A 52,530-nucleotide genomic window follows, 5' to 3' on the forward strand; every position below is an offset into this window, starting at 1 on the left:
TAGAGGGAAAAAATGATGAGGCCAGTATGGAATCCAAACTTAGTGGCTTATGTATTTAGATTGGTTGCAACAGAGAGGAAAAGAAAAATTGAGAAGGAAATATGGGAGTCTATGCATTTACAGGGCTTATGACCTGTCATTGGCTGGTTTAGGTGGCCACTTTATACACTGTGTAACATTCACCATTCTGCCTATGTTTAAACATCCACATTTCCTCAACTCTTCCATCTGTTGACTTTTGTGAAGTAAATGAGCTGAAACCTTTATCATGTGAGTGAGATTCATCCGGCTGAACCAATTCAATACTTCGATACTGATGTGGGAAGTGAACAGTGATTGTGGGTAAAAAGATGTAGAAGTTGTGACAATACTTGACCAATGCATACCCACATATTTCTGTAAAATAAATCAAATAAAATAAGATAACGCCAATAGCGCCATCTGTAGGAAAAAGTAACGGGGGTCCGAACCAAAACTTGGTAGTTGCCGCGGATAGATGGCGCCAGTCGAGGGAGAAATACAAGCTGGAGACTCACTTCTCCACCGCGGCCATGTCCAGTTGGTGAAAGTGCCGGCAGACGCAGAGGCCCTTGTCCATAGTCAGGACGTCCGTCAGGAGCGCCACGTACTCCGCGGGGCCGGCCAGCACGCGCTCCTGGGGAGGGAAGGCGTCCTGCAGCGCGGGGCTGTGGAAGGGCGAGTCGGTCCTGGAGACAAAACGCTCGAGTCAGTATATTTTAATTTTTTTTTTTATTGAAATAAAGGGCACGTTGTACCTTTTGCGTATTAGTTACAAATACAATTAAATATACATACACGTAAGCATAAGTAATACAGAACATTTAAAACAATATTATTAATTAACAAATTAAGAAAATCTAAAAAAGATAAACTATATAAAAGAATAAAATATTACCAGTTATAGAATTATCGATAAAAAAAAGATTAAAAATACTGTGAACCATTTTAAAAAAACTAAGAAAACAATTTTGAATAACATTAAAAAAAAATATATAGTATAGTATATATTTATGTATAAAAATATATAACGATGTAAAAAAAAAAATATTATGAAGAGAAATATTTTGTACTTATAAATTAATTCAAGAAAGAAACGAAAAAAGAAAAAAAAATAAAAAAATAAAGAAGTTGAAAGAATTTATTTCAACAGAGAGGGAAAATTTTTTTGAGAAGGGAATATGGAAGTCTAGGCATTTACAGGGCTTATGACCTGTCATTGGCTGGTTTTCAACAGATGGAAGAGTTGAGGAAATGTGGATGTTCAAACATGGGCAGAATGGTGAATGTTTATTTCAACGGAGAGGGAAAAAATTTTTGAGAAGGGAATATGGAATGGTGAATATTTATTTCAACAGAGAGGGAAATATTTTTTGAGATGGGAATATGGAAGTCTAGGCATTTACAGGGCTTATGACCTGTCATTGGCTGGTCATCAACAGATGGAAGAGTTGAGGAAATGCGGATGTTCAAACATGGGCAGAATGGTGAATGTTACACAGTGTGTAAAGTGGCCACTTAAACCAGCCAATGACAGGTCATAAGCCCTGTAAATGCCTAGACTTTCATATTCCCTTCTCAAAAAAAAATTTTTCCCTCTCTCTTGAAATAAATTTAAATATGAACAACTCCCTGGGGAGGAAATCCAGCCAGTCTGCAAGCATTTGGACATAATCAAACATTGTTGAAGTTGAAAGATGTTTAAAAATGTTCGCAAGATAGAAAAGAATAATCATCACAATGAGGAAGTTAATTGTTTTTTATTAGTTAATAGACTATTAAACTAAGCAAAAAAAATTAAAATATATTGTTTTATATATTATTTTTTTTGCACCACAACAGGCCAGGAGGCCTAATTACAGTAGTGGATTACAATGAAGAACATCCAGACTTGAGAAGAATCACATGAAATTTTTGTGTTCTCACCGGGAATCGAACCCGGGACCTTTCCGTACTTGAGTTAAGCATCTTGACCACTACACCACGGAGGCCGCCGATACAGAAAACGAGGAAGACCGAGAAGAAAACGGCACGAACAAATCATCCGACAAATGCTCGAAGAATCAGTAACAAACCTGGAGAAGAAATCCACCGGAGGAGAATCGTCGTGAAAGCCCAGCATCACAGTGTTGGGCTTCATGGCTCCGAGTCCGCTGAGGTGGGCCAGCTGTCGAGCACCTTCGCGGAAGGACCCAGCCTGACACAGCTCCACAAACGCTTTGATCTGCGGAAGAAGAACACAATTTATTTATACATTTTTAAGGACATATTTATGCATGGAAAATTATTATTAAAAAAAAGTAGAAAGACTCAATGGTATATAGTAGACTCGGTGGAAGTGGAAGCGGGAGAGAGGTGTTTATAATTGAATTTGATTCAGTGATCGTTTTAAAAAAGACAACTTGTTATCAAAGAAATCAAGACTGGTATGTTTGTTGGCAGACCTCAGAATTCTGGGCATAGGGGAATGAAAACCATAGTTAGTTCTATGGATATCGGTATGAAAGAGTAAGTTTTGTCCGAGGTTTCTAGTTGGGATATTTAATTTTATCGAGCTGAGTAGTTCAGGCGCGTCAAAGAGTGGGATTTATTTCGACGGTCTTGAAGAGAAGATATATTTAGGGTAGTTTTTAACTCATTATGCAATAAGAAGTAAAGTTCAGAGTTACAGGAAATCGGAAATAAAAAACGTTTTCTCGTGCGTGGTAAAGATTAGAGCTACACTCAAGAAGACAGCCCCCGATTTGGCCAATTCCCGCTCAGCTTTGCCAAAAGGAAAACTAGAAGCTGAACCCTTCAACTCCGGAACGATCATTATTTTAGCAAAACTATTGGAAGTGTCACAAAAATGTTTTTCCCTACACGGTGGGTTCATGAGCTACCTGCATCGCTTCAAGCTCTCCGAGATCGACAGCTGCCTTTGCGACGATGAAACTCCTCAAGATGTCCCTCACCGGTTGATGCATTGCCCCCTTTTCAGCTTTCAGAGACAACAGCCGGAGGCGCGATGCAGAAGCTTGGGTGAAGATCTATGCGACACCCCATCGGTGATGGGTAATAAAGAACTCACACGAGAGGTAGTATCATGCATGGTCAATACAGTGCAGGCAATTGGTAAAATAAACCAAAGTAGGGCGCAAAATTCCAAACACTCTTCTAGAGGAACGGCAGGCCCGTTGACTGCTGTCAGCAGGCCGGCTCCTCCTTAAGAGTTTTAAGTGTTTTCCTCTCCACATGAGCGAATGCTGAGAAATTCCTGATGGCCCACATTAGAATATCCTTCCTGTTCCCAACATTTTTTGTTAAATTTGAAGTAATATAATTGCAGAAAGATCAGATTTATGTTATGGTCAGCGCGTTTGCCTACCATGCAAGAGGTTTCGGGTTCGATTCCCGACATGGTTGACATGAAATTTATTTACAAAGGTGTTTTTACACTGGAATATTTCACGGTCCCAGAACTGGTACCTGAAGCGTAAGACTGATTACCTTACCTTCATGTAACAAACATGATCAAGATACACTGCGATTGGTGTACCAAAGCAGTGCCCTACGCACCATTAGGTGCGGAAAGGGAATTATGATGATGATGATGTTACCATGTGTCATGTTTATTTATTTATTTATTTTTGCACCACAACAGGCCAGGCGGCACAATTACAGTGGTGAATTACATCACAGAACACCCAGGCTTGAGAAAAATCACATTTTTATTTTTTGTGTTCTCACCGGGAATCGAACCCGGAACCTTTCGTGTGTGAGTCAAGCGTCTTGACCACTACACCACGGAGGCCACCAAGGTACAATTTCATGTTATTGTGGCAACCGTAGATGATCATAATTGCCACTTGCATCAGATTTTCAGTTTCCAGAGGGTAACAATGTTTTCAAAAATTTAATTTTGAATTGTACGGGGTTGTACGAATGCAGTGACCTATGCACCACTGGGTGCGGAAAGAGAAACGATTTAAAACATTCGTTTTTTTTTCTATGACTGTAGAACTGTTGTTTTTGTGTCTTTCTGTGAACTGTCCACAGAACTAACCTTGAGGTGGTCCACCAGTTGCAGCCAGGCGCGCAGGGGAGGAGGGGGTCGCGCCCGCTGCACGTGCCCCAGAACCAGCAGCCCGCCCTTCTTCAGCTGGTTACAGAACCTGGCCAGGGCCGGCGCGGAGCGCACGCTGCCCACAAGCAGCAGGACCTGCGGCCGCCAGTACTTGACGTGCTCCTTGCGGGCGTCCAGCAACAGCAGGTACTTGCGCACCTAGAAAGAAAAACACGCAAGGTAGGATAGGATGGGTGAATATGGCTCGCGTTGGACCACTTAATTCCAAAGCTTGTTCACACATGGCGATAATATAGGAAAATGATGGTGGATGAGGCAGCTTCCTACAACGAGCGTCTTGAGGATGCGGCGGTGGACCTAGCTCGGACACGCGTTGCACATGGCTCATGAGGACCTAAATCGAAATTGTATCTTCTTTAAAACTACAGGCTCCTGCCGTCCTAAAAGGCCGCCGGTGAAGATCTTTTGGCTTTATTTGGCGGAGCTAAGGGATGCGGGATTGACGTGGGAGACGGCGAGAGTGCTGGCTGGCGATAGGGTCTCCTGGAGGCATCTGATGGAACAGATGTGGAAAAGAATACTTCTGGTTACACCACATTTGCTTTGTTGGATTTATTTACTGCATGCTGGGCCCTGGTTGAAATGTTGCGTTTCTTACTGTGGGTAGGTACCACATTTTTGTCTCCGGCCCAACATATTCCATATTCAAATGACTGTCAGTATTCATGTGCTTAGATAATTTTCTCTTCTCACCGCGATCACGAACCAGTTACTTTATCCACTGTGTCGTGAAATAATTATAATCAAGAAACCATCTCAAGTGCCCCTCCTTCATGACCCCATGATCTGATCTGATGCTGACTGCCCCGAACCCCAGTGCAAGGTAGGAATTGCATTCATTAAATAAGGGTTCAGTAGCAAAGCATAAAGATACACATCCCGCGAACCAGACAATTACGAGCGTTCATCTGCCAACGTGCAAGTGGCGCGATCAACATCTTTGATAAGTGTTTTTAGATTAAATAACAGTTTGGCTGATAAGTTCCTAGGCTAACATAGTAAAACATATTTTTTTGGTAAGATTCAATTTTATTATTCAATATAGTTGCCTTCGAGGGCGATACAACGATTATGGTGGTAATACAATTTTTCGATACCATTTTTCTTTAGCCTTAAAATCAGCCTCACTTTCTTTCTTTTTTTCTTTCTTATCAACTGCTGGAGGCGCGATGCAGACGCTTGGGTGAAGATCTATGCGACATCCCATCGGTGATAGGTAATAAAGAACTCACACGAGAGGTAGTATCATACATGGTCAATATAGTGCAGGCAATTGGTAAAACTGCTGACTGCATTCTTCTTCAATCAGACATTAACTCTTTTAACCGATGGTGTAAAGTCAAAAAATTAGAACTAAATATTAAAAAATGCAAAATAATGTCATTTCATAGAACAAACCAACCAATTTCCTTCGAGTATCTATTAGAAATCTCCAAAATTGATGTAGTCAAGTCCATCAGAGATTTAGGAGTTGTTTTGGACTATAAACTGACATACAACGAGCATATAGATAATACAGTAAATAAATCACTGAAATTACTTGGCTTTATTAACAGAATATCCTCTGATTTTACTCATGTCCGTACAATCGAAACTCTTTATTGCTCAACTGTTCGCCCTCTTCTTGAATATGCCTCAGTGGTCTGGTCTCCATTCTATGTCAATCGCATAAATCACATTGAATCAGTCCAACATCGCTTGCTTCGAAAAATAGCGTGGATGCTCGGACTAGAGAGAGATAATTATTCTTATGCTGAAATAGAGTCAATGTTAAATATTTCTAGTCTACAAAAACGTAGAACTAATATTGACTCCATATATATGTTCGGCATACTAAATAGTATAATCGATGTTCCATCATTACTGGGACAAGTAAAATTCAATATTCCGACTCGTAGATTGAGAAACAATGAAGTACTGTTCATCGATCAGCATAGAACAAACTATTGCCTAAATTCTCCAATGACTTGCCTTTGTCGTATTGTTAACTCAAGACAAGATCTGGACTTTTTTGGTTTAAGTTTACAAGGATTTAACCGAGGACTAAATAAATAGTCCAGATCTTGTCTCGATGTCCCTTATGTTTGTCAATGCTTCTTTCTTTTTTTAAAAATGTTTTAAACTATTCTTTTATTGTAATATTTAAACCTTATAAATTGTATACATGGACAATGTCCGTTAATAAATAAATAAAATAAACCAAAGTAGGGAACAAAATGCCCAACACTCCTCTAGTGGAACGGCAGGCCTGTTGACTGCTGTCAACAGGCCGGCTTCTCCTGAAGAGTTTTAAGTGGTTTCCTCTCCACGTGAGCAAATGATGAAAAGTTCCTGATTGACCCACTCTAGAATATCCTTCCTGATCCCAAAACTCAGCTAAAATTGAAAGTAATTTAACTGCAGAAAAATCCTTTTTTAAAATATAAACCTTTTTATTATAAGCAAGGTAAAAAAAATAATGCAACTCCCATTTAAAAAAGAAACTACTACACCATAAAGCAGGCAAAGTGTACAGATTAATCGAGTATGACCGCAAATCCCCTCACCTGATGGAAGATGAGCGCCTGGGAGATGGATCCCCAGGGGGCCGCGGCGGCGGCGGGAGACGCGAGGTGCAGGGCGATGACCAGACACAGGCAGAGGATGAGGGCCAGGGCGGCGAGGGCGGAGGCGGCGATGAACATCATGGCAAGCGCGCCCAGCAGCCCACACAGAGCCGAGTGCCAAGAGAACCAGATGAAGGTCGGCCTAAGCAATCCATAAAAGGGATCATGAATATTCAATTTTGCATGCATTTAAAATTGAATCGATACACCCCGGACGCGGTCCCGTGGCTAGTGTCAAGGGCTCATGGACCAGAGATCCGGGGTTTGAACCACACTCTACCGTAACATGATTCCCATTTTCTAATAGTGATTTAACATATTACAACAGAGATGAAGAACATTTTAGAGAAGGTAATTTGAAAGTTTAGGCACCGACAGGGCTTATGACCTATCTGAATGAATTAGATGAATCTCACCCGCATAAATAAAGGTTTCAGCGTTTTAACTTCGCAAGCATCAACAGATAAAAGAATTGAAGGAATATGATGTTCAAATATGGGCAGAATGGTGAATGTTACACAGGGTGTAAAGCGGACACTTGAATCAGCCAATGACAGGTCATAAGCCCTGTAAATAACTAGACTTACACATTTCCTTCTCTAAAATGTTCTCCATCTTTGTTGTGGTTTGTTAAATGAATATTTATCTAAATTTGTTACAACAGACAGGGAAAACATTTTTGAGAAGGGTTTATGGAAGTCGAGGCATTTACAGGGCCTATGACCTGTCATTGGCTGGTTTGAGTGGCCACTTTACACACTGTGTAACGTTTGAACATCCATGTTTCCTCAACTCTTTCATCTGTTGACATTTGTAAAGTCGTTAACTCAAAACATTGTTAAATATTTATCTTTCGTAAAATACATATTTAACAAATTACAACAGGGATGGAGAATACCTTAAATAAGGGAATATGGAAGTCTAGGCATTTACAGGGCTTATGACCTGTCATTGGCTGGTTTAAGTGGCCACTTTACACACTGTGTAACATTCACCATTCTGCCTATGTTTGAACATCCATATTTCTTCAATTCTTTCATCTGTTGATTTTAGTGAAGTTAAAGAGCTGAAACCTTTATTGTTGTGAAGAGATTCACTTGACTGAATTATTTCACATACTAGGCAACGCCTAATGACTCCCGAGGGGGTGAAATCCAGTCTTTTGTCTACAAACATTTGGACAAACTCAAATATTGTAAATATATATTTGTTTCAATTTTATTGTTTGTTGGGAGAAATTGCCATTTGGCAACTTTTTTTGCATATTTATTTAACTTTTTGTACATAATGTTATTTGTACATTGGCGGGCGGGCTTATTGCCAAATGGCAATAAGCCCTCCCAATGTACAAAAAGTTCAATAAATAAATTATAGACAAAGTAGTCCACATTCATTCTACGCAAAGACGCCAAGGCCAGATTACGAGAGCTCCGGGCAGCTCTCGTTCGACAGAGCGACTTCAGTAAAGACACCGGTCTCCGAGTCCTGACCTGAAGTTGGGCGCGCCGGCCAACTCGAGGGCCAGACAGGCCAGGTTGACGGCGAGGTAGGACAGCAGGAAGAGGGCGCAGTTGGCCCGCGCGATGGCCGTCAGGGAGCCCCCGAGCAGGGCGGCCTGGGCGCCCGCCCAGGACACCAGGACGCACACGGCCGCAGTGCTGCACCAGCGGAGCACGCCGCCTGGAATCGAGTGTTGATGTTAATTTCAGGGAACATCAGATTTGGAAGTAGGGTCGTATCATCTGTATGATTCGCCTACGATACTAGCAAATAGAATAATGTGTTAAAATTAACAACAGCACAGCACTATCTAAGTTAATTATTAATGCAATTTATTTGTAGCTGCTCGTCAAACTTGACAATTCAATTCCATAAATTAAAAAAATACTTACTTGCTTATTTTTATTACCTTATACTTGTTTTTTATTTTTTACTATTATACCTATGTTTTTACAGTTATTTACTAGGAAAAAGACAATAGATCCTGTTTACTGCACACCAAAATAAAACAGGGACGAGTTTGAGTTTGAGTATCGTCTATTGTCTTGTTAACCTTAATAATACGAGTAAGTTAAGGAATGCTATCTTTGTTTAGTTTTTTATATTTTACTTTTTGTGCTGTTACATGTTCACTTAATTGCCATGCTTACTACTTCTTTGCTCAATGTATTATTATTGCGTTTTTTAAAATTATTTTTTATTATTAATGAAATTCCATTTGTCGATGCGTTTTGAAGCTGCAAGACTTTTTGTGATGATAGCTATCATATTATATATACTGTTTTTAATTTTCATAAATGACATTGTTTCCATTTTTGAGGATGTAGAAGTTGTCTTGTTTGCAGACGACATAAAAATATATGAGGAAATATCAAACGTTAATGATTGTAAAACACTTCAGTTAAACTTAAATAAACTAAATAGTTGGTGCATAAAAAATAATTTGTTTTTGAATGTAAGTAAGTGCAAATCAATTACTTTCTGTCGCAAAAAAAACCCTATTGTGTATGAATACACTATAAATGATATATTGCTCGAAAGAGTGAGCGAAATAAGAGACCTGGGTATAGTGTTTGATGTAAAATTAGATTTCGTTAATCATATTAACAACATAACGAACAAAAGCATGAAAACATTAGGTTTCCTGCTTCGCACTGTCAAAGATTTTAATTCACTTAAAGTAATAAATATTTTGTATGTAGCACTAGTTCGCAGTCAGTTAGAATATAATTCCATTGTGTGGTCTCCTCTGTATAAATTACACATTAAGAACATAGAGAGAATTCAAAAAAAGTATTTGAGATTTGTAAATTTTAAATTAAATATTCCCTTAGATAACATAAATTACACGTATTTATTAGACACTTTAAATTTAATTTTATTAGAAGATCGTAGAAAAATAAATGACCTCCTTTTTTTATTTTAAATTTTAAATTCGGAGCTCGATTGTTGTGAACTCCTGAATCTCATTAACTTCAAAATACCTAATCGAGTCACTAGAAGTACGGAGTTGTTTGCAACTACGAGTACATACGTGGGTACTAACTATGCACGACACTCTCCGATTCCGCGTTTACATTCCTTAGCCAACAAATTTACTTGTGAAATAGACATTTTTAATACGACAATTATTAATTTTAAAACGTTCTTAAATGCACTGTTTGAAGCAAATTATTAATGTCGTAATGGAACTTTCTTTTTCATACAATTCTTTCTCTGTTTTTGATGTGTATTATTATTATCTTATCTCTTTCTGATATTAATTTATCAAATATTTTTGTGTACCGTATATTATATTATTTTCACATATATACTTACTGTTAACTAATTTTCATTATTTGTTTTTAAGATTAATTTGTTAATAACATTTTTTTATACGTATATATGTGTATATATGTGTGTATATATATATTTAGAATTCTTAACAAGTTATTTACAATTTGTTTTTTTTTATGCAAAGTTTCGCTTTTTATTTTGCATTGCAGTTTGCTTTTTATTGTTTCTACATGTATATAATTTATTTTTTTTATTTCTTTAAATGTGTTGTGTATTTATAAAATTATTACTTTCTTTGTTTGTAGTTACCTGTATATTTATTTTTATACTTATAAGTATATGAAAATGTATTTATTTTTTTTGTTTGAATTCTTTACAAGTTACTTATAATTTGCTTTTTAATTCAATTACTTTTATTATATCCATATAAAATTATTTTTTTCTTTTTACTATGTAAAGTTTCACTTCTTATTTTGCATGGCAGTATGCTTCTTATTGTTTCTAAATGTATTGTTTATCTTTTAAATTTTTACGCACTATGTTTGTACTTAACTGTATATTTTTTTTTGTAAATGCCCCTTGGGCGTATTGTAAAATTAAATAAATAAAATAAATATTATTTTTATCATATTATGTAAATGTTATCAACTATCAAATATCTAAATTTAGTAAATGGGGTCTAGAATTTCGACCGTCCATGCGCTCAGTAGCTGCGAGACTTGTTGTTATCTAACTTCTAATTTTATAAATTTGCTTTTGATTTCGTTTTTAAAATATCACATAAACTCTTAACTTCATTGTCAAATAAAAAAATAAAAAAATAAATAGGGGCTAGATTTCTTATTGTCCATGCGCTCTGTAGCTGCAAGACGTTCTGTTATCTAGCTCATATATATCATAATTGTGATATATCATAATTGGAGACGAGGAACTAGAATCCCAACCGTCCATGCGCTCTGTAGCTGCAAGACGTGTTGGGATATTTATTTATCGTACAGCGCCCTTGAGGTGATTTTCACAAAAATGGCGCTATATAAATTATCCAAACATTATTATTATTATTTATTATATCAAATTGCATCGTAGTATTGGCAAATGCGCATTTCATATATACATATTTTTATTTCATATTTTTTCGTGATAATATATGCTTGCTTATTTATTAATTTAACTATAATTTGTCTTTCTTGCTTACCGGAACACTTTATTTATTGTTTGCTTTACAGAATTTATTTCATAAGCTTATATCTTTGCATTTTTTGTTTATATGCTTACTGTTTTTTCTTGCATACTTTTGTTATTATTGTTTTTTTTTTACTTTGTAAAACTTTTTATTATATATACTTTTTATATTCTGTGTTTATTATTTAGAATGTTAGCATGTATATCATTTTTATTTTTTGTAAATGCCTTTTGGGCATTAATGAACAAAATAAATAAATAAGTGTTGTTATTAAAAAAAAAAAAAATACAGTAAAACCTCGTTTTTACGTTCTTAGATTTTACGTTTTCCCGCTTTTTACACCAAAATATTTAGGCCCCATTTTTTTCCACACATTCTCATTCAATTTTCCCCCCAATTAACGTTTTTTACATTTTTCATAACCCCGGTTTTACGTCGAATTTTTTCATAACTCATTCGATCTGTCAAACGACGAGCCGCGCGCCGCCGCGTGAATGGAGAATAAAATCGAGGTAAATAAAAAAGTGTGTAAATTATTGTCTCAAACTAAATTCAAAATAGCTGCAGTGTAATTGACCATTTTGTTTAAGTGTCTAATTTTGACGTTTTACTAAATAGTGACATGCGGTTGACGCATGTTTAGGAAGAATAAAGTCTTTACATCAATGAATTACGATGCAGAAAGTTAAAAAAAATGGCAATATAAATATTATTTGATGTTATACACACATAGTGTGAAAAGGAGATAGTTTAAACAGTTTTCATAAAAGTGTGAAACAGTCCGCGATGTAAATGACAGTTGAAATTTTGTGGTGCCATACTAAAAAAGTGATACCATATAAATAAAATTTCCCAATATTTAGGGAAAAGGTCGTTATATGCATTTTATGCAAATTGAAATTTTTATTTTCGAGTTTTTAAGGTTAAGTACCTAGATAAAATTATTTATACATGTATTTTTTTACTTCAACAAAAAATAACACATTGCAGTTTTGTTTGAAAAAATACAAAATATATTTAATTATATCATTGGTTAATATTATATATTCCGATTCTATTTAATTACATGTTTAATCAAATTAAAATTACTGATGTTTCTACCGTGAGCGATCTGGGTGTTTTGTTCGATTCAAAATTATTATTTAAAGAGCACATTATTAAAATATCTAAAAAAGCTGTAAAATTATTAGGATTTGTACTTAGAACCGGAAAAGATTTTAATAATATAAACACATTAAAATATCTTTACACATCTCTTGTTAGAAGCCAACTAGATTATAATTCTCCAATATGGTCACCTTATCAAATCACTTTCTCAGATTCTATTGAGAGAATTCAGAATAAATTTCTTAGATATATTAATTTTAAGATGGGTTTTTCTACTAATCAATTAAATTATAACAAAATTTTAGACTCTCTTAAATTAACTAAATTGCAAGAACGAAGAACATCGACCGATCTTATGACTTTATATAAAATAATAAAACCAATGTTTGATACCCCTGATCTACTGAAATTGATTTCATTCTATGTACCACCTAGATTAAGCAGAACATCTACAATATTTTATTGTCGAAATTCTCGAACGGTAGCTCAATATAACTCACCTATTGTTAGATTACAGAATACCGGGAATGAATATGCATCACATTTTGATATATTTAGTTTATCTCTGCCTAACTTAAAAAATAAAGTGACCAACATATTTTTATCAAAAAGAGCAAATCATCTTCAGAAGATTGGGTTGGAATAGTTATAATTTGATTGATTAATGTATTTTGTTATTGTATAATTTCTTTAAAATATGTATATATTTCAAGTAATTAATAATGTGTATAGTACGAGTATATTAATATTTCATACTCGATTTTTTTTTTTTTAAATATTTTTATTTCTAAGCACTCTTTATACCACATGTAAATGGCAGAAATGCCGTATATAAATAAATAAATAAATATGAATAATCCCCAATCATGACAGTTCTTACAATTTTTCTGCAGTTAATTAGTCTTGTACAATAATTACATTTTTATGACATTAAATTTTTTCCATACATTTTTCATTTCCTCACTTTAAAGTTTTTCCTCAGTTTTACACTTTTTTTGTTGCTCCCTTGAAAAACATAAAACAGTAATATATATTTTTTTAAAAACTTAAATTTCCTTATACCCAAGATTTATAAAAAAAAATTAAACCTAAAAATTATAGAAGATTTATATTTAAAAAAATTAACCTAAAAATTATACAGCATATTCAGTAGAAAGTTTAAATAATAAAAGATTCTACAGTAATACAACAAGAAAATCATAAGTACTGTTTCATACAGCTGGGCAAAGTGAACAAAAAACTGTATATATTATGAAATGAATGAATAAATAAATATATTTACCATTCACCATCTTTGATAAAGTTCAAAAGGTTTGTTCTATGGGAACAATACCCTACACTAAATATATCCGATACGTGGGAATAACTATTGCCGAGTTCATGAAGTCTGTTTAATACGGCATTACAAGTATACACTGTCCGTGAATTGTTGCTACAAAACGGTGGCACCTGTCTAGTCATTCTTCCAGGCACCCTGAAGTTGATGAGAGATAATAGTTCGGGGCAATCCCATATTGAATTTACAAAAATTGTATTACCGAAAATGTTGTCTTTGACAAGTGCCTCGAGGACGCGAGAGGCGCCGATCATGTTGGAAAGGCCAGCTGAGAATGTGGCCGTCAGCACCCCTGAAAAGATAATATTTTACAATATTTTGAGTTTGTCCAAATTTTTGTACAAAAGGAGAAGGGAATACCGAGGTCTAGGCATCCACCGGGCTTATGACCTGTAATTGGTTTGTAATCGTCAAATACAGGCAGAATAGTGAATGATACGCAGTGTGTAAAGTGGCCACTTGAAAGGGCCAATGACGAGTCATAAGGCCCTGTGGATACCTAGACTTCCATATTTCCTTCTCTAAAATGTTCTCCATCTCTGTTGCGATTTGTGAATACTAATAACAAAATTTAATTTTCTTAATAATTACAATATTTGAGTTAAGAAGAAAAGATCTTTATTTTAGTCTTACTCATGCATCAATATTCCTTCAGGTACCATGAAATCCAGAAAGCAAACTGCAGTAGCTTGGTTTTCAGTTTACAATTATCTTCAATTTACAATATTTGAGTTTGTCCAAATGTTCGTAGACAACAGACTGGATTTCACCCCTTCGGGAGTCATTAAGATTAAGGTATTCTCCATCCCTGTTGTAATTTGTTAATCTTAATGACTCCCGAGGGGGTGAAATTCAGTCTTTTGTCTACGAGTATTTGGACAAACTCAAATATTGTAATGAAACCAACTGGTCCAAGAAGAAGTTTAAAAATTGAAAAATTGTTTTCAGGCGTTGCCTAGTATGGGAAATAATTCAGTCAGATGAATCTCTTCACAACGATAAAGGTTTCAGCTCTTTAACTTCACTAAAATCAACAAATGGAAGAATTGAAGAAATATGGATGTTCAAACATAGGCAAAATGGTGAATGCTACACAGTGTTTAAAGTGGCCACTTAAACCAGCCAATGACAGGTCATAAGCCCTGTAAATACCTTGACTTCCATATTCCCTTATTTAAGGTATTCTCCATCCCTGTTGTAATTTATTATTCTTAATAATTTATTATTTTTTGGCGTAGTTTGATAGTCCATTATTAAATTTTAAAAATCATCAAACTTCTTCGTCGGATACTTGCCTACGGCGACGAAGGGCGGCCAGACGTTGATGGGCAGCATGTAGATGTAATTATTCTGAAGCAGGTCGCGCGAGCAAGACGCGGCCGTAAACAGCGACAGGCCAAGGTACGTGAGTCCGGTGAACACTAGCGCGGCCAGCGTGCCGCGCGGGATACTGCGCCCTGGATTCTTCAGCTCACCTGAAATATTTACTTATTTATTTTTGCAACGCAACAGGCCAAGAGGCCCAGCAGGGAAACATCGTGTTTTTAAATGTTTTAATATCATCATCATCATTCCCCTTTCGCATCTAATGGTGCATAAGGCACTGAATTGGTACACCAATCGCAGCGTATCTTGATCATTTTTGTTACATGGAGGTAAGGTGATCAGTCTTACGTTTCAGGTACCAGTTCAGGGACTATGAAATATTCTAGTGTGAAAACACCTTTTAAATAAATATTTCATGTTAACAATGTCGGGAATTGAACCCGAGACCTCTGCATGGTAGGCGAACGCGCTGACCACTACACCACGAGGCCGACATTAATAAAGGTCTATGAAATGCTGTCAAATAAAAAAAATAAAAATTACCATTTACCGTCCGCCATGCCCCCTAATACGTCACGATTAGGGTAAATTTTGAGCTTTGTTTGTGACTGTCAAAAATTAAATAGAACATTATTACGAAACTTGATGTCACAATTACCAAGGCCGAACATGTCACGTTTTTGTAGGGACATATTTTTTTATAATTTATTTTTTGAAGTTACATATGTATGAAAAAATTTCTCTACAATATCCATATTGATTTTAAAAATATAATGAATTTTGCTAAATCCATTTCATATATTTATATCGGTATTTGTAGTATGTAATATTTCCCTATTATAGTGGCAAATTACAGCACAGAACACCTAGGTTTGATGAAAATCTCATTTAATTTTTGTGTCAGAACCATCTATGCTGAGTCTAATGTCTTAACCATTACACCATGGATGCTGTCAATGTAAAGATTATGAATGATTTACATGAGGCCCGGAAGGCCGATTGTATGAGGCCCAGAGGGCCAAAATTTCTACTGTTAATTATATCGCATTTAATTTTTGTGTCCTCACGGGGAATCAAACCCCAGAACAACCCGTGCATGAGTGTAGCGTCTTAAGCACTACACCATGGAAGCTGTCAATGTAAACATTATGAATAATTAACATGAGGCCCGGAGGGCCAATTATATGACACCAAGAGGGCCAAATTTTCTACTGTTAATTATATCGCATTAAAATATTGTGCCCTCACTGAGAATCAAACCCCAGAACCACCTGTGTGTGAGTCTAGCATCTTAACCACTACACCATGGAAGCTGTCAATATAAACATTATTTATTTATAACATGATTAAACCTTATGAATTAAGTACTTGAGGCCCGGAGGACTGATTATAAGAGGCCCAGAGGGCTAAATTTTCTACTGCTAGTTCAATAATAATATATCGAGTGTCTGACCGCTCATGTTTGCGCCGGCCATGACGCCCGTGACCCCCGAGAACAGGACGCCAAACACAGTGGCGAAGTCCACGGTCGCGCCATCGCTGCTGTAGTCACGGCCGTAGGACGGCCACAGGTTGGCGGACAGGGTCCCGGCCGCCAGTCCCGTGTAGTTGGCCAGTACGGGACCCAGGGTACGGTTCACCAGGGTGTTTGACTCTGGGATCAGCACCTGGAATACAATAAATTAAATTTTACAAAATTTTTGATATTAATTTATTGCAACTGAAAGCATTTTCAAAAATATTTTTGAGAAGGGAATGTGGAAGTTGACTGAACAGTTATTGGATGGTTTGAACATAGGCCGAATGGTGGTCACTGGACAAAAAGTGAGGAAAACTTCCGTGTAAAATTTAAAAACATCTTATTTTGGTAATTTTTAACATATTACAACAGAGATGAAGAACATTTTAGAGAAGGTAATATAGAAGTCTGGGCATCTACAGCGACCTTATGACCTGTCATTGGCTGATTAAAGTGGCCACTTTACACACTGTGTAACATTCACCATTCTGCCGTCTCGATAAGTACTCTCAGAAAGATTTAAAAAAAAAAAAAAATTTGGACATAATCAAACATTGTTAAAAAAAAAATTCTTAATAAATTTCATAAAAAGTACATGTTTTTGTAACATTCTAAACATATCTACTTTTATACATCTAGTAAATGTTATCACTGTAACTCTCCAAAACAAGAGACTAACTCTTGTGCTCGGAGAGTGACTTACACTGTTTTAGTTGTTTATTGTTTATTATAAGAGTTTATATAATTTTGAATACATGAGAAAGAAAAATAAAAACATAGGATAGTAAAACAGATGGAAAAATATAATAACTAAATTATTTTTTTACAGTGGCAACATTTTACGGGTCTTGTATGTTAATACGGCAGCATCTAGCCAGCCTAGCCACTGCATCTAGCCGCTTGTTTTCAAAACTGACAGTTATTTTAGAATTTAATTAGACTTCAAAATTTACGATTTAGATGTTAGACTTGACACAGTGCGATGTATGCAAACATGATTCTTTGCACATTCTGGTATATTATAAATCCATACGTTAAACCATAGAATTAAGAATAGTCCAGAACCGCATACGCGCATTAAACAGAAGGCGACTCAACTACTCATAAATGAGTAGGATTATGTTTTGACCCATTAGTTTCTTTGTAGACGTCGCTCAGTACGCAACACCTGATTTGAATTCAATTATGCCGTGTTGTGTCCTTTTGAAGTGAAGAAATACTGCCAGGATCTTAAAGAAACAGGATGCAATCACATTTCATGTGTAATTAGCTCATGAATGTGTATATAACAAATGCATTACTTAAAAATTGAATTATTTTTTCCGATTGTCGAAAAAATAAAATGGAAATTTCGTTAGTGTTGCCGGGGTAGTAATTTTTTTTACCCTACTTTGCTCATCTAATGAGAGAATTAATGAAAATTGAATCTCGAATTAAACAACTCTTTGGTGGACGTTTGACCGACATTATCTTCAAAACATCAAATATTATTTGACATGATATAAAAATATCCATTTCATGTCAAATAAAATATGTTTTATATTTTAAGTTCAAAGTTCATTAATTCAATTACTCTTATTAAATGACCCTTTACATATCTACTATGTTGTGTCAATCAATGTTTCCGCGTGCACAATAAAATTTTAGAGAAATTAACAGATTGCTTTTTTTTTACCTTACATTTGTGTTATTTATTTATTTATTTATTAACGGACATTGGAGAATTTAGGCCATAGTTTGTTCTATGCTGATCGATGAACAGTACTTCATTGTTTCTCAATCTACGAGTCGCAATATTGAATTTTACTTGTCCCAGTAATGATGGAACATCGATTATACCATTTAGTACGCCGAACATATATATGGAGTCAATATTAGTTCTACGTTTTTGTAGACTAGAAATATTTAACATCGACTCTATTTCAGCATAAGAATAATTATCTCTCTCTAGTCCGAGCATCCACACTATTTTTCGAAGCAAGCGATGTTGGACTGATTCAATGTGATTTATGCGATTGACATAGAATGGAGACCAGACCACTGAGGCATATTCTAGAAGAGGGCGAACAGTTGAGCAATAAAGAGTTTTGATTGTACGGACATTAGTAAAATCAGAGGATATTCTGTTAATGAAGCCAAGTAATTTCAGTGATTTATTTACTGTATTATCTATATGCTCGTTGTGTGTCAGTTATGGTTATATTCTTCGCGATCTGGCAATATTACCCGGTGACTTCTAGTATGCACGCGGCAAAAGAGTGTCAAAGTGGGGGAATTATTGGACACAGTCCGATGTATTCAAATATCATTCTACGCTCCTTCTGGACTATTCTTAATTCTATGCGTTAAATCTTACAATTTATAGCTTTAAAAAGGTTAAATAAATGTCTATTTGTATCTACGCTTCTCATTATTAATATATTCAATTTTTTACTGACAAAAACAATATTAAATATGACATTTTTTATCATAATATTATAATTAAATAGCACAGTAGGACCTTGAAGCTTTTGCATGCATATTTATTGTATTTAGCTTAAGAAAAAAGGAAAAAAAAAAACGTTAGTTCTTGATGGGCAGATAAATATATTTTTATATGATAATTCTCAATGCAGTGTATATAGACAATATACAAGGTTTAATAAAAAATAAAAAAAATAATTTATTTACTAACAAGTTACAACAGAGATGGAAAACATTATGGAGAAGGAAATATGCAAGTCCAGGCATATACAGGGCGTATGGCCTATCAATATTACCTATAGAAAAATTATAGACCTTTTAAATTTATTCAAAATTGTAAATTCAATATGGGATTGCCCTGAACTATTATCTCTCATCAACTTCGGGGTGCCTGGAAGAACGACTAGACAGGTGCCACCGTTTTGTAGCAACAATTCACGGACAGTGTATACTTGTAATGCCGTATTAAATAGACTTTATGAACTCGGCAATAGTTATTCCCACGTATCGGATATGTTTAGTGTAGGGTATTGTTCCTATAGAACAAACCTTTTGAACTTTTTTAAAGATGGTGAATGGTAATTATATTTATTTATTCATGCATTTCATAATATTCACAGTTTTTTGTTCACTTTGCCCAGCTGTATGAAACAGTACTTATGATTTTCTTGTTGTATTACTGTAGAATGTTTTATTATTTAAACATTCTACTGAATATGCTGTATAATTTTTGGGTTAATTTTTTTAATACTAATCTTGCATAATTTTTGGGTACTTTTTTTTTATAAATCGAGTGTAAGGAAATTTATGTTTTTTAAAAAAATATTTTTTTTAAATTAAGCCAAATATGTAGCATTATAAATGTTTGTAAAAGGCAGATTTGCCGTTTATGTTAATAAAATAAAATAAAGGACTTTCATCTTTGACGTTCTGAGCAGTTATTTGGTTTATCTATTTAGTTTTTCTACTTGGTTTTTTGTATTTTTTATTTTCTCTCTATCTATCCTCGCCTCTGTTGTATACACCATGATTTGGTCTGACACACGTTTTGTATATCCGAATTATGTTTCCAATAATCGTGTGTTCATTGTACTATACGACATTTCTTAGGCATCCAGATGTTTACTAACTGAGATGGATATGTTCTCATCATCACTATGGCAGCATCATCTGCATGGCATGTGATGTTAATGACCTTATCTCCCTTAGTAGATTCACTACTTTTTTTATTCTTTAAAGCGTTGTTTTACTATATTTATTCTGCTTGCGTAAGAAAAGGTTTTTGGTGTATATATTGTTGTGCTATATTTAGTTATAAAGGTGCTAAACTTGCTTTGTTTCTTTGTTGTTCTCAATATGTGTTATTTTCTAAATGTTAATATTATTTATGTCCCGAATTGAGTTGTTGTAACTCCTGGGAATGTAATTCAACGTATTATACTTGTAAAATACTTTGTGTTATATGATTTATAAATAAAAAATATATAACGTACTTCCGCTATCTATTAAAACAATTAGTAAAAAGAAAATTTTCAAAAAGGCTATAAAAAAATGGATAGTGGATCTAGGTAGAAGTAAAATGGATTGTCTCATTCGTCCAAACCAATATTGAATCAACTGCCCCACAAGTGTATAGCTTATGTTAGGTTTTGTTCTTTCATTGTGCGTTTTGTAATATAAATAATATGGATTACAATATTTGGGTTTGTCCAAATGTTTGTAGACAAAGACTGGATTTCACCCCCTCGGGAGTCGTTAAGATTAACAAATTACAACAGGGATGGGAAAACCTTAAATAAGGGAATATGGAAGTCTAGGAATTTACAGGGCTTATGACCTGTCAATGGCTGGTTTAAGTGGCTACTTTACACACTGTGTAACATTCACTATTCTGCCCATGTTTGAACATCCACATTTCCTCAACTCTTCCATCTGTTGACTCTTGAGAAGTAAAAGAGCTGAAACCTTTATCACGTGGGTGAGATTCATCCGGCTGAACCAATTCACCTACTAGGCAATGCCTGAAAACCAATTTTTATACTTCTTCTTTTACCAGGTAGTTAATTCAACAATGTTTTGAGTATGTCCAAATGCTTGCAGACTGGCTGGATTTTCTCCCTAGGGAGTTGCTCATATTTGAATTTGTTGCAACAGAGAGGGAAAACACTTTTGAGAAGGGAATATGGGAGTCTAGGCATTTACAAGACTTATGACCTGTCATGGGCTGGTTGAAGTGGCCACTTTACACACTGTGTAACATTCACCATTTTGCCTATGTTTGAACATCCATATTTCTTAAATTCTTAAATTTGTTGATTTTAAACCTTAAACTTATTTTTAACACTTAAACCAGCCATTGACAGGTCATAAGCCCTGTAAATGTCTAGACTTCCATATTTCCTTCTTTAAGGGATTCTCAATCTCTGTTGTAATTTGTTAATAATATAGATGTACATAAATAAATTATAAACATATATACGTAGTGTTTAAAACTGTCTGAACATTTTGTTAATTATCTGTTTATTAAGTTAGTATTCTTTGTTTACTCGCAAATGTAAAAATATTCAAAAAAATATATATTGTTAAGTGTCCTCGGCATGGGTCACCCCAGTGAGGTCACATTATTTTTATTATTAATTATAGTTTGTAAGAGAAAAAATATGAATAAATAAATAAATAAAAAATAGCTGGTTTAAGTGGCCACTTTAAACATTGTGTAACATTCTTCTTCTTATTTTTAGAGGTTGGGGTCAGTGCTATGATCTAAGCTCCTGATGTCACTGCTACCTGTGAAGATCTATTGTGACGGGTCCCCGTGAATAGTTCTCGCCCTCCTAGCCCAGGTCTATAAAGAGCCTGGCTACTGTGTGGAAGGCGAGAGTTCACATTTTGCTAAATCTCCCCCTCCAAGCCCAAATCTGTAAAGTATCAGGCTATTAGGTAGGGGGCGAGCTCTTTACCATCCTCAGGTTTAACCAGCGGTCCCCCGAGGATGCGGCTCCTTTTATGATGTAAAACATCACACTCACATAGAATGTGTATGCGCAGCCTTCGCCAGGCACTCTAGCCCACCTGTTTCTCTCCCGGCACGAGGAAGGACACCAGAACGCTGGCCAGGGCCAGGGTGACTGCGCCCCAGATGGCCAGGCTGGCCCTCGCGAAGTGCCGGGCCCCCAGCAGGTTGATGCACAGGGCCACCAGCGCCAGGCCCGAGCCGTACAGGGCGCGCCACCACTGCCCGTCGGGAAGGCCGTCCACCAGGTACCCTGGAAACAGAAATTAGACGTTCAGGCTTCAGATTCTTACCATTACAGAGTACTTAAAATATTGCAAGTAAAAAAGCGTATATTGAAAAATTAAATTTACTGGGATTTTTTATTTATTTACAATTTTAAAAAACCCGTTAGGGTTACATTAGAAATTTAATATTGTCTAGTCATTTTATGTCTCGTCTAGTCTAGTTAGTTCAGTCATCATGTGCTTTTTCAGATTGATTTTAAATTTGTCTCCAGTAAATAGAAGTATAGATAAATTAGAAGGCTACGTCAGAATCAGGGCTTTACACAGAAAACCATAGAATTAATTAGGACTTTTAGTCTTTTTGCTTAAGAGACAATTTTTTTTTAAAACATTAAAATTTATTGCAACAGAGAGGGAAAACATTTTTGAGAAGGTAACATGGAAATCTAGGCATTTACAGGGCTTACGACCTGTCGTTGGCTAGTTTAAGTGGCCACTTTACACACTGTGTAACATTCACCATTCTGCCTATGTTTTTTTTATTTTTTAAAATTTAAATCTTAAAGTAGGGCACACATATCATACATATTGTTATGTGTGTTCTAATAATAAAATTGCAAATATATTTAATTTATAATATGTTTATCACATATGTCTTGACCATTATTTTAAATTTTGATATGTTTTTTTCTTCATAAATATTTTTTTCCATTTCGTAATACTTTTTAATTGCTTTAAATAAAATTAAATTTTGTGACTTTGCCTTTTTCCTAAATGGAAGTCTAATTTTGTTCTTTTCTCTAGTATTGTGATCGTGTTCATGCTGGTTCCGATCAATTTTTTTCAAAATTCTGTTTTTTTATTAGAGTTTATAATTTTATGAACAAATATCATTGTATTGTAAAATATTCTTTGTTTATATGTTAATAATTTCATTTCATTTACCATCGACTTTACCCTCGTGTATCTGTTTTTTTTCAAAATGATTCTAAAGGCTTTATTTTGTAATACAGTTAGTTTATCTATGTTTTCTTTGTTTGATAAAAATAAAATGCTACTACAGTAGTTAACGTGTGGTTCAATAATTGCTTTGTAAATAGTTTTGCAAGAGTCCTTTTCAATAAATCTTCTGATCCTTCCCAAAATTTATATTTTTTTGCAATCTTATTTATTACCATCTTAGCGTTTTGGTGAAATGTAAGTTTTGAATCCAACATTACACCTAAATATTTAATTTCAGTGACTTCATTAAGTTTTTCATTTTCTATTACAATTGATGGTGTAATTTCTATTCTTTTGTTTCCTATATTCATATATTTAGTTTTGTTAACATTTAATTTTAATTTATTAATTTTTAGCCACATTGATTAAACATCGAAAGAACGAGCTGAAACCTTTATCATGTGGGTTTATCCTGAAAACAATTTTCAAATTTTCATACTTCTTCTTTTACCGGGTAGTTAATTCAACAATGTTTTGAGTATGTCCGGACACTTGCAGACTGGCTGGATTTCCTCCCCAGGGAGTTATTCATATCTAAATTTGTTGCAACAGAGAGGGAAATAATTTTTGATAAGGGAATATGGTAGTCTAGGCATGTACAGGGCTTATGACCTGATATTAATAACTCCCTAGGGAGGAAATCCAGGCAGTCTGCAAGCATTTGGACATACTCAAAACATTGTTTAACCTTAATAGATGCATACTAGAATACTTTTGTTGCTGACAGTTTTTCATAGGGACATAAAAATCTCCATCTCATTTTGTAGACTTGCGATTTTCAACATCGACTCCATATCTTCGTAAGTGTAGTCTGCCCTCTCGAGGCTTATCTGGATTATAAAATGAAAACACGTCGGCATTACCTGATGGCCCGAAGTTCTCTATGATGCCCTCAGTACAGGCGGAGAAGCAGAGAGCCGAAGACACTATGTTGGCGAAGAAGAATAGTGTGCCGATGGCTCCGCCGAATTCAGGACCCAAAGACCTGCTTATCATGACTGGGAAAAATGCATTAAGAAAAATTATCATTCATTTGGAATAAAAAACCACGCTTAACATACCGAATACGAATATTCGGCGCATCTCTACTGAGGACCAAGGGTGTGGAATTCTGTATAAGAATGGGTCTAATGCAATTTCGTTTTTTGTTGAATTGCTCAGCAAAAGGATACAGTATACTCCGCCACCTTCGATAGCGCCATTGGTCGAAATGGCACACACAGAACAGACTGTGAATATGAGTATAAGATAGGAGATTCCAAACTGCATCAGGGTCACGAGTAGTCCGGCGTTTCCGATAATAAATCCTGGAAATAAATGGATTTATTTGGCATATAATACTAAAACCAATACACCTATCACCATGGGTCCTCAGTTTGGTCTCCTCATTATTTATTTATTTATTTATATACGGCATTTCTGCCATTTACATATATGTGGTATAAAGAGTGCTTAGAAATAAAAATATTAAAAAAAAAAAAAATCGAGTGTGAAATATTAATATACTCGCACTGTACACATTATTAATTACTTGAAATACATACATATTTTAAAGAAATTATACAATAACAAAAAACATTAATCAATCAAATTATAACTATTCCAACCCAATCTTCTGAAGATGATTTGCTCTTTTTGATAAAAATATGTTGGTCACTTTATTTTTTAAGTTAGGCAGAGATAAACTAAATATATCAAAATGTGATGCATATTCATTCCCGGTATTCTGTAATCTAACAATAGGTGAGTTATATTGAGCTACCGTTCGACAATTTTGATTGTAGATGTCCTGCTTAATCTAGGTGGTACATAGAATGAAATCAATTTCAGTAGATCAGGGGTCTCAAACATTGGTTTTATTATTTTATATAAAGTCATAAGATCGGTCGATGTTCTTCGTTCTTGCAATTTAGTTAATTTAAGAGAGTCTAAAATTTTGTTATAATTGAATTGATTAGTAAAAAAAACCCATCTTCAAATTAATATATCTAAGAAATTTATTATGTTACCCATATAAACAGTGTGGAGAAGGTCCAACTCATTTATTAATTGAATTTAAATTAAAACTACCCAAAATAAAATTTTGTATCTGTTATATAAAATAAACGTAACATAAAGTAAACTACGCAATAAGTAAATGTTTTTAGTGGGAAGTATGAACCTGATGCTTTAATAATAAATTATCAACATTTGGCGTCAATTTTGTCAGGTTTAATCTTAAATCTCCTCGGCCAATGATGTCCAGTCTGTTCCTTTTTTTCGTTAGGAGATTGGTAACAGCGCTGAACCCCCTTTCCACTAGGTATGACGATGGAAAGGAAATTAAAAATTTGCTCGCTATATTCCATAATACAGGATAAGTAACGGGTATGTTCTTTTGCAGCCAGAAGTACAGAAGCGCTATCAGTGTATGTTGAGATCCACTATCGTGGACCCCCATTTTCATTTCATGGACCCCCAATTTTTTTTTCGTTGACGTAGACCCCTTGCAGGTTGTTATAGACCCCTGGGGGTCGATATAGACCACTTAGGGAATCACCGGTTTAAATATAAAAAAGTATTGAAGTAACAGAGGCGATGTATCATAGCATAAACAGTAAAACAAGTATAACACTTAGTATTTTTTATAATTTAGAAAAGAAATGATTAAAAAGTAACGATTTTAATTGGTATAAAGATAAATGAAATAAATCTAAGTTTCCATGTTTGTTTGCTAACATGTGGAGCCGTGGAATAGGCGAGTATTTAGCATAGTTTGAACTATGCAATTCAACAACAAAAGAAGTATTTTTTTTCGTCCCATGCTGTCTCACATAAAAATTCACACAATTTAAAAGTTCGGGACTGTCAAGAACATTATTTAATAGCTAGAAAAGCAGCACTAAATCTGAAATTTCTCTTCGATCACTAATACATATTAATTTTAACTGCTTCTTTCTAGAGCATATAGGACATGCTCAACGGATGCGCTCCCGGTTCTAACGGGCTTGTTTCCTTTAGATCTGGAGGTTCAGCGACGATCTGCAAATTTCCACCTAAAAAGAAGGCGTCCCTCTGTTATTGGTGGCATCCGTCTACTCCCAACTGAACGAATGTCTCAATCAAATATTAGAAAAATGACTTTAAATGCTCTTCTTAATGCTTAGCAATCGCGATGGGAATCTTCCTCTTCAGGGAGGGTTACCTTTCTTTTTTTTCCTTCAATCCGTCAGCGCTTAGAATCTTCTTGGGTTATCCCCGATCACTGGACTACGCAGTTTTTATCAGGTCATGGTAAATTTAATAAAAAAATATTTGTTTTTAATATTGTTGACTCCCCTTCGTGCTGCTGCGGATATCCTAACCAATCTTCTGAACACATCCTGTGGTCTTGTCCCTTTCCCCTTCTCTATGATTACCGAATGGAGCTTCTCGCTACTATCCGTGGCCCTGTTATAGGTCCTGTCGGATATACAGATCTGGTGGCTTCTAAAAAGAATTTCAAGGCTTTTAAAAAGTTTTGTAATCATTTCGGCGAATTGATCATGTCCAATCAATTTAATCCCAGTCAGTGAAGAATTCACTTCCCTCTCTTCTCAATCCAATGAAGTACATATTATGTACTTCTGGATTACTTTCTTTCAGCACAAAGATGCTAAGGCTACCAGATTTCAGAGAGCTCCTTCGGGCAGCTTTTCTCGTTTGACAATTAGCAAATTTTCCGTGTATGTGGGCACCGCCAAGGAGACTTATGTCCTCAGATGCGGTGTGCGGTATGTGGTGGGTAAGCTGCTTCTTTAAACATTTATAGGTAAGCTCTTCAATTGCAATGTTTAATTTGAAATTCATAAATCTTAAAAACTTGTGTTGGACCTTCTCCACACTGTTTATATGGGTAACATAATGAGGAGACCAAACTGAGGACCCGTATTCTAACTGGCTTCTTACTAGGGCCATGTATAATATTTTGAATGCATCAACAGACTAAAACTCTCTTGTTGTTCTGATAACAAAGCCTAAGGTTTTTTTTGGCTCTATTTACCATCTCATTTAGATAGTGTTATTCATTATAGATCAAAAGTGTAGCTAAAACAAACAAAATATCACACTGGAGCAACGATAAATTGGGAAGCCTTACCCATCCTGATGAAGACCAGGGCACTGAACATAGACAGGACCACTGGGCAGAACACCCCTGCGAAGGTTCCCACCTTTTGGGCATGGCTCTCCGCCTCGCAGCGCAAATCTCCGAACTCCACATAACCTAAAAACGGATAAAAACAACAGTCTTAATTGAGTACATTATTAATTTCTCATTATTAGAAAATTTTATTTACTAACATTGACATTGGGGGGATCCAAAAGTCCACCATCCACATGCAGATGCTAGAGACCTAAAGATCTCTCTGTCATCATTCATTTTATTTTCTCTCTATATTAATGATAATTTCATTTATTCCAAACATTCAAAATTTTCCTTCTTAAAAAACACGCACTATCCTGGATTCAAACTAAAGATATGAACTCTTTTTTTCTATGATATATTTTGTTGCCCTTTAATAATAAGGAATATTTTTATGTTTTTTTATATTTTTTATTTCCTTTTTTAATTAATATTTTTTTTAAATACCGTATAATCTTTTACAGAATATTTTATTTTCTTTTTCTTATGTTACACAAAAATATTATAACTGTCTATTTATTATAGGAGCAAAAATTAATTAACATTTTCTTGTATACCCACGAACAGGCCATGCCTTTGTGGGATTTTTTTGTCTATTTTTACTTTAGTATGTGTTTCATTGCTATGTAATTATCCTTTATTTTTTTAATACTCTATTTTACCTCTTATGTATATTGTAAAAAAATATATATATATATACAGGTGTTCTTTAAACCCTGTCACATCCGAAACCACGATGATCAGTATGGGCAAGAAGACATATTGGCATATTAAAAAAAATTATTTAGAATGAAGAAAATTAAAAAAATTAAATATTCAAAAAAACAAAATGGTTGCTTACTTCTGCAGGGGAGAAGCGAGGGGGGCGTGGCCATGTGGTTGACGGTGTGTCAGACTCCCCCCTCGCCTCTCCTCGCTTCTCCCTTGCAGAAGTAAAAATTCTAATGTTCATTCTAAAAATTTATTTTAATGTGCCAATATGTCTTCTTGCTCATACTGATCATCGTGGTTTCGGATGTGACGGGGTTTAAAGAACACCCTGCATAAATATAAATTTAAGGTGCTTGAAAATTTCTGAATTTCTACCTTTTGCTGATGATGCAAAGATCTTTGCCAATGTCAAAGATATATCGCACTGTGTAAATATCCAAGAAGATCTTGATCGTCTAATTGATTTTCGTAATAAAAATCAATTGTACATTTATACCTCAAAATATTATTCAATGACATTTAGTAAAAGGAAAAATTTCATCACGCACAAATATACAATCAATGATAATTCCATATCACAATGCAGCGAGATTAGAGACTTAGGAGTAATTCTTGATAGTAGATTGCTGTCTGGGTCTCACATAAATTCTATGGTTAAAAAGGTTACCAAATTCTGGGATTCATTTTAAGAATTTCACAACCCTTTAAAAAAAGAAGACTCTATACAACACTTTTGTATGCAGTAACTTGGAGTTTGCATCCGTTGTGTGGAGCCCACAATACATAACATACATTGAAAGGATTGAAAATATTCAACGGAATTTTTTTAAATACCTAGATTATGAAAATAATAAAACGCTTTGCACCTACAGCCAATCTACTAAACAAAATGGATTTTTTAAATAAAGTAGACTCTTTTAACCGACTCTCCAAAATTAATCTTAATGTCCCCTTTTACATGACAAGAAATAAGTATTCGTTCCATCTGCCAGTCTGTAGCACTAATTATGCACAACACTCTTTCTTCTATCGTTCATTTGATATATTTAACTTGTACGAGGTGTGTTCAGAAAATGATAATTAATTATTTATTTGTCTACGTTAATGTTGTCGCCTTCAAAATAGTCCCCATTAGATATTATGCACTTGTGCCAGCGCTTCATCCAATCCTTGAAACACTTCTTTAACTCAATCTTTGGGATAGCCTGTAGCTCTTTCAGCGATGCGTTTTTAATGTCATCTATGCTTGTAAAACAACGGCTCTTTGAGGTTCTCTTTATTTTTGGGAATAGGGAAAAGTCACGCGGAGCCATGTCTGACGAATATGGAGGCTGGGGCATCGTTACAGGATTGTTTTTGGCCAAAAATTCACGAACCAGCAATGAAGTATGAGCAGATGCATTATCGTGGTGCAAAAGCCATGAATTGTTTTGTTGAAAGAAGAGCCTTAATTTATTTTAAATAAATAAAGGGACATGTGAAACATATCAAATAAAAGCATTATAATTTGAGCAAGAACAATAGAGGAAAGATTGTTGAACATAGTTAGTGCTACAGACTGGCAGATGGAATAAATACTTATTTCTTGTCACGCGAAAGGGGACAGTAAGATTAATTGAACGTAATTATGCAGAAAGCAGCCAGCCATAAAAAAGTGAAACTGAGATAATAGCACTTTTGTGAAAAGAGTGAACAATCAAGTCTACACAACAGTTGGAATGTTTTCGACTCTAACAAATGAAAAATAATGAGAACATGACTTTTTTAAATATTACAAACAAGAATCTAATTATGTATTTGACGAGTTTCAATAATTTTTAATGTACCATATTTTTTCTAGTGCTGTAGTTGTTTTCTTCAAATTGAAAAAAGCAGTTTTTGTGATCGACACCATTTTCAGAAGGTGATTAATACAGTTTTTAGAATGAAAGCGGTCTGATTGTTTTTAGCAGAACATAGGATTTTCCTTACTGTTTCAAAATTGTGGACTGGCTGCTTTCTGCATAACTACATTCAATTTTGGAGAGTAGGTTAAAAGAGTCTACTTTATAATTTAATAATTTATGTAAATAGCATAATTCAGATATAGTGCGTCTATTTTCAAGGATAAAAAAATAATTTTGTTTAGCAGATCGGCTGTAAGTGTAAAGCGTTTTATTGTTTTTATAATCTGGGTATTTCAAAAAAATTTGCTGAACATTTTCAATCCTTTCAATGTTTGTTATATATTGTGGGCTCCACACAACGGATGCAACCTCCGAGTAAATAAAAATTATCGTTATTATTAACTTGTTTTAATAAAAGTCATACAGAAGACAGTAGTTTACGTTTTCATTCTCTACGCCAGAAAAAAATTACAAAATAGTTCATTTACAATGTAAATAGTCACAAGTTATACACTTAACTAAAAGCTGTCCAAGTGGAAAATTAGCCTTGTCTGTTAACGCCATCCCGAGTAAGTACCACAGAAATTATTATACTATTTATTTATCAAACACACGACTAACTTCGTCTCAGTAAATGAGTTTAAAATGTGGCCAAGCAGGTCATAAGATAAATACATTTCTATGACCTCAAATATTAATCTGGAGTTTAAATGAGCCATTTTAAATTGCATGATAGATAGAGCATAAAAAAATATAAATATACGAGTGCGGTGAGTGCCGGGAGTGCCGAGTGGACATCACCAAACCCTTATCTGCATCTGATAGTGCATAAGGCACTGCATTTTTAAACCAAATGCAGTGTATCTCGATCATCTGCTCCAGGAAGGTAAGGTAGTCTGTCTTACGCTTCTCACACTTACGTAAGCAAAAAATTATGGTGGTAAAGGCATTACAATTTTTACCTTGCGACATTAGATAAATTTTCTATAATTGTTTTTAATACGCGTATTTAGAATAACATGAAAAAAAATATGTTTTGCGCTTATGCGACAAACGGCACGTATTACATTACCGCGCCATACTTGTGCGAAATGTTTGTTAGAAGCGCACTTAGTGGGCACGATGTATAAGTAAATTTTAATATACCTGTTGTCGGGAACTAGCTCACGCTTCGCCAGACATATTTATATTAATAACTCCTGTAGTAAATAAATAAATAATTTATATTATAAATATTGAATCAGTTCAACATCGATTTTTAAGAAAGATAGGCTGGAGGTTGGGCTTATCCAGAGACCAATATACGTATAATGAGTTAGAAACTACCTTCAATATATCTTCTCTTCAAGACCGTTTAAATAAATCCGTCCTTCTAGTCTTATTTAAAATTCTCAACTCACTCTTTGATGCTCCTGAACTACTGAGCTCAATAAAATTAAATATCCCAACTAGAAACCCCAGACAAAACTTACTTTTCCAAACCGGTAACCATAGAACTAACTATGGTTTTCATTTCCCTATGCCCAGAATTCTTAGGTCTGCCAACAAACATACCAGTCTTGATTTCTTTGATAACAAATGGTCTTCTTTCAAACCATCACTGAATCAAATTCAATTATAAACACTTCTCTCTCGCTTCCACTCCCACCAAGTCTACTATATACCAATGTTTCTTTCTACTTTTATAATAATTTTCTATGTATAAATATATCTTTAAAAATGCCTAGTAGGCGTATATATAAATAAATAAATACATAAATATAACTTGACAATTACAGACGAGCGTTATTTAATGCTTTTTCAGCTTAAAAACAGCTGCTCAGCAGATAAAAATGACGAATAAAAATAATACACAGTAAACCGATTAAAAAGACCGCCCCTTTTTAGGTTATCTCTCAAACACAAATGTCAAACATGACAGTAAGTTGTTAGTGTTTTGTTTTACAGACGAAACAATTTTTCGCTCCAGATTTAAAATTGAAACACTTTTATAATTGAGCCAATAATTTGAATACGATATATAATTATTTAGGTACTTGCCTCCATCGGTCGCCCTATTATTGGATGTTGACCCTTTTCTGCATTTAAAAAACGTCACAAAATTTGTACAGCATCCTTCTTGCCTCGTCCCTTCATCGTTATTAATACTAGGCGAAGTTAAAGGGTCTAAACCGGACATTTTTAATTAAATTAAAACCAAACAAAAAGATTTTTACGTACACCGGACACCTCATCACTTCCTGGGATTACTCATTTCAAACAATTACTAAATATCTATTACGACTTATTCGATACGATTAGCGTCCTAATTTAATCAAGGAACTTTTTAATTTATGATTCTTCAGTTCGAAACGATCAAAAGGAAACGAATTCACTCATACACTAATAAATTTAATATTTAATGTCAATTATTATTAACACACACAAATAAAACGATGCTAATATTATAAACTTTAATAATGTGTAAGGTCAAAAGCCACCGGAAGAAAAGTTTATAATACTGATTGTCGATAGCGAGATATTTTATGAACAATGGATTTGTTTGTTTTTACTTTTTTTATCTTCTTGACAAACGATAACTTTATCACAACTGTCAAACGAGACTAAATCTAAACTCTATTTCTAATTCCAAATAGCAAACTATGCACAGATTTTCTTGATAACTTAGATGTCAGATGATTGTATAAATCAGTGGTCCTCAAATTGTTTATTGAAAGAAAATATATTTCAGGTGCGGCGAAACATTGATTTAGGACAAAATATTTATATTTTTTTTGACAAAGTAAGTATAAACTTTAAATGTTTTGTACATACATTGTTCATTATGACGTTTTTATCTCTCTAATAAAGGGAAAACTCGTGTATATTCGATAAAGTTTTATAATTGCTTATGTTTCCTTTAGGAAAAGTAAAAGAAGCATTAATTTTAATAATATTTTTATTGTACTTATGCAAAATGTGTTAATAACGTATTATAATCGAATGTAAACATACGTTTAAGCAATGAAATTTTATAAAACAAGTATCAAACAACCTATTGTAATTTAAACACCTCTGTTTAAAAATTGAATGGAGAAGTTGGAAATAAACAAATTATTCGAAATTATTATTATGTTATTAATATTTAAAGCAAACATTTTACCAAATGTTATTAAATATTTTTTGTGTATAAATTTTAAACACATGTTTATTGGTTGGGTACAGGAGAGTTAGAATATGAAGAGGGAATGGTATGTTAAAATCAGATAGGTCGGACAGGAAATCGGAATAACAATCATTTATGGGGCATAAAAAAAAAACATAGTTTAAATCTTCCTCCTCAAGCCGACATTCGCAAATGGCAGAGTTCCGGTCGTAGATTCTGAACAGGTAAAAACCATTCACCTGCCAGTCCAGGAAATATTCTAGTGTAAAAACACATTTTAAGATAAATAATTCATGTCAACCATGCCGGGAATCGAACTTGCGACCGTTCGCATGGTAGGTTAATGCGGTGACCATTATACCACGAAGCCGACAATTTACTCAAATTATATTACTCAGACTATAATATTCTACGATAAATAATTTTAAAAAAAAATCAAGTAGTGACCTGAAAACATACCCACAGTTACCTACTAAGTTTGTTTATTTATACCAGGGCTGCATTCAATGATCATGTACATGCTATCAAATTTTGGAGGATACTCATTCTTGATAAATAAAAAAGTTCGAATTTTATTGTTAGTAAAAGCAACATTCTATTTTGGTGGATCCCAACAAAATTCTTTTGTAAAATTCTTTATAATTTTGACCTATTTATTTATTTTCCCTGGATTTTTTGGATTGCGAAAATAATATTAATAAACACCTCTCTCTCGCTTCAACTCCCACCAAGTCTATTATATACCATTGTATCTTTCTACTTTAAATCTAATAATTTTCCTTGTCTTTTCGTTTCTATGTCCTTAAAAATGACCATTGGGCGTATATATAAATTTAAAAAACGTATTTCTATTAGTGCAGCCCTGTAACACACACAAGCAGGAATTTTGGTTTTGATTCTAAACGTCACGTCTGGCCGGTGGTTGAGAACGACTAAATACGCTTCGGGCATGAGTTAAGTGTCATATATATTTTTTTTTGTTGAAGGGATTAGGGAATGTCTATGTGTATTAATATATCAATGGATTGATTACCTCATAGTGGATAGATTACCGTATGTATACCAATGAAAAATTTGTCTTATTATATTATAAAATGGCAAATCAAAACCATTACTTTGAAGACTAAGATTTTTTTTTCGATTTTATAAAAAAGAGATCAGAATAATTCAACAATTAATTTTAGAGCTTTGGAAGTTGAAAAAAACAGTAATTTACTGTACCACATGGTCTCCTATAAATAATAAAAAAAACATAACAGGTTGTCAAAAAAAAGATACAAATTTGAAATATCAAAACGTAATTTTTGCTTTGTGAAATAATTATAATAAAAGAAGCAATAGGTAGCACTCGGAACAATTGTACCAAAAGTTAAATAATTGTTGCGTTTTCGTCGAAATGGACAAAATGTCCTTTTGTGGTAGATATGTGTTGGAAAAGGGACAGAAGCAACAATAATAAATTATTGTTTGATTCAAAAAGTGGCGGTACTTATCTAGCGAACTTAAATATTTATCCAAAGTACGATTTGTGATTTTTTACGCTGGCAACCAGAAATTTTGACAGTCCGAATTCTTTTCTTGCGAATTTGTTGCTGTTTATTTGTTGTGAAAGTTTGGTCAATATTTTTTCCAACAGGATGGAAAGGTAATTAAAAAATACACAAATAATATTAAAATTATTTCCATTGCTTCCTTGCTGATTGTATAACCGTAAGATGTTAGGTTGATTACGAAAATTTAACCTTTTTTGCATCTACTTTCGTTATTATTTCATTAACGAATTTGATAATTATATTAATTAATTTACTACAATCGTCCATCTATTATGGTTTACTTTTGGTCTTAAAGCTTAGAAATGATTCCTATATAAATAGGTCACGCCTTTTTTACATTATAAAAAATGGATTTTCAACATTGACAGAAAGATAATAAATAATATGATTAAATATCTGAGATTTTTACCACCGTTCTGATTCACAGTGAGTGTTTCCGGGCTATTATGCCGTGTGTTGTTTGCCTCGTGGCGTAATGGTCAGCGCGTTTGCAAATTTTTACTATCCGAATGGGGTCCGGTCTCAAATAATTTGGATATTGGAGTTCTACTGTATGAAAAAGGGTGTTTTCACACTCGAATATTTCATTAATATAACAGAATTAATATAAAAATCACATTAGAATATTTCCAAGTCCCTGGACTGGTACCTGAAACGTAAGACTGATCATCTTACCTTCATGTAACAAAAATGATCAGTATACACTGCGATTGATGTACCAATGCAGTGCCCTATGTACCATTAGGTGCGGAAAGAGAATGATGATGATGATGTGCTGTTCGCAATCTATTCCGACGTTTTAAATCGCATCACAGTGTCCATCAGGGTTGATGTTATTTGCATAGATAAACGAGGTGAGTCGAATAAATACGCAAACTAGGGTCGTAAAAACATTGTTTTACAAAATTTCATCCACATTAATTTTGTCTCCTTCAAAATACTCTCCATTTGTCGCTAGGCACATTTCCACGTGTGGCAATATTTTTGTTCGGTATGTCCGAGAAGTAGCTCATTTTTCTTCTTCGTAGTCTCAATCCTGGGGATTGGTTTGCTGCAAAGTCCTGCATCTCGCCCTCCACTGCTTTCTCTTCTCTGCAGCCCTCTTCAGCTCGACATATGAGGCGCAGTTTAAATCTTCGCACACTTGCGCCAAATATTCCCGTCGGGGGCGCCCTCTGCTCATTCTGTTAAGGGTCAGACAAAATAAACGTTTGTTTTAATAGGATTTATTTAATTGTAATAACTTTTGGTTATATATATCTAAGTATATGATGTTTATGTCTTTACGTCTAAATTAGTTCTGAGACTGGGAACCATCAAACTAGTATTTATATTGATCCGCGGGTGTCATATTTTGGACTGGGCTTGAGTAAACATTGATTTTAACTATCGAGGGTGAATGGAATTATACTACTGAGATAAAGATGTATTTATCTGGACAACATTCTAAGAGTTTATCATGTGACAGCATTGGAAAGTTTTACTAGTTGATACGAACTCATATCTAGGTTCATGGTTCCATAACAATTATAAAGGTGAATTTGCTAAGAAAAGTAGCATGGATGATTGGCCTCGAGAGGGGAGACTACGCTTACGGAGAATAGGAGGCAATGTTAAAAATCTCAAGTCTAAAAACACCTAAACATCACATTGACTCCATATTTATGTTTAATTTACTGAATGGCTTAATTGATGTATCATCGTTACTGGAACAAGTGGCATTCAATGTTCCAATCCGCCGGTTGCGAAATAATAATGTGCTGTTCCTCGATCAACACAGCACAAACTATGGCTCGCATGCACCAATGTCCCGATTGTGTCGTATTGTAAACTCGAGACAAGATCTGGACTTTTTGGTGTAAGTCTTTATAGATTTAAAAAATCACAAAGATAGACCGAATCTTGTCTCAAGGCAGTAGTTTTTTTTTTGTCCTAGCTTTAATTTTATTATAGTTGTGTTTTATTTGATTAGTATCTGTATTTATTGATGTAATAACTTATATTTCCATATAAGTTATTAATTTAAAAAATACTTGGCACACTTCTACTTATTTATTTTGACCAATTAGCCCCTTCACCCTCTAATGGGCATCTTCAGACTGGTGAATATTATACAGTGTAAGGGTAATTTAAATAAAACTAAATATTATCTTAAGTGTAGGTACATTTAAAAAATAAGTTGAAAAAGATACAATACGCAATATTGCAATGGAAGAGAGTGAGACAAATTATTGAAACATGTGTTGGCGGCGGTGTACTTTAAGAAAATATTCTATTATATGAAATATATTTACTGTTTTATTACAATGTACAGGGTCTAACTAAGGGGGTTAATAAGGGTGAGTTTTTAAATTCTATCTGCTGATTTATTAAAATTCTATCGCTATTATTTTTTATACTATTTATTTCTAAAATTTCTAATCTATCTAACTTTTGACCTTTATGTCCTACATGTAAAATTTTTATGTTTTTTGTTTTATCAAAAGTATGTTTAAATTTATTTAAATGTGATGCATAGTTTGATAAGTCGTTATTTAATCTATGTAAAGCTAAATGTTCTTTCACTCTGTATTTAATAGCTCTCCCGCTTTGTCCTATATATGAACCAGGACAAGTACATGTTAGTTCGTATATTCCGCTATTTTCCGATTTGTCGACCTGATCTTTACTATTAATTAATGTTTGGCCCAAAGATTTTTTATTATAAAATGAAACTAAAAGATTATTTTTATGTAAAACTTGTTTTATTTTTAATATGGAAATAGAACTCTCAAATATTTGGTACCTAGAATTTTTAATTTATCACCAAAAGAACTTAAATTTAACTCACATTGTAACAAGAGAAAAATAAGAGAGTGGCTACTCGATCAAGAGTTTATATATGAATAGTAGCTTAGGTGTAAATATTTTAATTTTTCATATATTTTCTTGTATTTAAAAAATAAATTTATACATTATTATTTGTATAAACATGTTTATTCTGATTTTTCCGGCTGTTAATTTTTATCTGTTATTCATTGTTTTTATAAATGTAAATAATATTATTAAGTCAGTATAAATATAATCTTCACCAACAAGCTACAAAAAGTGGCTTGGTGGGATTTTAGTTTTAGTAAAAATATAACAAGTGAAATTTTTTTTAAATTGTAAAAATGTATAATTATGCTATTAAATAAAAATAAAAATAAATTAATAAGTTATTACATCGTTACAATGGAACTCCATCAAGAATTGTCAATAAATAATTTAAATGAAAAAAGTAAGAAATGGTATTTACCATCGTTAGAATGGACTGCATAGGTCCGTAAATAAAATAAATAAATGAATAATAAATAAATTTATGGAGAAGACCATAAACAAAAATGCCGATGAATGTTTCTCCGTCACATCTGAGATCTCGCTATTTCCGTGATCGTCATAATGAAGTTTGACTGTATTTCATTCTTTTATTAAATTTTACTTTTTTTTTTACCTCAGGGCGGGTACTTCATTGATTTCTGTCCAAGATACTGCTAACCATATTCCGTGCGATGATACCGGGGGAACTAACCAGGAAAATTACAATGATTCTAATGATATGCTGTGGAAAATAAAAGATGATAGTCAAGAAATGGTAAGAATCGGAATTCCAATTTGATCGGTAAAATAATATCCCACGCCTGCTCCAACTCTCTGATTTCAATCATCTATAGTGGATTAGTTTGCGGCAAAGCTTTGTATCTGCTCTGCCCTGTGCAACCCTCTTTAGCTCTTCACACGACCTGCAGTTCAAATCCTCGCAGAAATCTTCGAGGTATTCTCGACGAAAGCGCCCCCTGTAGTTTGTCTCCTCAGATATCCTCTCAATTTATTTATTCAAATGTGCAATCACAATGTATGTTACAATATTTGAGTGTGTCCAAATGTTCATAGACAAAAGACTGGATTTCACCCCCTCGGGGGTCATTAAGATTAACAAATTACAACAGGGATGGAGAATACATTAAGCAAGGGAATATGGAAGGCAAGGCATTTACAGGGCTTATGACCTGTCATTGGCTGGTTTAAGTGGCCACTTTACACACTGTGTAACATTCACCATTTTGCCTATGTTTGAACATCCATATTTCTTCAATTCTTCCATCTGTTGATTTTAGTGAAGTTAGAGAGCTGAAACCTTTATTGTTGTGAAGAGATTCATCTGACTGAGTTATTTCACATACTAGGCAACGCCTGAAAACAATTTTTCAATTTTTAAACTTCTTCTTGGACTGAATTATTTCACATACTAGGCAACGCCTGAAAACAATTTTTCAATTTTTGAACATCTTCTTGGACCAGTTGGTTTCATTACAATATTTGAGTTTGTCCAAATGTTCATAGACAAAAGACTGGATTTCACCCCCTCGGGGGTCATTAAGATTAACAAATTACAACAGGGATGGAGAATACCTTAACCAAGGGAATATGGAAGTCAAGGCAATGTATGTTTATAAATATTTACAAAAATAAATAATATTTATTTATACTTTTACAATATTTGTATTATTTTTTTATACGGAATAATGTTCCCTCACTGGGGTGTCCCGTGCTGAGGGAAACATTTTACAATAAGTTAACCATGCCTTAAATTAGTTATTGAACATAGTTAACAAAATAAGAAAATAAAAATGTAATTAATCTAATCAACCTAATGAGGAATTCCACTGTTTTCTATTTTTTTTTCTTTCTATTAGCGTACTATTTAACTAAGCAAAAATATATATACATTTTTTTTTGTTTGTTATTTACAAAGATATGACATTTAAAGTTACATTTATCAAATACCGCGTCAAATGACTGTAATCAGTGTGTCACTTTTCAGTAGTGACGTCATGAAACGGTTGGCGTTCTTACTTTCACTGACCTGACAAGAATCTATGGAATATTGCTTTGGTTGCTTTATTTAGTTGATCGTAATTTGCTCATTTCTATGTTATGGTTGTTTTTACGGACGTTTCGATTTAGAAAAACCTAGAAAGTTGACCTAATCTCTGGTTGAAATGTCACATTATACAAATTATAACCTTTTTTTTCTATGGTCAAAACGTTGCGGTGGCTTTAAGCGGAAACCGGAAATACTACACGTAGATATAAGGAGTGATGTCATTATTTACGATTTTAAAATGAATACTATTTTTAACATTTTTTATTTATTTTTGCATGCATTTTTGAGATATTTCATCCTACTCCAAAATTTTTAAATATTCACGTGTACACTAAAACATTTTAAAAATTTAATTCCGGGTTGGGCTGGAATTCCTCATTATTATCTTTAACATAAGAACCAATATAAACGAAAATAATCGTAAAATCATAACAAATTCATATAGACTTGTAGACCAAATTTCATAAACAGGACACAAATTTTTACTTATTTAGCTTGATCCACTCATCGATCCGTGCGCAACCCACCTCCACTATACATTTCTCAATAGCAATTTTATATTGTGAATACATACTTATTGTCCTTATGGACAATGGAAGTAGATTGTGCACTTTAACCGAGTAGTATAATTAACAAAGACATAAAACCTATAATAAACAAAGACAGCTAAATTACTAATATACATTACGATACATAGTCGAAGAGGAAGAGTCTCAAACTGGTAATCCCAGCATGGAAAAGAAACAACAATGTTTTGAGTATGTCCAAATGTTTGTAGACATACTGGATTTCCTCCCCCGGGAGTTATTTTTATCTAAATTTGTTGCAACAGAGAGGGAAAACATTTTGAGAAGGGTATATAGCAGTCTAAACATTTACTGAGCTTATGACCTGTCATTGGCTGGTTTAAGTGCCCACTTTACACACTGTGTAACAACGGACCCAGCAAACTCCGGTGACAATTGTCATCAAACGGAGGCGATACGGTTGGCTTGGCCATGTACTGCGGATGCCTCCTGAGAGCCTTAACCACGCTTGCCTATTTTACAAGGCATCAGGTTCTCGACGTCCTGGATGTCCGACTGTTCGTCGGCAGTTTATGTCAGAACTTCGGGACGAGAGCATGACTTGGGAGGACACAAAAGAGTTGGCAGCCGATAGAGATGCATAGAGGCTCTTTGTGCATACCATATGCTCCAACTAATAATATCTGTTTTTAATAGTTTATTTATATTTTCAGTTTACAAGTAGTGAATCCTCCCCTTGCGTTGACCTGAACGCTGTATCGCAAGAATTATTGACCTGCTATATCTGTGACCACATCTGCGAGGACAGTGCCGACTTCCACATGCACAAAACCTCGCACAGGGGACAGAAGGAATTCGGCTGCACAAAATGCGACTTCTCGACCGCCAAGACGCTGGAGCTGAAGATGCACAAACGAATGCACACCGAACCCAAACCGTTCGTGTGCGAAATGTGCCCGTACTCGACTAACTTCTCCGCGAGTCTGCGGAAGCACACGATGACGCACACCGGGGAGAAGCCGTACGCCTGCAACGCTTGCAACTATTCCTGCGCGGAGCTCGGGAACCTGCGGAAACACCAGATGGTGCACTCCGAGCTGAAGCCGTTCGTCTGCAACCTGTGCCATTTTTCTTGTAGACTCGCGAGCGACCTCACAAGACACAAGTTGTTCTGTAATCGAGTGTTTTTCAAGACGGGAGACAAGGTTTTGAGTGCCGGGACTTGTGTGAACGATAAGGACTTTAATAGAGGAGAAATTAAGACTGGCGAAGAAATACTGAGTCAGGTATGTAAACATTCAAACATCATTTTATTGCACAATGGGGGTTTCTGGGTCATCATGCCGTGTGTCGTTCGCACCCTTTTCCAATGCAGATTGCATCACAGAATCCATCATCAGGGTTGATGTAATTTATGTGGGTAGCTGGATCACAACGCCCTCGAATTTCATCGTCATATTTTTCTCGGGAAATATTTTATAAGCTTATTTCTGGAAGTATATATCGTCAGGTTTCTGCCACAAGTTGGTAACTTATTCTTAGTGGTGGGGGTCAGTGCTACGCAAGCTCCTGACGTCACTGCGACCTGTGAAGATCTATTGTGATGGGCCCTCCAAGCCCAGGTCTATAAAGAGCCTGGCTGCTGTGTGGAAGGCGAGAGTTTACATTTCGCTAAATCTCCCCCTCCAAGCCCAGATCCGTAAAGGATTGGGCTATTAGGTAAAGGGCGAGCTCTTTAACATCCTCAATTTAACCAGCGGTCCCCCGAGGATGAAGCTTCCTTTATGATGTAAAGCATAACATTCGCATAGAAAGTGTATAGGTGTTTCCACACCTGTACTGCAAAACCTACATCTAGAAGTTTGGGAAAGGTTCATTCTAGCGCGGTGTTTGTTCAATCTGCAGTGCCCTGGGCGGGCTCTAGTGATAACCCTCACTTGATTTCGGCGGAGCTCATTAGGTCAAAAGTAAAACTTTGCGAGTACCCTTTTATCAGTTCCTTTACATGGTGCAGACCAGGTACTTTTTGCCAGAGCATTACACTCTGCTTCCTGGCCCATGACCTAAGCTCATTACGAGGAGCACATTTAGGCAACTCACAGAAGTTGATAACTACAAATTTTCTAAAAATGAAATGTCTTCATTTATGGCATCAAATCATTTTTGTTTAAAAAGTGAATAAAAATATTTCGTATTTTATAAATATTTATTCGGTTCGCATTTTTATTTGAAGTACTTACTTACTTTTTTTTTTTTTTTTTAGAAAAAGAAATATTTGCGTTCTTATGATTTACCCAAATATTTAATTTTGAGGGCCATTTTCAACGAGTTGTAAATAACTCACTATTAGAAAATGGAATCGAGTTGGGGTAGAGTGGGATTCGAACCACGGACCTTTGGTCCGTGAGTCCGAGACACTAGCCACAGGACCACAACCCGATTTTAAACTTTTACTTAACATGTCGGGCTGCATCATATTCTGCCACTCCAATATGCGGCAACTCCAATATGTGGTAATCTTGTCATTTGCCACCATTAAGTCCCTAGGTCTTGAATTGTTGATTTGGGATGAGCTTTTAACTTTCATCATTATTCCCTTTCCCTTCCTTATGGTGCATAGGGCACTGCATAGGTGCACCAATCGCAGTGTATCTTGATCATTTTTGCTACACGAAGGTAAGATGATCAGTCTTACCCTTCAGGAGCCAGTCCGGGGACTATGAAATATTCTAGTGTAAAAACACTTTTTTAAATTATTAACATATTACAACAGAGATGAAGAACATTTAAGAGAAGGTAATATAGAAGTCTAGGCATCTACAGGGCTTATGACCTGTCAATGGCTGGTTTAAGTGGCCACTTTACACACTGTAACATTCACCATTCTGCCTATATTTGAACATCTATATTCCTTCAATTCTTTCATCTGGTGATGTTTGTGAAGTTAAAGAGCTGAAACCTTTATTTATGCGGATGAGATTCATCTAATTGAATTATATCACCTACATACTAGGCAACGCCTGAAAATGTTATTTTTTCAATTTCTATACTTCTTCCTGGACCAAGTGGATTTATCAGAAATATTTTGAGTTTGTCTAAATTTTTGTAGACAAGGACTGGATTTAAGTCCCTGAGGAGCTGTTTATATTAACATATTACAACAGAGATGAAGAACATTTAAGAGAAGGTAATATAGAAGTCTAGGCATCTACAGGGCTTATGAACCTGTCAATGGCTGGTTTAAGTGGCCACTTTACCTGCTGTGGAACGTTCACCATTCTGCCCATATTTGAACATCTATATTCCTTCAATTCTTTCGTCTGGTGATGTTTGTGAAGTTAAAGAGCTGAAACCTTTATTTATGCGGGTGAGATTCATCTAATTGAATTATTTCACCTGCATACTAGGCAACGCCTGAAAATGTTATTTTTCAATTTCTGTACTTCTTCATGGACCAGGTGGATTTATTAACAATATTTTGAGTTTGTCCAAATTTTTGTAGACAAGAACTGGATTTAACTCCCTGGGGATTCAACTCCCCTTTTAAATTATTACATCATGTCAACCATGTTGGGAATTTAACCCGAGACCTCTTGCGTGATAGGCAAACGCGCTGACCATGAGGCCGACTTTTGACTTTAGAAGTGCAATGTCTCACAACTAGTAAAATGTTGGTACCAACTTGTGCCAGAAATTCGACTATATAATCCAAATTTCGAAAAAGATCAACAAATACAAATTCAATATTGTTTTTATTCTGTTGTTGATAGTTTTATGATTTGTATATTTTTAGTTTAATTTTTGATTCTAGTTAACCGGTGGAAATAGAACTCGATTGGACAACCATAACAGTGGAAATCCAGAGCTAGAGTTTGATATTCAGAATATTAAAATGGAACAAGATATAGATGACGAGACTTACACAGTAAGATCATGTTTCTGTTTTACTTATCATTTAATTTAATTTATTTAATAAACGCCCTATCTCTATAATTATTATTACAATTCACCAATACCTAGACTACACCGACCAGCGGCCAGCGGCTAGGTAACGAGTATGGTGAAGTTGATATATTTCGTCTGTCTTTATATAAATATAGGTTAAGTATTCAAAAGGTTATAAATTAATTTTGATAAAATTTCTTAATATTGTTCTTTATTTACTATTTTGTTTTCTCATGTATCTCTATAGTAATGTATAAACTTATATGTATGTGTGTATGTTTCCATATGTAAATTTATTAAATATTTTTCTATGCACCCTATACCTATGTTGGTACATTTCCTTATTTTTACTTATTATTGTATCTTTTAGCTTTTCTTATGTTATCTTTAATTTTAACTAAATTTACACACTTATGTTTCACTGCTGCACTTGAATGTAATTTCTAATACATGTAAAAGCCCGTAGGGCGTGTAAATTAATAAATAAATAAATAAATTAGAAAATTGTGTGGGTAGATCATTAATAAATAGTACAAAGAAAAATGGACATCAACATTCTTTTATCATCAGCATTCTCTTATCCAAATTCATTCTCCAACCGTCGGCGTCGAAGTGAGTTAATCTGTAAAATTATGCCGAGTTCAATAGCAACATAAATGAGTAAAATTGATTTTATTATTATTATTTATTTATTTTTCAAAAATATTTACAAAAAATTCTTAAATTAAAGTCCTGCTGAGTTGCATACATACAATTAATTATAAGTTTGGTTTGTCCAGTTCTCCGAGGCTGTGGACGACCCGACGCAGATAGGAAATAAAGCGGAAGATGGCCAGGAGACTATAACACTTCCCAAAGATGAAGACATTCGGAGATTGCTGATCAAGATGGAGGATGATACCGATGAACCTATCAAGGTACGGTGTACATATCTATTTATTTATAGATGGTCTATTTTTTGTTGACACTGTTAAGGCCCTTTACTGCCGTCCTTACGAAGAGTGCATTTTTGACGACATTTTGTTAAATACAGATTCGGAACCACGAAGAAAAGATCTTTATTTTAGTCTTACTCATGCATCAATACTCCTTCAGGTACCATGAAATCCAGAAAGCAAACTGCAGTAGCTTGGTTTTCAGTTTACAATTATCTTCAATTTACAATATTTGAGTTTGTCCAAATGTTCGTAGACAAAAGACTGGATTTCACCCCCTCGGGAGTAATTAAGATTAACAAATTACAACAAGGATGGAGAATACCTTAAATAAGGGAATATGGAAGTCAAGGCATTTACAGAGCTTATGACCTGTCATTGGCTGGTTTAACATTCACCATTTTGCCAATGTTTGAACATCCATATTTCTTCAATTCTTCGATTTGTTGATTTTAATGAAGTTAAAGAGCTGAAATCTTTATTGTTGCGAAGAGATTCATCTGACTGAATTATTTCACATACTAGGCAACGCCTGAAAACAATTTTTCAATTTTTAAACTTCTTCTTGGACCAGTTAGTTTCATTGGTGAATGTTACACAGTGTGTAAAGTGGCCACTTAAACCAGCCAATGACAGGTCATAAGCCCTGTAAATGCCTTGACTTCCATATTCCCTTATTTAAGGTATTCTCCATCCCTGTTGTAATTTGTTTATCTTCAATTTAGTTTATTTTATCTTTTACATTTAAATATTAATCTTAATACGAAAACAAAAAGTAGACTCTTTTAACCTACTCTCCAAAATTAATCTTAATTTCCCCTTTCGCGTGACAAGAAATAAGTATTTATTCCATCTGCCAGTCTGTAGCACTAACTATGCACAACACTCTTTCCTCTATTGTTCTTGCTCAAACTATAATGCTTTTTTGTCATCTATTGATTTATTTAACATGCCCCTTAATGTATTTAAAAATAGATTAAGACTCATTCTTTCTGCTCCCACTTGCTATTTAATGACGCTCACGCTTACACACATCTGAACACTTACTCCCACACAAATACACACAAACACACCTCTACACTTATTCTCATACAAATACACACAAACACACCCTTTTGTTGTACCACAATTTAATATGTATGATTTTTATTTAGAAACTTCGCTGCCTTTGGAGTGTATGGTCAGCTCAATGCCTTTCATACCTGAAACACAATACCTTGTACACTGATAACGGAGGGAATTAGAGTTTAGTGGACTGTATGGAAATTGTTACTCACTTTTAAAGATTTTCCGATTGTTTCTTATATGGAGCACTTCACTATTGCTGTTGCACGGATCGTGGTATCGTGTAGATGATGTTCAACTGTATAATTTATATGATAAAGATTTATCAGAGAGACAACTTTTCACATGTGACTTGCTCACAGGACTGTTTTTACCGTCGCGCAAGAATTTTGAAATAGGAAGAATTTGGGAAAGAAGGGATATTTACAGTCTTACATGAGTTACCAGTATAGAAAATGTAAAATCAGTACTTAACAGTCTTCTAACTGTATCTTTTTTATGTTATTACAGTAAAACCCCCTTTTTACGTTTTTCAAAGGAGCTAAAAAAAAAAGTGTAAAACTGAGGAAAACGCTAATGTGAGGAAATGAAAAATATATGGAAAAAAATAGGAATAACATTAAAAAAAAAAATTCGTACACTATAGTGTACATATACTTCCAGAAAAATTGTATGAACGGTGATAACTGGAAGTTGATAATATTTTTTTTACCTATTTTTAATGATTTCACTCAAAATATTTTTATATTTTTAAAAATAATATTATGTAATCCGATTTTTATTTGATTTAAAAACAGCAAGTTAAAATTATTTTATGTGTAAAAAAAAAGAAAATAGAATTTTGAATTTGCATAAAATACTACAAAATAATTTTTCCCCTAAATGTTGGGAAATTTTATTTATACGGTATTACTTTTTTTCTATGGCATCACTAAAAACAACTGTCATATAGTTTGCGGCTTTTTAAACCATCTTTTTTAAAACTTCAAATATTTCTATTGTCAACTGTGTATCATGATTTGTACAAGTCAATATGACGTTTTTGTTCAAATGAAATCTTAGACTAACCCTAAAGGTTAATAGGAACTGGGAACACTTAAACAAAAATACCAATTACACTGCACCTGCTTTGAATTTAGGTTAAGGCAATAATTTATCCTTTTTTAGTTGTTTGCCTGTTTTTATTCTTCATTCGCGGTGGCACGCGGTGGCGCTCGCGTCGCGGCATCATTATTGCGGCATAATTTTGGCTTTTTTGACACATCAAATGAATTCCGTTTTTTTTAAGCGTAAAACCGGGGTTATGAAAAATGTAAAAAACGTTAATTGAGGGGAATATTCGTATGAGAATGTATGAAGAAAAATGGGTCCTGAACATTTCGGTGTAAAAAGCTGGAAAACGTAAAATCGAGGAACGTAAAAAAGAGGTTTTACTGTATATCATTGGTGACTGTTTGTTTCTGTAAAATAAATCAATAAATAAATTATTCTCTCAATTTTTCCTTTCTTTTGATACATGGCATATGTATAGTGATGACACGCATAGTATTGAAACTGCCACAAAAACACCATTATTTTCTTTTACCGTGATTTTCTCAGAAACATGTCTATCTGAGATATTGTTCTCTTCATACGGAGGGCAGTTTAGTCCGGGCGAGATTTACTTTGCGAGTGTTGATGGATGCCGAAAATAAAGCTGATACATGGAATTTAAAAAATGGATGAAAGTGTGCTGAATGTCATTTCTCAGGCACCGAGAAAGACTTGGCATGACTAAATACAACAAATACTTGAAGAAAAGGAGGGATACTGAATAATATAGCATCGCACAATTCCTATGCACAGATTAAGTCTATTGCTGAGAAGGCCACACATTTAAAAAAAGCAGCTCCTAGCCATCTCTATCCTATCTTTAATCTCCCGAGAGTGATCCCACTGGTCATTGAGCCAGCATCCCAGATATTGATGGATTCTTTCTATTTCCTTCATTCTCATGCCCAAGAGACATATTTTTCACTTGTTAATTACTTTTGGACACATTTATTTTTATTTCTCTTGAGTTACAACCCAATATGAGTTTTGTAAGTGTCTAAACTTATCTATCGATGACTATGATTTTTCTTATTTTTTTGCAGTACACGGAAGCAGAAATCCAGCACGTGATGGCATTCTTTCCAATGAAAAAAGACCTGATATCTAACATGCAGCTTCCCTTCGTCTGTTACATCTGCGACTTTGTCTGCACCGACCTCGAAGACCTAAAACAGCACAAACTTATCCACCGCGGCCAGAAACTCTTCCCCTGTACGCTGTGCAACTCCACATGCAAGAAGGCCAGCGACTTCAAACGCCACAAGATGCTTCACTTCAACCTCAAACCGTACACTTGCGACATCTGCCCTTACTCGACGGCGGTCTCGACAAACCTGCGCAAACACAAGATGATCCACACGGGCGAAAAGCCGTACGCTTGCAACACGTGCAGTTACTCGTGCTCGGAGCTGGGAAGCCTAAAAAAACATCAACTGATCCACTCGGGCGAAAAGCCGTTCGTGTGCAGTCTGTGCGACTTTTCCTGCCGGTCTTCCAGCGATCTCTCGCGACACAAAGCGACGCATTCCGATGTCAAGCAGTACTCGTGCGACGAGTGCCCGTATTCGTGCGCGCGATTAGACACGCTTCGCAACCACAGATTGATGCACACGGGGGAAAAACCGTACAGTTGCGAGTCGTGCTCGTTCATGTGCAAAAGCCTCGGGATCTTGATCAACCACAGGAGAAAACACTCGGGGGAGAAGCCCTACGGGTGCCAAATCTGTCCCTTCACGTGCGCGCAGCTGACTTCTTTCAAAAGACATTTGCAAAATCACTCCAGTAATTTTCCTTTCTCGTGTACCGTTTGCGATTTCGCGTGCAGGCGTCGCAATCATCTGAAAAAACATTTGCTGCTCCACGGATCGCTGGCGGGCGAAAAAGTTCAGGTTGCCAATGCGAAAACAAAGCGGAGAAAGAAAAAAATCTCAAAAAAAGTTAAGAGTGCTCGTTAAAATTTATCATATATATGTTTTTTTTACTATTATATTGTATATAATATCTTCTTCTGAAGCTTTGATTTGTTTAACTATACATATATTTTATCTGCCGATGGATGTCGGACGTGGAACCAGAGTGACCTAAGAGGGAAACATCATATACGACAAAAACATTTAAGTTTGTAAGTGAAAATTCTTGATGAAAGTTCATTGTAATTTATTATATAAATAAAACACGAGTGATACTTTAATCCACAAATTTGGAATATCCAGTGACCGGTTTCATCGCTTTCGCGACATCTTCGAGACTGGTATCTTTATTAAAAAGTTAAATGTATTTATACAGAACAGAGGTAAGATGTCTCGAAGATGTCGCGAAAGCGATGAAACCGGTCACTGGATATTCCAAATTTGTGGATTAAAGTATCACTCGTGTTTTATTTATGTAATAAAATATACGACAAATACCGATAAAAATATATGAAACAGATTAAAAATAATTAATCGTATTTTCAAAATCAATATGAATATTGTGGAATATGGTGGTGTAAATGTTTTCATTTAAAAATTTTTAAAAAATTATTTTTTTTCAATATGTCACTAGAAAAACGCGACATGCTGGGCCTTGATAGTTGTGACGTCAAGATTCGTGACGATGTTCTAAACAAGTTTGAATGGTCAGGAACAAATAAATGTGAATCGTGACGTTTTAGGGGCGCGGCCAGTGGAATGGCCGTTTTTGTGGGAATTCAAAATTACAAATTTAAAAATATTTTTCATGCTTCTACTAAGTTCATTTAACTTCACAAACGTCAACAGATGGAAGAATTGAAGGAGTATAGATGTTCAAATATAGGCAAAATGGTGAATATTACACAGTGTGTTAAGTGGCCATTTTAACCAGCCAATGACAGGTCACAAGCCTTGTGGATGGCCTAGATTAATATATTACCTTCTCTTAAATTTTCATCATTTCTGTTGTTATATGTTGATATTAACAGTTCCCCAGGGAGTTGAATCCAGTCCTTGTCTACAAAAATTTGGACAAACTCAAAATATTATTTAAAAATCGTAATAATAAATTGGTGCCATTTGGGGAAAAGCCAGTACAGTAAATTTGTTCTAAATGGCACCACCATCCACCATTTATTTTTATTCAACTCTCTACGGAACGTGCTGTTTCTTCTTCTTATTCTTATCAGCCCGTTTCTCTCCACTGCTGGATATAGGCCCCTTCCAAATCTCTCCATGTTCTTCTGTCCTGGGCACTCTGTTTCCATCTATGGCCCACGAGTTCGACGACGTCGTCAGTCCATCTCCTCTGTGGTCTCCCTACTTTCCTTTTACTTCTGTAGAGTCTTCAGTTTCGTATTCTGGGGGTCCACCTATCGGCTTCTTGTCACGTCACATGACTCGCCCACTGCCATTTTTGTCTTCCCACTCTTTCTGCGATATCAGTCACTTATCTCCTTGTTCCTTATTCGGTCTCTTAAGGAGACACCCAACATTTATCTTTCCATAGACCGCTGAGTGCGCTTAATTTTGTGAACACTTCTAGCAGTGAGGACATGGTTTCAAGACCGTATGTTGCCACCGGCAGAACACGAGAGTTGTAGACTTTGGCCTTCGGATTATTTGGGATTTTCTTATTTCTGAAAACGTGTTTTAGCTTTCCAAACGCAGCCCAACTTAACCCAATTCGTCTAGGCAGTTCCGCAGTTTGATTAAATTTTCCCAATTTGGTTTTGTGCCCAAGGTAAATGTACTCGTCAACAGCACCGATAATTTTACTTCCGGTATTGCTAGGTATTGGACTCAAAATCTTGGCTTTGTCTATATTCATTTCCAGACCGATCTTTCTAGAGGCTTCGTATAATTCTTTTACCAAAGATTCCAGTTCATTTACCTCTTCGCTTATTATTACTATATCGTCTGCAAAACGGAGGTGATTTAGATACTGGCCATCTATTTTTATGCCTTTGTTATTCCAATTTAGCATCTTGAAGACGTCTTCTAAGGCTAATGTAAAAAGTTTTGGAGATATCGTGTCACCTTCTCTTACACCCTTTTTGATCTTGATTTTCTCCGTCTTAAGATCGTCGTTTACTTTTATATCCATGGTAGCATTTTCGTATGCATGTTTAATCAACGTGCTGTTTATCATCAGCAAAATGGATAAATGGTGAATGGACAACGCAAAAATACATAATGAAAAAAATAGTTGAAATCATTCTGCGCAGTTAAAAAATGCATAAATATAGATAGAGGAAGAGAGGTCTATACAGAAATGACATGATGATTTATTAGTTTATAAAGTACGAGTTTTTGTTCACTCTATTTCTTTTATATATTTTATTTTATTGTTATGTATGATAAAAACAATCACGATTGTTGTTAAACAGTTTTGTACAGTCAAGTGTCAATATTCACAACTATGACATTGTAAAAATATATATTTCTACTTAGTTGTAAGAAAATAAAAATATGTTACACTATTATAAGGTAAAATTGTTTTTTTTTCATTATAATAATTAAAGATGAAATAGATATCCGGTATCTGGCCTATCCGGCCCAATTTAATATCTGGCCGGATACCGGATTGTGGCTCGATATCTGGCGACGGATACCTTATATTCATTAAATTGCAAAAAATTCATGAAATCAACGCCTCTAAATTGATTTATTGATACAGGTAAAACGTCATTTTACGCCCGGGTTCTGTTACGAGACACTGGCGTAAAAAATTTTTGGGCAAAATGAACACACAAATATAATGGAAAATATAAGGTTAGGTTCTGTGTCAAAATTCTAAAAACAACTGGAGTATGCCTACCAAATCTGGAGTCCCTATTTAAAAAAAAGACGTAGAGTTGTCGGAGAAAGTCCAGAGAAGAGCAACTAAAATGGTAGTTTCTCTAAGAAATAGATCACACGAGGACCGCTTAAGGGAGCTCGGGTTAAGTTTACTGGAAGAGCGGAGGCAGCGTGGTGACTCAATCTTAACTGATCAATATAATGTACCCGAGTTGAAATCAATGTTCACTATGAATGAAAACCGCCATCTCAGAGGTCATTCATTGAAACTCAACACTACCTCCTTCTCATCCAACCCCAGGAAGAACTTCCCGACAAACCGAGTTGTGGAGAAATGGAAAGGCCTTCCCGAGAAAGTGATTGGTGCTAGTTCAGTTTAATGTTAACTAGATGCACACAGCAATGTATAATGTTTAATAACCGAGTACACTTGATATACACGCATCAGCTTCATAGCTGCTGGTGTATTATTATTAATAATAATAATCGAACATGTTTATTTAACATATCCTATATGGTTGGGCGAGTGGTTGGTGGGATTGAGTGGTTTGTGGCTGGATGGACCGCCAGTGGATGAAGGTCCGCCTATCCTACCCATCCTGTGATCTCCCAACTTTCAATGTTTGTTTATTCTCCTCGTCTCTATA

At 34.8% G+C, this 52,530-nt stretch overlaps 2 protein-coding genes across 5 annotated transcripts; one reads left to right on the plus strand and one right to left on the minus strand.

Annotated features, from left to right (window-relative positions):
• Positions 1 to 532: 532 nt before the first annotated feature.
• LOC148275647 (solute carrier family 12 member 9) lies at positions 533 to 32,646 on the minus strand. Of its 3 annotated transcripts, none has more exons than XM_088235385.1 (13): positions 32,002 to 32,646; positions 27,320 to 27,445; positions 24,375 to 24,509; positions 24,066 to 24,200; positions 22,033 to 22,226; positions 16,432 to 16,645; positions 14,948 to 15,127; positions 13,855 to 13,944; positions 8,241 to 8,430; positions 6,691 to 6,892; positions 4,064 to 4,282; positions 2,094 to 2,242; positions 533 to 707 (listed from the first exon to the last, which is right to left on the minus strand). In XM_088235385.1, exons 1-13 carry the CDS (start codon positions 32,138 to 32,140, stop codon positions 533 to 535), a joined length of 2,148 nt encoding a protein of 715 aa, XP_088091511.1. In that variant the 5' UTR covers positions 32,141 to 32,646. The 3 variants fall into 3 exon arrangements, with proteins under 3 accessions (XP_088091511.1, XP_088091513.1, XP_088091512.1); XM_088235387.1 differs by having other exon boundaries at positions 32,182 to 32,202; XM_088235386.1 differs by lacking the exon at positions 32,002 to 32,646 and adding an exon at positions 30,480 to 30,611.
• LOC148275648 (uncharacterized) lies at positions 30,705 to 49,221 on the plus strand. 2 transcript variants are annotated; one of them, XM_088235389.1, is made up of 6 exons: positions 30,705 to 30,847; positions 38,137 to 38,272; positions 40,806 to 41,378; positions 43,904 to 44,017; positions 44,817 to 44,954; positions 48,173 to 49,221. In XM_088235389.1, exons 2-6 carry the CDS (start codon positions 38,237 to 38,239, stop codon positions 49,082 to 49,084), a joined length of 1,773 nt encoding a protein of 590 aa, XP_088091515.1. In that variant the 5' UTR covers positions 30,705 to 30,847; positions 38,137 to 38,236; the 3' UTR covers positions 49,085 to 49,221. The 2 variants fall into 2 exon arrangements, with proteins under 2 accessions (XP_088091515.1, XP_088091514.1); XM_088235388.1 differs by lacking the exon at positions 30,705 to 30,847 and adding an exon at positions 34,649 to 34,751.
• The last annotated feature ends 3,309 nt before the right edge of the window (positions 49,222 to 52,530 follow it).

The sequence above is a fragment of the Micrasema longulum genome, unplaced genomic scaffold (genome assembly GCF_059751315.1).
Source record: "Micrasema longulum isolate JH-2025_06_02 unplaced genomic scaffold, ASM5975131v1 h1tg001369l, whole genome shotgun sequence".
In the NCBI taxonomy this organism is placed as follows: Eukaryota; Metazoa; Arthropoda; class Insecta; order Trichoptera; family Brachycentridae; genus Micrasema; species Micrasema longulum.

What these genes read in the sequence shown, in the direction of transcription:
- LOC148275648 (XM_088235388.1), top strand. An exon ending in AAGATGATAGTCAAGAAATG is followed by an intron (nt 38,273 to 40,805) that starts GTAAGAATCGGA and finishes TTATATTTTCAG; the next exon opens with TTTACAAGTAGTGAATCCTC. An exon ending in TAGATGACGAGACTTACACA is followed by an intron (nt 44,018 to 44,816) that starts GTAAGATCATGT and finishes TGGTTTGTCCAG; the next exon opens with TTCTCCGAGGCTGTGGACGA.
- LOC148275647 (XM_088235385.1), bottom strand. Translation starts at nt 32,140, where the DNA reads ATGTCCGGTTTAGACCCTTTAACTTCGCCTAGTATTAATAACGATGAA. An exon ending in CGAAGGTGGCGGAGTATACT is followed by an intron (nt 24,201 to 24,374) that starts GTATCCTTTTGC and finishes CATTTTTCCCAG; the next exon opens with TCATGATAAGCAGGTCTTTG. An exon ending in GGCCGGCGCAAACATGAGCG is followed by an intron (nt 15,128 to 16,431) that starts GTCAGACACTCG and finishes TAAATATTTCAG; the next exon opens with GTGAGCTGAAGAATCCAGGG.